Source organism: Scardinius erythrophthalmus, assembly GCF_964197995.2.
Source record: "Scardinius erythrophthalmus genome assembly, chromosome: 13".
In the NCBI taxonomy this organism is placed as follows: Eukaryota; Metazoa; Chordata; class Actinopteri; order Cypriniformes; family Leuciscidae; genus Scardinius; species Scardinius erythrophthalmus.
Window position 1 is genome coordinate 26,901,293 of NC_138233.1, and position 60,948 is coordinate 26,962,240.

The 60,948-nt window shown below is 38.3% G+C and overlaps 7 protein-coding genes across 9 annotated transcripts in view; 5 read left to right on the top strand and 2 right to left on the bottom strand.

Annotated features, from left to right (window-relative positions):
- Nucleotides 1-494, top strand: part of ssrp1a (structure specific recognition protein 1a) — a 25,355-nt gene extending 24,861 nt beyond the window's left edge. The window contains exon 18 of the mRNA XM_081382614.1: nucleotides 1-494. This exon is cut by the window's left edge and continues 105 nt beyond it. The gene's annotated coding sequence lies outside the window, so the exon portion shown is untranslated.
- Nucleotides 495-6,674: 6,180 nt separating this feature from the next.
- Nucleotides 6,675-14,574, top strand: p2rx3a (purinergic receptor P2X, ligand-gated ion channel, 3a). The gene is made up of 12 exons (XM_081382624.1): nucleotides 6,675-6,925; nucleotides 7,723-7,858; nucleotides 7,947-8,018; nucleotides 8,117-8,186; nucleotides 8,324-8,432; nucleotides 8,542-8,619; nucleotides 9,268-9,409; nucleotides 12,423-12,559; nucleotides 12,637-12,730; nucleotides 12,815-12,880; nucleotides 12,973-13,050; nucleotides 13,142-14,574. Exons 1-12 carry the CDS (start codon nucleotides 6,792-6,794, stop codon nucleotides 13,256-13,258), a joined length of 1,233 nt encoding a protein of 410 aa, XP_081238750.1. The 5' UTR covers nucleotides 6,675-6,791; the 3' UTR covers nucleotides 13,259-14,574.
- Nucleotides 14,575-14,672: 98 nt separating this feature from the next.
- LOC308700476 (uncharacterized protein) lies at nucleotides 14,673-22,739 on the bottom strand (the record flags this gene model as incomplete). The annotated part of the gene is made up of 5 exons (XM_081382109.1): nucleotides 14,673-14,873; nucleotides 18,164-18,352; nucleotides 18,466-19,003; nucleotides 19,925-20,061; nucleotides 21,975-22,739. 5 exons carry the CDS (start codon nucleotides 22,737-22,739, stop codon nucleotides 14,673-14,675), a joined length of 1,830 nt encoding a protein of 609 aa, XP_081238235.1.
- Nucleotides 22,740-23,864: 1,125 nt separating this feature from the next.
- rad9a (RAD9 checkpoint clamp component A) lies at nucleotides 23,865-30,058 on the top strand. Of its 2 annotated transcripts, XM_081382626.1 has the most exons (12): nucleotides 23,947-23,981; nucleotides 24,109-24,267; nucleotides 24,448-24,518; nucleotides 24,615-24,737; nucleotides 25,645-25,759; nucleotides 26,235-26,334; nucleotides 26,423-26,529; nucleotides 26,608-26,714; nucleotides 28,615-28,679; nucleotides 29,213-29,320; nucleotides 29,410-29,611; nucleotides 29,707-30,058. In XM_081382626.1, exons 2-12 carry the CDS (start codon nucleotides 24,195-24,197, stop codon nucleotides 29,827-29,829), a joined length of 1,194 nt encoding a protein of 397 aa, XP_081238752.1. In that variant the 5' UTR covers nucleotides 23,947-23,981; nucleotides 24,109-24,194; the 3' UTR covers nucleotides 29,830-30,058. The 2 variants fall into 2 exon arrangements, with proteins under 2 accessions (XP_081238751.1, XP_081238752.1); XM_081382625.1 differs by having other exon boundaries at nucleotides 23,865-24,267.
- On the bottom strand, nucleotides 29,925-44,086 carry tbc1d10c (TBC1 domain family, member 10C). Its single transcript, XM_081382611.1, has 10 exons — nucleotides 43,947-44,086; nucleotides 43,481-43,593; nucleotides 42,874-42,970; nucleotides 39,406-39,513; nucleotides 38,755-38,861; nucleotides 38,534-38,648; nucleotides 38,209-38,274; nucleotides 37,932-38,121; nucleotides 35,178-35,338; nucleotides 29,925-33,481 (listed from the first exon to the last, which is right to left on the bottom strand). The coding sequence occupies exons 2-10, from the start codon at nucleotides 43,591-43,593 to the stop codon at nucleotides 30,086-30,088; spliced, it is 4,353 nt and encodes a 1,450-aa protein (XP_081238737.1). The 5' UTR covers nucleotides 43,947-44,086; the 3' UTR covers nucleotides 29,925-30,085.
- A 2,081-nt stretch (nucleotides 44,087-46,167) lies between these two features.
- Nucleotides 46,168-50,162, top strand: ndufs8b (NADH:ubiquinone oxidoreductase core subunit S8b; the record flags this gene model as incomplete). The annotated part of the gene is made up of 6 exons (XM_081382110.1): nucleotides 46,168-46,210; nucleotides 46,328-46,393; nucleotides 46,483-46,572; nucleotides 49,387-49,559; nucleotides 49,642-49,770; nucleotides 50,022-50,162. The coding sequence occupies 6 exons, from the start codon at nucleotides 46,168-46,170 to the stop codon at nucleotides 50,160-50,162; spliced, it is 642 nt and encodes a 213-aa protein (XP_081238236.1).
- A 4,731-nt stretch (nucleotides 50,163-54,893) lies between these two features.
- ran (RAN, member RAS oncogene family) lies at nucleotides 54,894-59,751 on the top strand. 2 transcript variants are annotated; one of them, XM_081382635.1, is made up of 7 exons: nucleotides 54,894-55,089; nucleotides 55,700-55,770; nucleotides 58,157-58,241; nucleotides 58,374-58,499; nucleotides 58,586-58,773; nucleotides 59,112-59,282; nucleotides 59,366-59,751. In XM_081382635.1, the coding sequence occupies exons 2-7, from the start codon at nucleotides 55,738-55,740 to the stop codon at nucleotides 59,408-59,410; spliced, it is 648 nt and encodes a 215-aa protein (XP_081238761.1). In that variant the 5' UTR covers nucleotides 54,894-55,089; nucleotides 55,700-55,737; the 3' UTR covers nucleotides 59,411-59,751. The 2 variants fall into 2 exon arrangements, with proteins under 2 accessions (XP_081238761.1, XP_081238762.1); XM_081382636.1 differs by having other exon boundaries at nucleotides 55,048-55,197.
- The last annotated feature ends 1,197 nt before the right edge of the window (nucleotides 59,752-60,948 follow it).

The window sequence follows — 60,948 nt, forward strand, 5'->3', positions numbered from 1 at the left end:
CATCTCAGGTTTCACAAATGAATAATGGACCAAGACTTTCTGCTCCCATGCTGTTTGCGCTCCACGCACATTGTTTCACATATTTTTCCATTCAGACTGAGAACTTGGAAATAGTCCGGTAACATTTTTCCCTGCTTTGAGAGTGACGCCAGAAACTCTCCGGTTTTTATTTTATTTTACTTTTCTCCGGTTTTGGTAGACTGTCATCATTCAGGGAAGTGTGGATAGACCTACTTGTAGAGGATTTTCTATTTTTTGCCTTTTTTCAAAATGGAAAGACTGCACTTCAGTAAATGTTTTGTTTATTTCATTAACGTGTTTTGTATTTTTAGCTATCAAATTGTTAATCACTGTTTTGCAATAAAAGTTCAGTGAGTGATAGTGTGTGTGTGTGTGTGTGTGTGTGTGTGTGTGTGTGTGTGTGTGTGTGTGTGTGTGTGTGTGTGTGTGTGTGTGTGTGTGTGTGTGTGTGTGTGTGTGTGTGTGTGTGTGTGTGTGGTTCAAGTATACCCTACATATAAAAAAATGTCATTTTCTATTCTGCAGGCGAAGACCTTCTATGTCTGGCTTGTTCAGGCGGTGTGAAGTCAACGGTCTGAAAAACTATTCAGTGAAATCTTCACAAATGAACAACTTTTATGAATTTTTAAGACTAAGTTACAAATATTACAGGGGATACATATATCACACACTTTTTTACGAAAAACTATAAGTAGAGCAAGGCAAAACACTTTAATTGAGGCAAAATCACTGACTTTACATTTATGCAGAGGTATTATACATTTTATTTACATTTGGCTACAGAGCGTTAGCAGTTTTAACCTATCGTTAAGTTTAGTAACGATATCCCAAAGCTAGTCCCAAATCAAAAACAGTACATTACATTATTAGTTGAAAGCTAAACGTTGGCTATAAACTCGCTAAACTCACGTGACTTTAACGTCACTATCACTGAGTTCGACTACTCTCTCTCGCTCTCGCTCTCGCTCTCGCTCTCGCTCTCTCTCGCTCTCTCTCTCTCTCTCTCTCTCTCTCTCTCTCTCTCTCTCTCTCTCTCTCTCTCTCTCTCTCTCTCTCTCTCTCTCTCTCTCTCTCTCTCTCTCTCTCTCTCTCTCTCTCTCTCTCTCTCTCTCTCTCTCTCTCTCTCTCTCTCTCTCTCTCTCTCTCTCTCTCTCTCTCTCTCTCTCTCTCTCTCTCTCTCTCTCTCTCTCTCTCTCTCTCTCTCTCTCTCTCTCTCTCTCTCTCTCTCTCTCTCTCTCTCTCTCTCTCTCTCTCTCTCTCTCTCTCTCTCTCTCTCTCTCTCTCTCTCTCTCTCTCTCTCTATATATATTATAATAATTCTTAAGTATTAACCTAACAATGTTGTAAAAGTGAACTTTTGGGCAATTTAAACTGAATATTTTTTTAAATCCATTGAGAAATAAAAAATTTGATCGATGGAACCAGAAGAAGTGCTGAAAACTCGTGACTCGATACACAGCCTAAGCTTGCGATTCAATTTCGATTAATTTGGCTAAATATCAGGTAAAGTAGACCTACCTACATGTTCATTTTCTCAAGGAAACAAATCTCTCAACCAAAGCTGTAAACAACACGGAAACCTGTCAGGTGGTAGGCCTACTATTACTACAGATTCAAATTAACCCATTCGTACGTTATAGGCTACATTTAATATAATGCTGTTTTTATAGCCTAACGTTTTAACATATTTTAATAATTTACATTTTTTATTTTTCTAAAAAACTTGCTATGGTCGAATTGCTTTATTCTCGTCTTTCCGCGGTTAAAAAACGATGACACATTTCTGTATCGTTCAACCTTCTGACATTCATTCATGTTTATTTGGTGGTACCTCAGCTGTCTGCATTTTCTAAATTCAGCTGATGATTACATTGCTGCTCACAATACTTAATTTCAGTTTTAAAACCATAAATATATACTGTTATTTATTTAAAATTAAGCATACAATTTTATGAAGAAACTAAAAAAAAATGTCTGCTCAGTAGTTTGTCTCTTTTACTTCCACTAGCAGTTGATTTGTGTATAGGCTATAGCACATGCTACTGCAATATCTGTATTGGTTCAAAAGAAGGGTGAAATCCTGAATACCCAGCTAGGAAAAAATATTAAAAGCACTGATGTACATTTGCTAAAGTGGTGTCCAGGAAAGCTGTAAATAAATTAGCCTACTGAATAAACTACTGCAGTAGATAGACAGATGGGGGGCCTCCAAATGTCCAGAACCGGTCCTGCTTTATGTGTTAAATTTAGCTTATCCTGTAATTACGGAACATTAAACCCGCTTAAGTAGCAAGGCATTGTCCCAACACACATGTCCTGCTGTCAAACATGTGAGATGACTCAACCAATCACCCTTTCTAAAAGGATTTTGTTAGCACTGAAAGGCAAGTAAATGAACCCCACCAGGGGTATAAAGTACCAGTAATGGCTTACAATGAGAGCTTGTGGCTTTTAATACAGCAGAAGTCCTTCAGTGGAGAAATGTGGTCTGGCAAAAGCAAAGGGAAGTTGAAAAAAACATGTGGTTTTTAATATGATAGAAGGGGTAAGAGAGACGGATGAAGTTGTGCTTGATGGTCTGATGTAAAATTAAATTGAAGATTCTCTCCTCCTGTTGGCTTTTTAAAATGATTTAAAATAAAATGTTAAAAAAAACTTACTGTATAGCCTACATGATATAGGTATAGCATAGGCTATATAAAATAGATAAATCAAAACAAAACATACAGCATATCATATCTCGCTGTCAAACTCCTGTTCTTTCTCATGGATGTCGTTGTATGTCGTCTTAGAAGGATAATCCATTATCCATGTGCAATATCAGTAATGCCAGTGCTCAACGCATGTGTAATTTATGGGAAGTTGTGTCCACTCATAAATGCTTCTCTGAAAGCTTTCTTAGAGATGACATGACGTTGTAATTGACCACAAACATTATGGGCTCACTTCAGTAATGAGGAAATGCGATCTTCATTTTAAGTGTACACAATTTGCAAACGATTCCAGAAATGTCTTAGCAGGCCAGAGCAGCATCCGTCAGTAATAGGCAGTATGATGGCGAACAGCTTTATTTTATTTTTTTATCACTTTGATCCTATTTTTACGTTAAGTGGTATGTTTCTTAAATCGTCAAACACTGGGTATAGGCTACCTATAGGTTTTCTTTGTCAAATAGAGCAGGATACTCCGTGGTTGGCAGTTGGCGAATGGCATTACCGTTTACAAAACCTGATCTCATGGGAAAATTTTGCAAGGTGCCGATTTCATACGAAACATAAGATTTTTAGAAAATAAAAAAAGCATTAAGGACCCCCCTAAACATTTTGTACGAATTAATATAAAACTTATGTTAAGAATTGCCATGATTATCCCATGAGGATTTGTGAATGGCAGTGAAGTGACACAACTGACGCTGGTAGGTCACATGATAATGATGTTAGTACGAATGTAGTACGCCCGGATTATATTCATACTACACACATTCATACTATATAGAACATACTTTTTAATGGTCGTGAAGCAATTAGCCTACTTATTCAAAACAAGAACCTACTCAAGAGAGTATGCGATTTCGGACCCAGCCATTGTGTTGGTTTAAATTAGTGCGAGTTGGAGAGATCAGCAATAGTTGTAACAACATCCGTTTATCCACTTAAAAAGCAGGTGCAAGTATAAAATCGTGTTAAATTACGAAATGTGCATAATCTGAGATTGTCTGATAATCAGCAGATTGTCTTGTTTGATATAACATTTATTCAAAAAATTCACCTTAATTGAAAAAACAAACTAGAAATACCATATCTGAGAACATGAGAGTTGTAAAACGAAAAAAAAAAAAATTCTATGGGACCCTCAAACATTAAACAAAATGAGGCTGTTGTGTTTTTAATTGTTAGTCCATATGTATTTGCTCTGTCATTTTTTAAGTAAAATGTTCCCAGTTTTTAACTTTTTGAATGAAAATGCTTTTTGAATGATGAAATGCACTGTAAAAAGATTTTTTTGAATAAATGTTATATCAAACCAGTAATTGTTACTTTAAAGAGTTTTTTTTTACCTGATTTAATATCACGGTTTTGTAGGCAAGAAAGAAGTAGTAGAGGGGAGGATCTAAGGGGATGTTTACACAACAACGATGTACCAAAAACAGACGACAACGTTGCCAAAACGATCCCCTTTCACACGGATCTGCGAAAATGACTAAAAAGGCTGTATTATACATGCCAGGCCAGTAGTTGGCGATGCCACTTTGTCAAGAAACATGCCGCGAACACGTAATACGCATGCGCATGATGTCCCCGGTTTCACAAACTCACGTTTTTGTTGTTTACATGGAAACGGTAAAGGCATCGGTTTCACAACCTTCGAAAGCTTGCGTTTTCAGGCCGTTGTCATGTAAATGAACCGCTAAAACGCATAAAAAGTTTTCCCTTTTCAAGTGTAATGTAAACATACCCTAAATATAGGTGGTTCTTTAAAGGGGTGGTTGATTAAGATTTCACTTTTTTAACTTTAGTTAATAAGCATAAACAACATCAAAGTTCAAAGCAAAGGGAGATATTTTCTTTCAAAGAAATTGCTTTTTAAGGACTACAACAAACGGCTGGTAGGGACTACACGACACTCCTCCCGGGTTAGTGACATCACAAACCCTAAAATTTACATAAACCCTGCCCCCAGAACACGATTTATCAAGACAGAATATGCCAATCAATGACTAGAAGATAACTACACATAAGCAACATAAATTCAACAACTAACTGTTCAGAAATGTTGTCTAGATTTTTTTACATTTTCAGCGCATGTCTGTGTGAGGTAAAAGGACACTTTGAAGCTCCGCCCTCTGTGCTGGGAGCAGCAGCTCATTTGCATTTAAAGGAACAGACACAAAAACTGTGTGTTTTTGCTCACCCTCAAAAAGTGACAATTTTAACATGCTATATAAAAATATCTGTGGGGTATTTTGAGCTAAAACTTCACATACACACTCTGGGGACATCAAATACTTATTGCATTATACCACCCCTTTAACAACAGCAAACCTCTGGAACACAGGCATCCACAGCAAAAACCACAACTCGAAAAATGGCAAGACAATATCGGACAAAAGAGAACTGAAACATAAGGCTACAAATATATGAAGTAATGATAACTAAAACAGATGGCAACTATGGAAACTTCTCAAAGGATGTGAAAACGGAAAAAAAACAAATGTGAGTGTTCAAGAAAACACAAAAAGTCTTTTGGAAAATACAAATAATATGTGACATTTTGTTGGTGATCAGTGATATTGCATAATATTTTTCACATGAATTATACACTTTTTAAGTTTTTTTTTCAGTGTAATTGGGGAAGGGGTTGATGGAGGTTGGTATAAAAATTATTTTGAACTAGTATATTGGATTAATCCATGGCCATGCCCATATTTTAATGGTACAACTGGTGTGGTTTGACAGGAAACATATACAATCCTAAACAATACATTGCAACAGTGCCCGCCCACTTTTCAGCAGTGTCGTACCTGGAAGGTTTTTTTTTTTTTTTTCATTGTTTTCCATTCATTTCTCTCTTTGGGATTTAAAAAAAAAGACTTTGTTAAAGCGTTATAAGCCATGAACAAAGCCAACCAGCTACGAGGTGAATCACATCACAAACTTTGATTCGAAGCAAAAAAGCATTTGAAAATTGGACAAAAATACACCGTGTACTTAACGGCTTTAGTGATAGATAGAACTACAATCCCATGAAGCATTGCGAATGACATCAAATTAAAAACAATGGAGAAATATAAAACTATACTCATTTAAAAATGTTGATTATACAAATATTTAAGTATTTTGAGAGCGTAGGTAGATCGACTTGATTACTTAATTCACAGTGCATCATGGGAGTAGGCGGAGCTAAGGAGATGTTTGGTGTATTTTGCTTGTTTTGACTCTAATTGGTGGAATTTTCTGAACAGCATCGTGGGTAATGTAGTTTTTCACCTCAAATTCAGCTGTTTAACACAATTACTTTAAAAAATAAGTTGAAAAAATGCAGACTGACGGCTTCAACAGAAGCAAATAACATAGATTAACAACATCGTAGCTTGTCTTTAAAGGTTTAAAAGTTATCGTTTCCCAATGGAGATTGACTCTTTCACTCTTTCGCATAATATCATAACAAGTTTTGAATAGTTGACTTGATGTCACAAGGGTGAACAGTTTTGAATTTTTAGAAATTTACTTTTTTACCAATATGATTGTAACTTTTTGGAGGCGAAATGAAAACAACAATAGTTTGTTAAAACAATATGTAAACAAGATATTGTGACTGTATGTGTGGTGAAAATGCCAAAGACAAAATGTAACAAACGCAGAGTCACACTGTGGAATACATTACATTTACAGTATGTGTGTGTAAAGAGCTTTCACAAATCAACTGATATAATTAGACGTAGTGATGTGTTTATATCTATTAAAGGTTTGGTTTGTAAAAAAAAAGTGAAACATTTCCCTAAAATAAAGCTGAGAAGAGAGGAGCAAATGAGCAGGCTATTAAGGAAATGTAGCCAAGGCCCCTTGGGGTCTGATGGAGGAGAGGCATGAACATGAAAAGGGGAGGGAAAATGTGGTCAAAAGTATTTTTTTCCACAATGCATCAAGTAAAATAAGATCCCTCATTCAGCAGACGCACAGAAGTGAGGAACACACTGGTTCGTCCTGCACTGTATCTCGAGACTTTCTTCAGCGTACACTTGTTAGCATTAAACTACACACTCTTCTACTATGGCTCCCAAACTGCCGCGCTTCTTCACTGATTTCTTCGTCTATGAAACAGCCAAATCAGTTGTGGTGAAGAGCTGGTCTGTTGGAGTCATCAACCGTTTCGTCCAGCTGTTGATCATTCTGTATTTTATCTGGTAAGCTTTAATTATGTCCTTGTTGCTAATATTAATTTAAACTCATTTTAAAGATTAGCGTGTTGGTGTAAGGGCTAGTAAATGGAGAAAAAATTAATTAGGCTTGAATGCAGTGATTGGATTGTACTTGATGGGATTAAAGAGCAGAAAATGTAATTAACCTTTGGAAATGTATATGTAAATGTTTTGAAATATGAAGGTTTGGGACTATTTAATTTAACTGCTGAAATGTATTGTTTCTGTTTTGTTGCGTAAGTGCGTAAATGGGAGTAAGTGCACCATTAGTTAGTTAATGATCTATCTATCTATCTATCTATCTATCTATCTATCTATCTATCTATCTATCTATCTATCTATCTATCTATCTATCTATCTATCTATCCATCTATCTATCTATCTATCTATCGATCATCTATCTATCTATCTATCTACCCATCTATCCATCCATCCATCCATCCATCCATCCATCCATCCATCCATCCATCCATCCATCCATCCATCCATCCATCCATCCATCCATCCATCCATCCATCCATCCATCCATCCATCCATCCATCCATTCATCCATCCATCCATCCATCCATCCATCCATACATACATACTGTACATACATCCATACATACATCCATACATTTATCTATCTATATAGCCTGTTTATTACCCATTTAGATGACTAACTAACTTTTTAGCCAGATAATAGTAAAAGTATATTATTTTTTTTAAATCATTGATCTTAATAGTGAACAGGTTCGATCACTTATTTTTTGTTATGTGTACGCGCGTGTTTGTGTTTTCAGTTGGGTGTTTCTGCATGAAAAAGGACATCAGCAACGGGACACTGGGATTGAGTCTGCGGTCATCACCAAAGTGAAGGGCTTGGGCAACCTCAATAACCGTGTGATGGACGTAGCAGACTATGTAGTTCCCTCACAGGTCAGCAAATGTACATTTCACAATTACGTTTTGCATCCCCCTTCTCTTCAAAGTCTTGGTCTGAGGTGAACTTTTCTGCATTTTTCAGGGTTCTTCATCGTTCTCTATCATCACCAACATGGTCATCACAGCCAATCAGATGCAAGGACGGTGCCCTGAGGTGACACCCAAACCTCAGCTGACTTTAAATATACTTCAAATATGCGACCTTATGTACTTACACACACTCTCTCTCTCTACTCTTCCCTTGTCTGTCAGACTGACAAAGAGTTTTCTTGCAAAACTGATGCTGACTGCAATAAGAATAATAGCTCAAATATAGGGAATGGTGAGTTTGTTCTCTTTCTAAGGCTGACATCACTTTCAGGTCTACTAATACTCATAGTTCTTCAGCGAGTAACTATGTAGGAGAGAAGCATCCTAATACTTTCTAGGTTGCTTGATACATCTCTCCTTTTTTTACAGGTATTTTAACAGGCACATGCTTGATCAACAATGTTACAAATAGTACAAATAGTACAAGATTCTGTGAAATCGAAGGCTGGTGCCCTGCAGAGGATGACAGCCTTTCTGGGTAAGAAAAAGTGCAACCTTTTGGACTTGTAATTTAAATATTGTACACAGTGTAAGCCAAAATAGGTAGTTTTAATGCTAGACACATTAATAAATCTGCTCACTCTCAGAACGCCAATGAAAGAGGTGGAGAACTTCACAATCTTCATCAAAAACAGCATTCGCTTCCCTCTGTTCGATGTCACTAGGTGAGTTTATTACCTTTGCACAAGGATTAAAAACTATACTGTTGCGAGAAGCCATTTCATTTAAAAATTTATTTTTAGAATTGAATCTCATTTTAAAAAGTTGCTGCCTTCATTTTTTTAAGTACAATCAACTTAGATGTATAAGTGATTTAAATTTAAATTTCATTAAACGGCTTAAAAATTGAGTTGAATATTGTATAGTTAACCTAAAAAAGTTTAAAACTGCTTAACTTCCCTTGACGAGTAAAAGTAATGTAAAAACATATGTTGTCATGACTTACTGGTCATATAATTTTTACAGTGTATGAATGTACCAAAATTGATTATTTTTCAAATGTGAAAAAAAAAATTACTGTGGGCCAAATGATAGACTTATGTTCAATGGCGTAAAAATAAAACAAACAATATGTTGACTGCACTGTTCATATTCAATGATTTATTCATCTGCCACCATAGTGTAATAAAGTTCAGTCACCTTGTGATTAATTTGATTAATGTCAATTATTCAATCAAAATGTTCATCAACAACCCTAAATTTCTTGACACCACTAATTAATAAAGTGCCCTTATGAAAGAAAGCCCAAATAATAACAATAGCCTAATATTGCTTCAGACTACTGATGTGCTGTTTATCTCTTACTTTCACAGGGGCAATTTCCCTTCAAGCATAAACAAGTCTTACATTCAGAACTGTAATTTTGACCCAGTGCGCGCGCCGTTCTGTCCGATCTTCAAAGTGGGAGATATCCTGAAAAAACTCAATCAAAGTTTGGACTACATTACTGAAAAGGTAGGTCAACTCAGCTTTGCCTTTCATCTCTTCCTATTTTCAATTTATCAGAGAGATCAATTTCATCTTTTTGACTTCTGCCAGTTTGTTACAGCAAAAGTTGATATGCCTCGTCTTGATCAACATGGTGCTACACACACCATGTCTGGTTTGTGAGTTGACTAAAGGCTAATTATTCCGAATGTAAAATTAAAATATACAATTTGGGACGCACAATTATTAAAAAAAACTGATATCGCGATATAACGAAATCGCGATATTGCGTATTTCCATTCGCAGAAGAGTCTTTGTTATAATATATATTGCTAGTACTGTGTTGGAGCCCCTCTTGCCTTCAGAGCTGCCTTAATTCTTCATGGCACAGATTCAACAAGGTGCTAGAAACATTCCTCAGAGACTTTGGTCGGATTTGCAGATTTGTCGGCTGCACATCTATGATGCGAATCTCCCGTTCCACCGCATCCCAAAGCTGCTCTATTGGATTCTGGTGACTGTGGAGGCCATTTGAGTTTAGTGAACTTACTGTCATGTTCAAGAAACCAATTTGAGATGATTTGATCTTTGTGACATGGTGCATTATCCTGCTGGAAGTAGCCATCAGAAGATGATACACTGTCATAAAGGGATGGACATCAGCAACAATACTCAGGTTGGCTGTGGCGTAAATGATGCTCAGTTGGTTCTAACAGACCCAAAGTGTGCCAAGAAAATATCCCTCACACCATTACACCACCAGCAGCCTGAACCATTGATACAAGGCAAGATGGATCCATGCTTTCAGTTTGTTTACGCCAAAATCTGACCCTATCATCTGAATGTCACAGACTCATCAGACTAAGCAACGTTTTTCATATCGGCTATTGCCCAATTTTCATTTCACATTTATTTGTATAGCGCTTTTCACAACACACATAGTTTCAAAGCAGCTTTGTAGAAAATTATTGAAATTATAACTTAAATTGTAGGCGTTCTTTAAGTAAATATTTTAAGTCTAAGGGTTTGGCTGACAAATAAAGTTTGGGAAACCCTGGTCTAGAGAAGAAGAGCCTCAGTTACAAAAGAACAGGGCTTATTTGAAAGCTCTTTAATTTAGTTCTCACTGGTAACAATTTGTGGGAAAGCTAAAGCTTGTTAAGGTGGAGATGAAGCAGACGGGACGGAGAGTGACTGTGTTATTTATTCAGACACTTCAAAATCAAAAATATATCACGAGAGCTTTTCAGCTGGAACTCAAACTTCTGCATACAACACTTTAGCGCGGCTTTCATGTTTTCTCGACTCACTGCGAAGTGCAAACACCTGTTAGTGTCATACATTCAGTTCCCCGCACTCGCTCTCCACCCAGCCGCTGCCGAACCATCCCCCTCTTCCGCACAATTATTATCAGAGAGCTCTCTAATTCAATTCTTACTAGTAACAATTATTTTTAAAGAGCTCTCTAATTTAATTGTTAATAGTTAGAATCGAATTAGAGAGCTCTCTAAATTCATTCTTACAAGTAAAAATGAAATTACGCCAAGTAACGCTTGGGAAAGTTTTAAGCTAAAACGGCTTGCCATAGTGCGGGTAAGCCTTTCCCTTCACCAGAAATCTAGTAGCCTAAACTTCCCCATGACTCAGGTTTGATGGTTGTTCCTTTAATTCATTGCTTCATTTATTTTCTTTCATTTAGCTTTCTCTCTGCCTTCTGCCTGCTTTCAGTGTGGCAAAGAACGGCTCAGCCTCGTCATTCTTCCTTTCTCCTTTCTCCAGCAACACCGTGAAATCTCTAAGCCCTTTATGGCAAACACTATTTTACTGTGTTGCTTTGGCCCCCTGAAGGAGAAAAAAAAGAAAATAAATGAAGCAATGAATTGGATAAAGGATAAAGGAACAACCATCAAACCTGAGCCATGGGGAAGTGTAGGCTATTAGATTTCTGGTGAAGGAAAAGGCTTACAGCTCCTGGTATTCCCAGGCGGTCTCCCATCCAAGTACTAACCAGGCCCGACCCTGCGTTTCCGAGATCGGGCGAGATCAGGGTGGTGTGGCCGTAAGTGAACAACACAGCCAAGAGCAAACTAAAGAAGGCACACTGGCTAAGTGTTTGTCTTTTTAAAAAATCGTTAAAAAAATATTCCCGCTTTAACTATAGTCAACTCAGTTTGCTGAGCGAGTATATCCCCTGATTTCACAGACAAGGCTTAAGCCTATTGTCCCAGACTAAAATTCATGTTTGAGCTGTTTTATCTGAAAGCAACTTGTACTAGCATATCTTAAAATATCTCAGTGCCATTGTTTTTTCTCAAGATGCCTTTTTCTAAGGCAGGTTTATAAAAAAGCTACTTAAATGTCTTAATTGAACTAAGGCCTAATCCTGGCTTAAAGGGATATTTCACCCAAAAATGAAAACTCTGTCATCATTTACTCTTCCTCATGTTGTTCCAAACCTGTATGAGTATCTTTCTTCTGTTGAACACAAAATAAGATATTTTGAAGAATGTTGGTAATCAAAAACAGTCGATGAGCCCCATTGACTTCCATAGTATTTTCTTTTCTTTCCAATGGCTACCGTCAACTGTTTGATTACCAACATTCTTTAAAAGATCTTCTTTTGTGTTCAACAGAAGAACGGAATTCATTCAGGTTTGAAACAACATAAGGATGAGTAAATGATCACAGAGTTTTCATTTTTGGGTGATCTGTATCTCTTTAATCTAAGCCCGGTCTGTTAAACCAGGCCTGTATCTTGCAATTCTGACTTTATTTCTTGCAATTCCGAGTTTTAACTCGTCGTTTCTGACTCTTTTCTCAGAATTGTGAAGTATAAATTCTTAAATTAATTTAATAAATTCCATACGCCTACTTATTTAGCCTTATAGTAGTCGTGTGTAACCTGCAAAAATACAGTCGGTGAAAAGACGGAGCTGGATTCTGTTTAATTCTGGCCTAGAGGGATGAATCTGCTTTAATGTGGAAACAGCTCATCACATGTAATGAAATTACTGCCTGTTTTTTTTTTTTTTTTTGTCAGGGAGGAGAGATTGGAATTAACATCAACTGGAAGTGTAATCTTGACTATGATGTGGAGAAGTGCAACCCCAATTACTTCTTCACACACCTAGATGCTGCTTTCAAGCACAGCAAAGCCTCTAAAGGATATAACTTCAGGTATAGCACGTGAACACACATGGCTATACTCGTGCACCGTTCCGGCTTTTCTGCATCAAGTTTTTTGTCTCTTCCAGGTTTGCTAAATACTATCAGTCCGAAGATGGGACTGAGTATCGAACGCTTCACAAAGCTTTTGCCATCCGCTTTGAAGTAATAGTGTCTGGCAATGTAGGTATTTTGTACAGCCGCCCTATACGCTATATAAAGCAGCGTTTGTGACACATATCGCTAACTTTGCGTATCTATTTGCAGGCGGGAAAGTTTAACGTTGTGCCATTTCTGATTACTTTGGTCGCAGCATTGACTTCAGTGGGATTGGTAAGATTATTGTGACGTGCAAAGATTAATACTGGCAACAACAACTACAACAACAAAAAACATACATATTTGACCGTTGTATATTTGTGCAGGCTACAGTGTTCTGTGACATCATCCTTCTCAACTTCCATAAAGGGGCCGACGAGTACAAAGCAAAGAAATTTGAAGAGGTGCCAGATTGTTTATCTGACTTGAGTTTGCTTATAAGTATGCAGAGGTAAAGTAGAGCGATGTCTTATCTTTCCATCCCCTTTGTGACAGGTATCAGGCATTGTGCAGGAGTCAAAGGGACCCCGCCAGGGCAGCCAGATGTCAATCAAAGTTTTGGGGAAGAACTCAAATGACTCTGGGACCTTTTCTATTGGACGACAGGAGTGAGTCACACGGCCCGAACAAACCCATGAGAATTTTAAATAATTATACTACTTATTTCTTGATTTTTTATTATTTGCAGTTTCTTCAAGTAATAGTATAAATACCTTAGTTTGTTTTAAGTCTGTGAAACTTTACGGCTGTTAATGAAAATTAATTAATGCAAACCATCAGAAAACACACATCTATACACTATAGGTCAAATGTCTGTAAATACCTGCTCATTCTTTATCCTTACAATTTTTTGCATTTTAGAATAATAATCAAGTCTAGACTTTCGAAATTATATGAAATAACACAAATGTAAGTATGTAAAAGTGTTAAACAATCAAAAATGTCTTTTTTCTTATCTTATATTTGAGCTTGAAGGAGTTTGAAGGAGTTTCCATGTGTGCTGGACACTTGTTGGCTGCTTTACAGTTTTTATCAACATATTATTTTCTAAATAAATTCACAATTTATATGTGTATTTTAAGCATTAACCCTTGTGCATCCTTTTAGATATTTTTTCTTTTTCATCTTTTTTTTTTGGATCATTGATACACGTTTATGCTGTTAGTGTGTATTTTTATTGGAATTTTACCATTTCACCCCTTTAATAAATCTATTTTACTCTAGGTACACAAAATAGTAACACTTAGGACCTTAAGAACAAAAATGACCCCATTGAAACCCATTAAAACTAAAAAATTTAATCCTAGGGCCATTTAACTATAAAATGATGCAGTCTTTGTTAATAGGCTTTCATTCTGTTGGCAAGGCTTCAAAATTAAAATGTTTACTATTTTTCAGCAGATGGTGCCATTTTCTCAGGTTTGGCCTATAAAGGAAATGCTCGCTTTATTCCTGTTTTCTGCTTTTGCTTGTTATAGAGTCAATTGCATAAATTATTCATAAAATTAAACCTCTATAACTTTTTGTTTCACTTCTTTAACTTTTGTTTTTACTTGACTGGTAGTCTACATTTACAAAGCAGCAGCAAATGAAATGACAAAAGAAAAGTAATTTTTTCATTAAGTAACAGATAGAAATGATGATATGTGAGTATATACACTATCCTTTCAGAAGCTAAAAGTGCATTCAGGATTCATGGATATTGTGTGTGTTTAGTGTGAAATACTAGTCTTAATCAGCTGGATTTTCATTCTGTTGACTTGGAGATTGTAAGTCATGTTAATCTTATAAAATGAATCACACAACATCTTTATACATTAATATGTGAAATAATTCTTATATTTTTATTACATTAAAAAATTAATTTAATGGCATATCAGTATAGCACTGGCATATCACAATCTCATTAAAATGATTTTTGTTTTCATAATAGATGTATTAATCATAATTGTCAGTTATTTGTGCTGTCTCGCCAGTCTTACAGTTTATGTGAACTGCAGGATTTCAGAGTCAGATGCAAAGGGATTTAAAATTTGTACTTTGCAGTTTTGCCTTTTAAAGACACAATCCACTTAGGGATTGAAGGCCGGGGAGAAGGCTCCTCTGGGCAATCATTATCATCATCTTCCTCATCGTCATCATCATCATTCTCTGGCAAGTAGCTGGGCGGTAAGATGATGACCTCCTCAGAGAATCGAACGTGTCGTTGAGTGTCTTCCATCCTCCTCTGAGAGACGAAAAGAAAGAATGACATGATGTATTTGTGGACAACATGATTACAATTGAAATTATATAATGTGTTTACAATGGATACATAAACTGAATCGCTTTTTGAAAAGACAAGCTGTTGCAGGCCTGTTCATGCTATGTTCTATAACTCAACTTAAAGGGATAGTTGACTTGTAAATGAAGATTCTGTCATCATCAATATACCCTCATCTCACTATAAACCTGTATGTCTTTCTTCTGTGAAACACTAAAGAGGAATTTCTGAAGATATCTTGGCCACTCTCTTCAAAATAATGATAATGAACGATGGCTTTGAGCTCTGAAATGACCATAAATGGATCATAAAAGTGGTCGATATGACTGTTCCGAGTCTTCGGAGGAAGTCTTCTTTCAATGAATTGGTTGATCCAAGTCATTCTGAATAATTTGACTTACTGACAGCAGTTAATAGCGGCAGATTTTCAGTGAATAACTTACATCTTTGCCGTGTTCCTCATGTAAAGCTATCATATTATATTTCAGAATATAGTGCCCAGTACAATTATTCACAATTCTTCCCCCTTTCATGTTCCACAGAAGAAAGAAACTCATACAGGTTTGGAACAACATGAGGGCAAGTAGGACATGACAATATATTCATGTTTATTTAAATGACGAATCTGGTTAACAAGAAAAACTCTTGCTTGTACACTAGTATATCATGCTGAGTTAAAAAGTAAAAAAAAAAACAGCATCAATCATCCTTGCTGAATAAATGTACTCATTTATTTTTTTAAATATTACTGCCCCCAAACCATTGAATGGTAATGTACATGCTTATTGATTGTAAGTCCTCATAGCAGTGTATTGCTGATGTTACACATTAATCAAAGTGTGACTTACAGAATCTGTCAAAATTTTTTTGCAGTGACTCACATCGTAGTAGCCTGTGTCACAAGACAAGCTAACAATTCAGCACCACCCAACAATTAATGGCTCTAAAACTACAACCATCTCGACATAACAACACATGTGCGTCTGTAGTCTGTAATAACAAACTATGTTCACACCCTAAACTTTAACCAGGAGTTAAACAATTCTTCTGTGTTTAATCAAAATTACACAATATTTTTTTTACTTTTTATTAAAAAGTATATTATTTTATTATATTTTAATGTGTTACTCATTTTCATAAAAATCAGGTTATATATCAGTTAAAGTTCCCCTATTACGTTTTTTTTTTTTTTTTGCCAAAGCAAATCCACTTTGCATGCACTTCCAAAGGATGAGGACTCTGGCTCGAATTGATACAGTAAGACCGATACTGTTTGTATCACTGTGTTTCAAGTGCTGAGGAAGATCCGGAGCTGAAATTCTGACGCAGCAACGTTTGGTTTCTAAAGCCGTAATCACAACAGACTGGGCCATCTGACCAATCAGAGCAGAGTAGACCAATCACAACAGACTGGGCCATCTGACCAATCAGGGCAGAGTAGACCAATCACAACAGACTGGGCCATCTGACCAATCAGAGCAGAGTAGACCAATCACAACAGACTGGGCCATCTGACCAATCAGAGCAGAGTAGACCAATCACAACAGACTGGGCCATCTGACCAATCAGAGCAGAGTAGACCAATCACAACAGACTGGGCCATCTGACCAATCAGAGCAGAGTAGACTTATCACAAAAGACTGGGCCATCTGACCAATCAGAGCAGAGTAGACTTATCACAAAAGACTGGGCCATCTGACCAATCAGAGCAGAGTAGACCAATCACAACAGACTTGTCCATCTGACCAATCAGAGCAGAGTAGACCAATCACAAAAGACTGGGCCATCTGACCAATCAGAGCAGAGTAGACCAATCACAAAAGACTGGGCCATCTGACCAATCAGAGCAGAGTAGACCAATCACAACAGACTGGGCCATCTGACCAATCAGAGCAGAGTAGACCAATCACAACAGACTGGACCATCTGACCAATCAGAGCAGAGTAGACCAATCACAACAGACTGGATCATCTGACCAATCAGAGCAGAGTAGACCAATCACAACAGACTGGGCCATCTGACCAATCAGAGCAGAGTAGACCAATCACAACAGACTGGATCATCTGACCAATGAGAGCAGAGTAGACCAAACACAACAGACTGGGTCATCTGACCAATCAGAGCAGAGTAGACCAATCACAACAGACTGGGCCATCTGACCAATCAGGGCAGAGTAGACCAATCACAACAGACTGGGCCATCTGACCAATCAGAGCAGAGTAGACCAATCACAACAGACTGGGCCATCTGACCAATCAGGGCAGAGTAGACCAATCACAACAGACTGGGCCATCTGACCAATCAGAGCAGAGTAGACCAATCACAACAGACTGGACCATCTGACCAATCAGAGCAGAGTAGACCAATCACAACAGACTGGACCATCTGACCAATCAGAGCAGAGTAGACCAATCACAACAGACTGGGCCATCTGACCAATCAAAGCAGAGTAGACCAATCACAACAGACTGGACCATCTGACCAATCAGAGCAAAGTAGACCAAACACAACAGACTGGGCCATCTGACCAATCAGAGCAGAGTAGACCAATCACAGCAGACTGGGCCATCTGACCAATCAGAGCAGAGTAGACCAATCACAACAGACTGGGCCATCTGACCAATCAAAGCAGAGTAGACCAATCAAAACAGACTGGACCATCTGACCAATCAGAGCAAAGTAGACCAAACACAACAGACTGGGCCATCTGACCAATCAGAGCAGAGTAGACCAATCACAGCAGACTGGGCCATCTGACCAATCATCAAAGCAGAGTAGACCAATCAAAACAGACTGGACCATCTGACCAATCAGAGCAAAGTAGACCAAACACAACAGACTGGGCCATCTGACCAATCAGAGCAGAGTAGACCAATCACAACAGACTGGACCATCTGACCAATCAGAGCAGAGTAGACCAATCACAACAGACTGGACCATCTGACCAATCAGAGCAGAGTAGACCAATCACAACAGACTGGATCATCTGACCAATCAGAGCAGAGTAGGCTCTCGGAAAGGAGGGGTTTAGGAGACTGAATCCTTTATTGAATTGTTTCAGACACTGTGAGAAAAGAGCTGATGCAGCAATGTATCTTATGAGAAAATTAAGTGTTTTTGAGCTTGGATGCATGTAAACCTTTTGAAGGAGACCTCCAAAACAAAATTAGGAACCTTTAAAATAGCATAATAGGGGCACTTTAAAACTGGTTTATATTAATGCATATTTTCTTCTGTCATGTAGTAAATCATACCTTTTTGACCATCAGCGAGTTGAGTGAAGACGTGGGTGAGTCTGAAGTCTCTGTGGCCATGAAAGAGCTGCTGTAGTCCTCGTCCTCCATGTCTTCTGTTGTGTGTTCAAATGGATCTGTCCTTTTTGTCCAATGCTCTCTTTTACGGCTCAGAGATCCATAGGATTTTATGGACGATCTGTCCATTGGCTGAGAGAAAAGAAGGAAAAGGAATAAGAAAGAATTAACATAATATTCTAACATGTTGCTAATTACTAGCAACCTAATATATCAATATTGTGTCTTAATGCTTATACTTTCACCTTAATGAATGAAAGGTCCAAGAGAGGTATGAAATCCTCCGTCCCACCTTGGTTGACTTGACTAGACATCAGTTGTGGATCGCTATGGTCAGTTGCCTTTGATTCGTTCGGATCAAGCTGGGAAAACTGTGATTGTTCGTTTGATTGCTCACTGTGGTGAGATTCATTGAGTTTCAGATTGGTGTTTTGTAACACGTTTGTAAACGGGTCAGAAGTTTGTAATGGATTTGTGGTGAGATCAGTAACATGTGATGAAGGAACACTCATCTGGGACGTCTCGGTTTGGTTGTAAACAGGTTTATCGGAGACAAAGCTCTCAGAGAGCGAAGGTTTAGTCATACCTAAATGGGAATCGGTTGTGTAATTTTGAGTCCATTTACTGTTCCGTTGTTCTTCACGTGATTGGTTGATATTAATTTGTGGCTCGTTTGATTGGTTCTGCGTGGTGCAGTTAACTGAGAGAAACTGAGCCCACTCCGTCCCGCTGAAGATCTCCTCCATTAAATTAGAAGTAGTGCCAAATGAGAAAAGACTGTCACTGAGAAGAAGGATGAAAGATATGTTGGTTCATTTGAAAGGCAAATACATCCAATGAAATCCATCTCAACCAGGATTTAATAGGTGCACCCTTACTCTGAATTACGGAAGCTTGTTTACGCCACTGAATAATAAATAAATAATAATAATTGCGACTTTTTATCTCAAAATTCTGACTTTTTTTCTCACAATTGCAAGATATGAAGTCAGAATTGTGACTTTTTTTCTCAGAATTGCGAGATATGAAGTCAGAATTGTGAAAAATAAAGTCGCAATTCTGAGAAATAAAGTCACAATTGCGAGATATAAAGTCGCAATTGCGAGATATAAAGTCACAATTCTGATAAATAAAGTCGCAATTAGGAGATATAAAGTCAGAATTGTGAGATATAAACTATTCTGAGGTAAAAAAAAAAAGTCCGTCTTTTTTTCCCTTAGAATTGGACTTTATATCTCACAATTGTGAGTTTATAAACTCGCAGTTATGTGTTATAAAGTCAGAATTGCGTGATATAAAGTCGCAATTGCGAGAAAAAAAGTCAGAATTCTGACTTTATAAGACGCAATTCTGACTTTATATCTCACAATTCTGACTTTATAACAAGCAATTGCGACTTTATTTCACGCAATTCTGACTTTATATCACGCAATTCTGAGAAATAAAGTCAGAATTGTGAGATGTAAACTCGCAATTGTGAGATAAAAAGTCGCAATTATCTTTTAAAATGTTTTATTTTGTGGTGGAAACAAGCTTCCATACTGAATAGATCACATATTTTCTTGTGTTTTCATAATTTTAGCCCTTACTGGGTCACACATTCTTTCTTGATGAGACAGGAGTTTTATAAGAAAAAGAAAGTGATTCATGGATCAGACCCGTGGAATGATAACTATGTCTGCTGCATATTTCGAATGTGTTTACCTCATGTAGCTTAGCGAAGCAGGGTCATCTTCATCCACTGCCCTGTTGATCGGCTCATGGTGGATACCTATAGTCTCAGTGTGTGCCGTAGGTGTGTTGTTCACATAGATGGGCCCCGATAACGACGAGAGATTACTCTGAAAATAAGCAGAAAGGACAAGTGTTTTAAATTAATTTTAGCTTGTGCTTGCCCACAAAACGTCTCTGCCATGACGTTGAATTGTTTGGGTGACTGATTACTGGAACATAGCAATGTGGTTATTAATTATTGTTTAATAATGCCATTTTAGGCATTTTGAGTGGTTCTTCGCACACTGTTGTGCAGTTGCTAAGACAATGTTGGATGGTAGTTAAGGCATTCCGTGTGGTTTTTAGCACATTGTAATTCAGTTGCTAGGTGGTTGCAAACAAGGGCCTAAAACTGACTTTTTGCCACACTTGCCAATGGCCAGTGACTTAAGAAAATGTACCAAAAGAAAGTTTACTGGCCAGGAAACAGGAAGTTATGATAACAAAATTTTAGATACCAGCGAAAAATTCACAATTCTCTATTGCAGTTCCGATACAACAGCTAAAACTACTAGCCTAATATAAATTTGAAACATTATTAAAGACAAGTAACAGGAATACAGTAAAAGTAGAGACACTGAATAAAGTAACCAAATGTAGAATAACAGTGGATAGTCTTCATTGCATAAATTAAACAGATTAATCATTATTAAAGAGCAGTGAATGATTTTTTCTTTGTCCTTTGTTGTTTGATTAATATAATAAAACAGATAGCAGCAGAAATATTAGGCTGCTGTCACTTTAAGATATAATACACTGATACAGGTACACATCTTCCATCTACTATTCATAGATGCTACTATACATTCACTTAAAGCTACACTGTGTAGGATTTTCTCCCATCTAGCAGTGAAATTGTTTATAACTACCAACCGAATATTACTTTCTAGCCCCTCCTATTCCGAGGGCGTTTTAACTCCTACGGTGGTCGTATTATTTCAAATCTGCCGGCAGTCGCGAGTAATCTCCCCCTCGCATTCGTCACGGTGCCACTGAGTGTAAAAACGCGAAAGGCGAAGCTTGAATTTCCAGGTATGTCCCTCTTTGTCAAATGTATTTTCTAGATGGAGGCGCAACATGGCTGCCGCCATTTGAGCGACTCGCTCGTATGTATTATAAATGGCAGATTCTACGCTTACGAGAATACTTGATTAGTTTGTATAAGTAATCACACATTAATGAGCACATATCATTTTGAAAGAACAAAGTGTTTTTTTGCTGAGAATCAACTTAAAAAATTACAGTGTAGCTTTAAGCTATAACCGACTATGTTTACTAGGATACTCTCCAAGGCCGATATTTTTGAATTTGTGCATTCAAGCGCAAGAAGGCATGAAAGAGAGCTCAATTCAGTATTTCTGCACTCCTCTGAGACGCAGCTTTTTGTGTGCGCTTCAGATGTGTGCACGCACAAAACTTCCCACACAGCGTGCAAGTAGCGAATTGAGTTTCATTTAGCGCCTTCTTACGCTTGAATATTTAAATTGCCAAGGCTTAAACTGTTTTGACGATGCAACACTGGCCCGTCAACTGTCCTGGGCGTCGTTCACGTTTGTTTACTAAGTTCTCACAACTTTGCATTGCCAGCCAACTGGCGATTGACACAGTTTTGTTGCTAAGGCATTCTGAGTGTTTTTAGCACACTGTTATGCAGTTGCTAGGTGGTTGCTATACTTGACTCAGTTTCATCATTTTCAGAACATTTCAGTATCCAAACAGACTGTACCGGTCATACTACCGGTTGGACGCTCACGCTTAGTGTGTTTCTATGTTTTGTTTTTCCAAATCTTTTAACTAAAAATGAAAACGAAAGTATCCCAACAACAGTCGTGAATTCTAAATTAGGCTAGTTTAATAACTTAGCAAGTTTGCAGTGTTTGGTTCAGTGTAGTAGCCTAATATTGCAAGCTCCACTAATAGACAAAGAACTAGTGCAAAACTGGCTTTGACAGTATTAAACCAAGCGGACACAAATACTCACTTGTACTTCATTCTGCGCTAGTCTTTCTCCATCATCTCTTTGTCTGGTCATTGTGTTTCTGTGTCTCTCTCTCCATCTCTCTTTCACATTCTGAGCCCACCTTTTAGCTTCCCCCCACTTCTTCCTACTTGTCTTTGTCGTTTTTCCTGATTGCTCGTGAGGTCTGACGCCTTCAATTTTCTCATTCACAGCAACCCAGCTCCATGTGCCACTTTGACCCTTGACCTCTGGTTTTTCCACCACTGAAGATGACGATGTCAGTGTTGGAGCTAAAAGGTCAGGGGGGTTTTGTAAGGATTCTGTTTTGTAAAACGGTGGCACATTTGAGCTGGTGTTCCCTTCCCTTCCCTTCTCTGGCCTGGGCATTTGATCGTCTCCGACCCAGGAAGTGACATCATCGGTCCTCTCTGACGTAAAACGCTTGTGTTCCCCCCAAATTAATGGTGGCCGTTTTGGTTTAGTAGAGAATCCCGAGTTGTGTTTACAGATCCTTTTGACGGGTTGCTTAGGAGTCAATGGACCCCCAAAATGAGAAGACTGTTGAGTCTTATTCCAAACTGAGGTGCTTCCATCTCGCTCTTTACTTTTGGAAGAAAATCCAAACGGATAAACTGTTGTTTTAGATGAATCCTCCACTGTTTCATACAGACTACATGTTTGCATATCAGCATGTGAGCTACTGTTGGTCTCAGCGTTTAGCTGTAATTTCTGAAGCATAGATTCCAGTAAGGCTTGAGTGTCTGAAACAGGGTTCAGCTCCTCCATTGGGCTCTATGTTACCACATGCACACACATGAGTAGAGTCAACTAGATGTACACAATAAAGCAGACTCACTTTAGATGCTCAACTTTCACCCATGCTGGACAATTCCACAGATCCTTCATTTATATCCTCATGTTAGTCCATACAAGTATTTATTTCCGTCCGTCCGTCATTCAGCTCCTCTTGTTTTTCATCCCTCCTGTTAGCTCTCTGAATCTTTTCTTGATTTCTGAAATCTTACAAAAGGAAGTGTTATGAAGACAGAAAGAGAGGAAAGAGGCGTGTCCAACACCCAGATGGACAGGTAAGACGAGTGTGTCAGGATGAAACATTTAGTATTTTTGTCACTCCCTTTGACCAGCCGCTGAATGACGGAGACACTGTATCTTAAACCCTTGAGAACATTTTTATGTCTTAATATGAAGTCACTGCTACAGCAAGTGGAGCGATTTCATTTAATTGGTCACCTCTTTTCTTTTAAGCAGCCAACATACTGCAGTTCTCTAATGCAAAATCACTGGTTTTATTATAACACTAAATGTAATAATGGTATTTAGCTGGATTGCTGTAGATTTATATTACTATAAAGTGAAATACAATAAATTATATGGTTACAATGCAAGAACTATGGTAAAGTAAATCAAAACTAGGCTATAAGAAATTAATGATGTAGAATAACGCAACATGTTGATTTAAATACTTCAATGATAGATTAACAAGTGGGTCAAACTAAATTTTGCTGAGGGAAAAAAAGAAAATATGCCTCAAACTAAAATACGTTGTTAACTTCCACTAAAACGCACACTATAGATCAGGCTCAAAATGCAATAGTCAATGTTCACTATGCAGTATGTGCCTTAACATATAATAGACCTAACTAAGGTCAGTTTTTCTTGTGCACTATGAACTGTGGTTTTTGGAGAAAGAGAGAGTGATCCTCTTTTTATGCTTTACCATGTGATGCTGCTGTTAACAAGATGACAATTATCAAACAGCTGTTTATTTCTATTCTTATTTAAACTAATTATAAAGTATTATGATTAATATAATTTTATTGTCATTTAACTTTAAGCGGATCCTGCAGAACCTGTTTTTGATGTTTAAGCAGTTTCCTTACGCAATTTTATGCTCAAGTTGGAGGAGCCTTCTTTAGGGCGCTTTGTTATGACGCAAACAACTGTATCAGATGCTACCTCCCTCTGATTGGCTAGTGCAGAAAATACGCGCCACATGTCGGATTCGAAGTAAACAAATTCTTGAATTATCAGCTTCTAACAAGTTTACCGTTGTCAGAATTATGTACTTTATGTTATGCGATAACAGATAACAGCTCTTAAACTTATCTTTACTTTCAATTTCTTGCGTTTTAAGAGCCACTGGCGTCATGTGGCCGGTTCCGTGATCCGACAAATACACCAGCTTGAGCCGGAGGAAAATTAATGTAATGTAAATAATTTATGTTGTTTAAAAATAATATTGTTGACAAGCAAAATATAATGGATTGTGTTGCTACCGGAGGAAACGTGAAAGGTAATAACTGAAGCCGTTCACACAGGACGAGACGTGTTTTTCTAAATTATATTATAATTAACGTTAAACCTAAAACATAGAAGCTTACTGTGTGAACTTCCCCTGCTCTAAAATAAAAAATAAATCTATAAAATGGCTTCATGAACAGAAGTTTAGTCATGCACACTTTTTTTTTTGTAGTTTTAGCAAAAGCCATACACTCGCTGTCAAGAATCGGAGAGGAGCTGTATTTGGAGCCTGTGGAGGATGGGGTATGTGTTTGTTTCCAGTGTTTATGATTGTGTGTTTATGTACACTAATGTGAGCTGTTGAAATAAATGTGACTTGTGTGTGTTCTGTGTTTTTAGTTGGCCCTTCGGTCGGTCAACTCTTCCCGGTCAGCGTTTGCCAGCTTCCTGCTGTCTCCTCTCTTCTTCCAGAAATATCAGGCTCCTTCAGACCAGAGCTTTCGCTGCAAAATAGCCATCAAGGTAACATTTCCTGTTCTGTTCATAACATCTCTGCAGTTCCTCTACATTTTGGGAACTAAATACTTATCACTATAATGTGTCTATCTATTAAAGTCAACATGAAACAGATTGCTATAGTGTTTTGTTATGTATATCCGAGTGAAACAAATAAAATGTAGGGCGGAGCTTGATTTTGTCCGTGGGGAATTGATTGGATGGTTGTGGTTTGCTATTGGTCGATCTGATGTGAGTGACAGTTTGTCCCGCCCTCGCACCAGTAAATGCATCATCAGAGATGTTTCTTCAAGACTTATTTTAAAGGGTCACCCTCATGTCGTTGCAAACCCATAAGACTTTCGTTCATCTTCGAAATACAAATCTTTTTAATGAAATCTGAGAGCTTTCTATCCCTCCATTGACAGTTGCGCAACTACCAATTTGACACTTCAAAGAGTTCATAAAGAGAATGTAAAACTAATCCATATGAATTGAGCGGTTTAATCCAAAGTTTCTGCTGAGTCTCGATCGCTTTATATGATGAACGGATTGAATTTAGGCTTTTATTCACATATAAACATTCATCAACTCACACATCAGTTGTGGTAAACGGAAGCTCAAGCATGTTCGCTTGATGTGCAAGAACCAATGAGGTTCATTCTCGTGTTACGCAGCGCGTTTGAGCTTCAGCAAGAGCCAATGAGGTTCATTCTCGTGTTACGCAGCGCGTTTGAGCTTCAGCAAGAGCCAATGAGGTTCATTCTCGTGTTACGCAGCGCGTTTGATCTTCAGCAAGAGCCAATGAGGTTCATTCTCGTGTTACGCAGCGCGTTTGAGCTTCAGCAAGAGCCAATGAGGTTCATTCTCGTGTTACGCAGCGCGTTTGAGCTTCAGAATGTAAAATCTTCTTGTTTTTTCTTGTGTTCTTCAGAGTGTTCAGGCTGTGTTCAAGTCCCTGTCGTCTCTGGATCGCTCCGTAGAAAAGTGCCGTATTCAGTTGAACAGTGAAAAGAGTCGGTTGACCATAACTCTGCACTGTAAACACGGTAAAAACGCTTCCCTAAAAACATCATTGTTACATGCTTTTAGTTAGTTGGATTAAATGTAAACCATATCATCACAAATCTCTCTATATAAAGTTGAATGTATAAATTATGTATATCCAACTTATCCACATACATACAGTAGACTCACGTAAAGCAATATATTCTATATAGCAAATCTTGCTATATAATTGCAAAATGTAAACTATTATCACCAATCTCTAATCTGCTAAATGTGAGTATAAGGCATAAAGATATTAAAATACTACACACATTAACATCATGATTTTCTGTAAAGCCACATTGAGCAAATGTGTATTGTGCAAAGTGCTACACAAATACATTTTACTTGACTTGATTAACATTTATTATGGTATTGTACACAAATACATTTTTTTTCATAATAAACTTGTTACAAATCTTGCATAGAAACGGCATGTTCTACAGTACGATCAACTAAACTGTGTGTTTGTTACAGGGCTCTTGAAAACACATAATTTGTCCTTTCAGGACTGTGAGAGTTTGCAGGCCGTGTTTGATAAAGAAAGCTGTGCAAACGTGCTACAAGCTCAACCCAGGTTTACATTAATCTTAATACCTCGATATTAATATCAACCCATTTGCAGTTCCAGAGTGTGTTTAATGATGTTCTGTTGTTTACTGTAGGCTGATGGTGGACACGGTTCTGCATTTCCCTCCATCTCAGGAGGAGGTGACTCTGTCAGTGAGCAGCGATCGAGTGTGGCTGAGGAACCACGTCGAGGACGATGCAGGTATCAGTGGTTTCAGACTTCATTCTGCTGCTATGCAGAAAACAAATCATGTCAAGTCAACGTGTTTTCCTCTCTCAGACCCGTCACGGGCGATGATGACCGAACTGTGTTTGAGCTCGGAGGAGTTTGATCATTTTGTCGTCAGCACTCAGACCAGCATCACCTTCTGCCTCAAAGAGCTCAGGGTGAGTGTGAACTCACACAAACATCAACATATACTAACACAAAGAAAGAAAACACATCTAGCACAGTGTGACATACATATTTCTGTAAACATAATAATCACTGCAATAATGATCCAATCATTGACTCTTAAAGGAGAACTCCGGTCAATTTTAACATTGAGCTCATTTTTTTGTACATTTGGAGTGCTGTCAATACAGAGAACAACGACAAAAATCGGTGTTGCCTACACCGAGTTATTCTATTTTTAAAATTTGCACCCTGTTGACTTCAATAGGGCAAGTACTAAACCTGCTTTTAGCCTCTTAACATCCTTGATGTGTCATTACAAGTGCACAGGTCATGTGAGTGATTCCTTCTGAGTGAACGCGGTGAATCTGACTGCAGTAGATGTGAAAGATATGAATAAAAATTATGTTATTTAAGCCAGCGCAAATACCTGTTTACATCCTGTTTTCAGTTGAAGTCCAAAGTAGTCGATTGCCGAGTTCACGCGCATAGTTTTAGTTACCTATGATCACACGCATGAACTCGGCAATCGACTACTTTGGACTTCAACCGAAAAACAGGATGTAAACAGCCGTGCAGTGAATATTATAGTATGCTTTGTCTGTTGTTGTTATACTGATGTTATTAAAGGGGTCATATAATGCCATTTTTGTACAAGCTAATATGATTCTTTAGGGTCTAAATTAAAAGTTTGTAATATACTTTAAAAATTCTCATTAGTATTGTAAGAAAACACAAATTTTACTTGGTCAAAAACAGCTCTGTTTTCAGCACGCCGTTTCAGTGCATGTGTCTTTAAATGATAATGAGCTTTGCTCGCCCCGCCCCTCTGTTCTGTGCGTACACCGTTTGTAACATAATAACACAATAACCATAACGCGTTGTTCATTATAAACGTGGGATTATGAATTATATTGAGAATGTCATACATAGAAAACATGCCGTAATGTACCCTGAGTGTAAACCTTAGCCGCGTTCATCGTGAAGCGTGCTAGCGATTTGCAAAGATTAATATAAAGGTCAATAAAACGTTACACTCACTTCTTCTGGAGGTGCAGCAGGAACATGAATAGTTGGTACCGATCCTTTTTTCAGGAGCAGCTTCTTAGCAAATCCAGCTTTACTGACCCTTTGTAAAGCAGTCTGGTGTGTGAAATGATTCACGCAAACATGAAAGCATTGACGTTGATCGTGGGGAATATTCCCTTCGAAAACAAAACTCAGCCACTGCGTCTTCAGCTGTACGGATTTAGAAACATCAACATGATGCTGTGTTCGTTATTATGCCCAAGAACAGAACACCACAATCACTTAAACGCCATTCTGCTCATAGACAGTGCTCCTCCAGCTATCAACAATGACTGCGCAGACTATGATTGACCAATCGTGGGAGGGGTGTCCGACCGGTTTGATTTGAGAGAGGGGAAAACATATAAGAAGATTTAAAAAAAAAACACTGGATGGATTTTTATAATTTTATGATGGTTGTGTACAGGCACTGCCAACACACATTTCAGTACAATCAACTTGTAAAAGTGCATGTACCATTATATGAAAGTTTGTACGGTAACCTTGAGTGTTGTAAAAGGCGCTTATAAATAAAATGTATTATTATTTCTTATTATAATCATTTTTTTTTTGAAGGTTGAAATGTGAGATTCATAATTTTTTTAAACTTTTGTTAAATTGTCATCATCATTTTTATGGTTTCGCGTTTTACCTTAAAACTGCCCTACATCCACCTACATTTGACTTACATTTTTTGAATTAGTTTTTAATTGCCCTGATTAATCACAAGAAGAAAAGGTACATTTGTAATAGTAAAAAAATTGATTGGTGTCAAATTTAATGTTTGATTTTGTCTTTTTTTTCCCCCTTCTGGTTTTCCATCAGGGTTTGCTTGTATTTGCTGAGTCATCTGGTCTTCCAATCTCTATGTATTTTGATGAGCCAGGCAGGTTAGTTTATTGCTTACTCATGAACTAGCCCAAATTTACGTTTTATCCACTTTAATTTTTTTTAATGTACACTACCATTTAAAAGTTTCAAATATTATTACAATGTAAAATAACTGTTTTATTTTTTAATATAATATTTTAATATTTGTAATTATATTTAGTGTATTCCTGTGATCAAAGCTGAATTTTCAGCATCATTACTCTGGTCTTCAGTGTCACATGATCCATCAGAAATCATTCTAATATGATGATTTGATGCTCAAAGAAACATTAATATCAATGTTGTGCTGTTATCAACATTGTTGTGGAATCAGTGATATTTAATGAAAAGAAAGTTCAAAAGAACAGCATTTATTTGAAATAGAAATCTTTTGTAACATTTTAAATGTTTAATTTCATGTGTCCTTGCTGAATAAAAGAATGAATTTCTTTTAAAAATATTACTGAGCTCAAACTTTTGAACAGTAGTGTGTATGTTTAAAAATGGTATCACAGTGTATTCTCACCTGTGTGTGTATGTGATTGTGTTTAAGTCCAGTAATCCTGAGTGTAACAGACAGTGTTCTGGAGGCTAATTTTGTCCTCGCTACACTGTCAGAGGACTCGCATCCAAAGAACCACGGCAAATCCACCACAAAACAGTACGTCAAATCATGAAATATGGAACATAATCAATCCTATAAACGTTAGATTCACTTCTATTTGGTACTTTTATCGTTTTCCCCCTCAGCCCTGATACCGAGCAACCAACAGACGACTTCATGAATGACGACATGGACTCATTTCTCATCGCCATGGAGACCAGCGAACTTCCTGGACCGTCACATGCACCCACATCCCCCCCGTACCCCGTCCCCACCAATAACAGAAAGCACCCAGCCAGCGAAGAGGAGCAGGAGGAAGCACTTGCAGAAGGACCTCCCAACAAAAAGGTACTATAATCTTTTAAATGAAACATTTGTTCAAAAACATAAAACCTAATGCCCATATCTCACTGATTATTTATCCCTCCCTTCTTCTCTTTCAGTTTTGTTCACTTTTCTTCGGTTCAGTTCTGCCCACGCTGTCTCAGCTGACCAATCAGACGATACAGAGCCAGGAAGTGCTAGCAAGTGACAGCGAAGACGAAAATCAGGCAGAAACATCATAACCGCCCCGTCGATTGAACTCAGAAGTGAACGGTGTGGAAAGAGACTCCCACATGCAGCCTCACAAAGACTGCTAAAGACATTTACACACACACTTCTCCTCCTGATTTTATTTTTCTATCAAAATAATAATGGGTTTAAACCAAGAGATGAAGCAGTGAATATAACAAGCCACGTCAAATCATTGCACAGCTCAAATTAAAACATCTCACTCCCACTGTGAAATGCCAATATTTGATTGATCAAGTCTCTGATTATTTAGAAATAATTGTCAGAAAAAGGGTCAGAGCTTCTCCTGGAGCAAGATTGAGTCTGAGAGTCGCTGTTCCCCGTGGACACGACGTCATCGACGCACTTCCTGCTGAGCACCTGGAAACTCTTCCCTCGTGTCTGAGGCTTTTTCCTCTCTTTTCCTTTGTCCTTTTCCATCTCTTTCTCTCGTTTCTTTCTGTCTTTCTCTTCCCTTTCTTTTCGCTCTTTCTCCCTCTTCCGCCGCCTCCTCTCTTTCGCTGTCAGTTTCTCCTCTTTCTCGCTAAAGTCCTGGATGAGGATTTTGGGGATGGGGGTTTTACTGGTCTCCCCACGGAGGCGGCGGAACAGACCCAGACGTTTTGGATTGTCTGACTTTGTCGGTGAGCTAGGCTGAGCTTGTGTAAGTGTGTGTGTCATATTTTCTGAAGGCATGTGTTCCTGCTGCTGTGGCTCTCTGAAGGTGTCCTCAGAGAGGATTGTGGGATAGGAAACCCGCGAGCTGGAAGTCCTTCGCACACGGAGCTGAGCTGGCGGGACGTTTGGGTTTGTGGATTTTGAAGATTGAATTAAAGAGGGAGACTCTGAACCCTGGCTGTTTCCTGGTATTGCACATTCACTGTCATGAGGATTGCCAGATCCAACAGCACAAACCTCTGTATTACACTCAGGGTTGCAAGATCCAGCAGTCACATGATCTCGGTTGGTCTCTGGATTGTCAGATTCAGTTGCGACATGCACCTCTTTGTAATCTGGGTTGCCAGATACAACAGCTGAATCTTCTTTATTACTCTCTGGGTTGCCAGATCCAGTTGTAACATGCACATCACTGCATTCTGGGTTGCCAGATCCAACATCCGAGTCTGTTATATTACTCTCTGGGTTGCCAGATGTAGTTTTATCATGTACATCACTGCATTCTGGGTTGCCAGGTCCAACATCCGAGTCTGTTATATTACTCTCTGGGTTGCCAGACGTAGGTTTATCATGTACATCACTGCATTCTGGGTTGCCAGGTCCAACATCCGAGTCTGTTATATTACTCTCTGGGTTGCCAGACGTAGGTTTATCATGCACATCACTGCATTCTGGGTTGCCAGATCCAACATCCGAGTCTGTTATATTACTCTCTGGGTTGCCAGATGTAGTTTTATCATGTACATCACTGCATTCTGGGTTGCCAGATCCAACATCCGAGTCTGTGATATTACTCTCTGGGTTGCTAGATGTAGTTTTATCATGTACATCACTGCATTCTGGGTTGCCAGGTCCAACATCCGAGTCTGTTATATTACTCTCTGGGTTGCCAGACGTAGGTTTATCATGCACATCACTGCATTCTGGGTTGCCAGGTCCAACAGCCGAATCCACTGTGTTGCTCTCTGGGTTGCCAGATTCAACAGCAATTTCTGCCTCATTGCTTTCTGTTTTTTCAGATTCAGTGATAATATCTGTCACGTTGCTTTCAGGGTTGCCAATAGCAGAATCCACTATATTGATCTCAGGGTTGCCAGATTCACTTGCAACAGGCACTTTTCTGCTCTCTGGATTGCCAGATTCAACAGCAATTTCCACAGCATTGCTTTCTTTGCCACGTTCAGTGGTAAAATCTATGGTGTTGCTTTCAGGGTTGTCAGATTCTGGAGAAACATGCATTTCATTGCTTCTTTCTGAGAGGATAGTATCATGCTCTGCATTGTGTGTGAGGTTGCTCGATTCTTCAGTTGTATTGACTTCACAACATATTGTATTTTCAGATCCTGGTGATTTAATTTCTACACTATTTTCGAAATTGATTTCACTGATTTCTTTGTTACTAGATGTGGGAGCAGAGGCAGCATCCTTGTCACTGTTTTCAGAGTGTCTTGATGCTACTGTTGCATCTGGTTCAAGGGTGTTGGTGCCATCAGCAGGATCTGTTTCAATCTGCTCTGGGTTGCCAGATCTTATCGTATCCTTCACAGTGGAATCCATTGGACAGTGCACTAACTCTTCGGATGTAACGGTAGCATCCATGTCATTGTGCTCCGGCTCGCTTGATTGGGATTGCTGTACGGGATCTGCTGATCTCTCCGGATACTCAGTTTCACTCTCTTCTTCAGTTTGTAAGAAGGATGCTTCAGATGTTTGCAATGGGTTATTGTCTCTCTCTTCTAAGCTTATATCTTGTCTTTCTTCCTCCAATCTCTTGTCATCTTTCTCCTCACACATCTTTGAAGGCTCTGTTGTCTCTTTGGTTTCCTTTGTCTCCTCAGGGAGAACATTAAACTCTTCTTTCTGAAAACCTTCCTCCTCGTCTACATCATCTTCATCTTCCTCTGTCACTGTGTGCATGTACAAATCCTCTTCTTTCTGCCTTTCTGAATGTTCATGTTCTTCATGTTGATCGCTAGATGTTTCGTCCTGGACAACATGTATCTGTACCTCTTTCTCTGGGATACTTTCCTCATTTTGCAAGTTGTCTTCCGGTTTTATGACAATTGGCAACCTATCTTCTGTTTCTTCTTGTTGTTCACAGTGTTCTGGTTGTATTTCTACTTCCTGGATGTTGCTATCTGGCTGTGTTTCCTCTTCCTGTTTACTGAAAACAGTCTGTATACCTTCTTCCTGTGGTGTTTCAACAGGTGAACTTTCTTCTGGCTCTAAAGTCTTCTCTTCCACAGTCTGTTCTTCTTGACATGTCTGATTGTTTGTATTTTGTTCGGTTTGATTTGTTGGTGCTTCTCTGCTCTTTTCATCTTCACCTCTGTCTTTTTCTATATTCTGTTCATCCTGCTGTCCTTGCGTTTCTGTACTCGGTTCATCTTGGTTTGTGTTCTGTTCATGATGGTGTGTCTCCTCAACCTCAGCTTGTGTTGTTGCTGAATTATCTTTCTGTTGGTTTAAAGATGCCTCTGTGTGCTCTTTCTCAAAAACATCAGAGTCGATACTAGAGGACACCACCACTGAGATGTTTGGATGTGTATTGTGGTGTTTGTGTGTACAGAGCTCATCTGCTAGCCTGTCCCGTTTGTCCCTTTGCTCCCCAACGATACCACACACACTCTTCCTCCTCCTCATCTCCTCTTCGTCGCTCTCCTCCATCAGACTACTTGAGAACTTTCTTCCTCCTCCATCCCACTCCTCTGTGTCAGTTTTACTGCTCCTCTTCCTCCATTTCTTGCGCAGAACCGAAGGAGAAAGAGAAGAATGTGAGCGCATTAGAGGAATAATCAGGCTCGCCTTCTGTCGCTCCTTCTTTTCGTGTTCTTTTTGTTTATCCTGCACTCTTTCCCATGCCATCCGGTATCCGTAACAGCGCCCTCGTGGGTCAAAGGTCGAGTTCGGTCTGTCTTTCTTCCATTTCTCCAGCTCTTTCTCGGTTTGTTTTTGCAGGTCCGACAGGGACAGGGACACTGAACATACCTAAGGGGTGTAACAGTATTTTTGAGTAAAGAAATCTATCAGGACTTAAGGCCTGTTCACATTAACAGGAATGTTTGGAATGAAAATTTTTGCATGCGATTTTTCTTTTCAGTCTAAATGTGCAATCACGTTAGCAAAATTTCACAGACAAAAAAAGATCCATTGTTTAGTCAATAGTGTAACCTTGTATGAAGCTCACACGGACGTCAATGTCAAACCAATCAGCTTTCTGTTTTTCATTGCGACAAACTGTGAAATCTGCTTGGGGAAAACACAAATTTCCCATACGCGTGGATTCCTATTGAAATGACTGGATTTTGCCCGTGAAAAATTGTTAAATAACGCTAAATGTGGCCGCAACTTAATGATTAAAAAACAGCAGATGTCCGGAATGAAAATTCTGTTCCACTCTCTGACAGTAGGTGGCAGTTATAGAAAAACATAAATACTCCGGTTACCCTGGTTCGCCTCGTTGGTTGTAGAACAAGTGGTGTATAAGCTAAGCTAAGCTATCAGGCTAATCGGATGTCTATATGCTGTCCTAATGTATAAGCTAACAAAAACAAACATGGTCATTATAACATTCACTGCCCGGCCAAAAAAAGAAAAGTCACTGTTTGGATTTAAATAGGAAAATGCTTAAGAGTCTATGATTGGATCATTATTGCAGTGATTATTATGTTTTTAGCATGTTATATGTTTGGCGACAGTTCTTCTAACTCTAATGGATGGAGTGTGTAGCTTTTCACTTCTTAAACAACCATGTAGGAAGACACATCATGGACATATTCCAGGATGGCAATGCCAAGATTCATCAGGCTCAAATTGTGTAATAATGGTTGGTAGGATCATGAAGAATCATTTTCACGCATGAATCGTCTCCGAGTCCTTAAATTCAATGAAAGTCTTTGGGATGTGCTGGAGGAGACTTTACAGAGCTCTGCTGGACTCTTGCATTGTCAATACAAGATCTGGACCAAAAATTTATGCACCTCTTGATGGAAATAACATCACAACATTTATTTCCATCACAAGGTGCATCCATTTTTTTGGGTCCAGATCTTGTATTGACAAGGCAAGAGTCAAGAATAACTTTGGGTTAGAAGAACTGTTGCCAAACATATAACATGCTAGGAACATGATAATCACAGCAATAATGATCCAATATTTACTCTTAAGCATTTGCCAATTTAACTCCAAACAGTGACTTTTTTTTGGCTGGGCAGTGTAGCCCTAATGACATATAATGTGATTATGTAGGTATTGAAACCAGGCGACTGTATCCATTAAACATTCTCAATGGGATCAGTCGGGGTCCTAATGGAGACCTGGTTTTGAGAAAGGACCAAATTTCTGACGATACAGTTTCTGTATTCTTCCTCTGCTATTTACTGTAACATACCAAGATAGTCCTTTCATGGGCGCCAACAAGTCATGGTTTTATGAAACGGAAGCGGCTCTGGGCATACGGTCAAAAGCACAAATCTTATTGCTTGTTCAGGTTTCTGAGAGATGAGAACACCTCTCCGTAAAACATTGATAGTTGCATGCGAATGTTCATTTTAGTCTAAATATAACCATCATTCATCAAATTAAAATGTTTATCGCACCGTTTTTTCGCACAGAACATTCATTTTGGTGTGAACAGGCCTTTATTTAGATTACGGTAGTTGAAATACAATATCAGTGATATTACCTCATGGATAAAGGCATCAGTCTGCTCATTTTGGACACGCTCTTTAACACCTCGCAGTCGCTCCAGGGTTTCCATCTGTCCATCACACTCTTTTCGCTGTCGCCCCTCTCCCAGACATCGCCGCACCAGCACTACAGCAACCTGAAACAAAACACGCACACCTGCCACACACACAAACACACCAGCTGTGGTCACCACAGGGACTCATGCCAACAGGTTAACAAAAAAGAGGTGCACTAAGTATTTTACAGCAAAATATAGGGTGAGTGAATTAAATTTTGACAAATTATGAACTCCAGAAGTGTTAGTATAAAACCTTGTAACAGAGCTGAAGGAGAGAAACAGGATGGTGACCTCAAGGCTAAACATTATAAATACACTCAGCACTGAAACTAAAACGCTCTAATCTACGGAAGCTTGTTTCCGCCACTGAATAAAAATAAACGAGGTAATTGCGACCTTTTATCTCATAATCCAGACTTTTTTTCTCAGAATTGTGAGATATAAACTCACAATTGCAAGGGAGAAAAGTCATTTGTGAGATAAAAAGTCGCTATTATCTTTTAAATAGTTTTTTTCTGTGGCAGAAACAAGCTTCCATACTAATCTGCTAATATGAGAGCCAAAAATAAAAGCTTCTGACCTCTGTCTTAAACTGCTTAAAATGGTGGCGTTAGGAATGAAGTCCGTTAGATGAGACAAGTTTTTTTAATATTGGATATTTAACATATGTTAATCAAGCAAGTCTGAGTTGTACTTGCATAATTAGAAAGGAGAGTGCAACCGTTGGTTTCTGGAAGTAAAAACATTTGTTTTCTAAATAGGGAAATAGTTTTTAAACGATAACTTATAAACCTTTAAAAACAGACCTGTAAGGTTCTGAGGTTGTTAGTTGATGGTAAATGCTCTGCATTATTTTAACTTTTTTTTTTTTTTAAATGCTCGTATTTAACCGCAGAATTCTTGGTTAAAAACTACATTACCCATGATTCTACAGAAAAACTCAAGAGAATTGCAACAAGCAAGTTGCGCCAAAAGTCTCGGACAGTCCCACGAAGCACTGCGAATGACGAAATTGAGTCAGTGTCAATACGCTACTCCCTAACTACAGTAGTCAACATTTGAAATGGATCAAAAAAGTTCATCAAAGTTGTCCTAAGACAAGAACAGGCATTGTTCAAAATTCATGTATAACTTCGATGAAAGGTTTTGATCCACTTCAAATGTTGACTACTGTTCTTAATGTGTTTATATGTGCACATTTTGCAATAAAAAAAAGAAAATTATAGCGTTTCTATATATGTGACCCTGGATCACAAAACCAGTCACATGTTGCACGGGTATATTTGTGGCAATAGCCAACAATTCATCATATGGGTCAAAATGATCGATTTTTCTTTTATGCCAAAAATCATTCGAATATTAAGTAAAGATCATGTTCCATGAAGATATTTTGTAAATTTCCCACCTTAAATATATCAAAAATGTAATTTTGTGAGTGAACGCAGCAAAATCGCCAACAGAAATGGACAACTTTAAAGGTGATTTTCTCAATGTTTAGATTTTTTGCACCCTCAGATTCCAGATTTTCAAATAGTTGTACCTCTGACAAATATTGTCCTATCCTAACAAACCATACATCAATGGAAAACGTATTTATTCAGCTTTCAGATGATGTATAAATCTGGTTTTGTGGTCCTGGGTCACTTATAATAAATATCCTTAAATTAAGTTGTATATTTCTCCATGGTTTTTAATTCGATTGTGATTTGCAATGCTTCATGGGATTGTAGTTATTTCCCTCACTAAAGCCATTAGTAAACAGTTTGGAACTTTTTTTCAGTTTCAAACACTTCACAACAGAAGTTTGTAATGTTGTGATGTACCTCCTTGCTGGTTGGTTTGGCCCATAGATTAAAACTCTTTAACAAAGACTTGTTCCCTAAAGGAAAAATGAATGAATGAAAAAAAAAAAAACTTTCTGAACCATTGAAAATGTGGGCACTGTCTCCATTCATAGCTGACCAAGGCTTTGCCAAGATGGCCGACAAGCCAACTGACTTGCCTTAAAAGGATTTTGATACTATGTACATAATCACAGTAAAGCTCCAATTGTGTGACACTTTTTGTTGCAGAATAATAAGGGTGGGTGACAAATACTTTTGTAAAAAGGGAATTATTTGTAAGCAAAATTGGAATCTAAGCATCGAGTAATTCATCATCTAAGTGTCAGTATAATGTCTAAAGCCAGGTTCACACTGTACGACTGTGGCCCCTATTTGGCCAATTTTGAGAATATTAAATGGTTCCTCTGATCCTGGGCCAAAATCTGAAGTCTCTGATCGGTAGTTTGACATGTTCGCCGACAGCTGATTAATGACCATTGCGATCCAATTTTTACCTCCGACGAAATTCTGGCAGTGTCAGAAGTTTTGAGGCTCAGTCCTGCACTTTGACTTCTCCTACAACAACCATCAAATCAAAAACCAATAGGACCGCGCAGAACCTGATGACGTTCTTGTGTGCGTCAGTTTTTAACGCATCTTGACTCAAGTACAGTTTGACATTGAAAACAACTGAGATCCTACAGCCTGACATGGCTTACAGCGGGGATCATGTTCGTACAGTCTGACAATCAACAGTCGCGAAGGACTATTATAAATCGCACAGTGTGCACCCGAATTAAGACCACAGTCAAACTAACAATTACTTAGTGCACCTTGAAATCTTGCAAATATCTAGTTGAAAACAAACCATAACAGAAAAAGAGATCCCAGACTCTGAGCAAAGTGTTGAAAGGCAGGTGACGGCTGTACAGACACATCAGCCAATCAGTGGCAAACATGAGAGGCTCCACCCCCTGATTCTGCAGGTGTTTGTGTGCAGCTGGACACAGCTTTTTTAACACACTCGAGAGAACAGCAGCGTCGAATAAAACACCTTCCTAAAGAGAAAGGATAATGAAAGTGTATCTATCAATTTTCATGCACATTTAACCGTTGTTTTCATGGTTACTGTAAAGATGCCCTACCAGCAGCGGGCTGTAGTATCCAGGGAGGTAGAGCTCACTAATCTGCACCAGACACCAGAACGCCTCCTTAAACAGAAAGACAATCAGTTACCCAATGTCATGCAAGCATTCAATGCTAACTATTTCTGCAGTAGCATATTATGCATATCATTTCTGGAATAATCGCTGGACCCCTATCACAGAAAGACATTATAAAAATCTTACTGACCCCAAACTTTTGTACGGTAGTGTACATTATGAACGTGCCGCCTTTTGCGTATTATTTGGTTGTTTATTCTGTAATAGCTCTGTGTCATGTACTGTATAGTCATGACAGGAGTGGTACCTCAGCAGGCATGTTCATCAGAAGGACCGCGGCCACCGGACCCTGTGCCTGACAGTAGCCCTCCTCGGGACGGTACTGAGTGTACGCTTTCAGGACCTCCAGCAAGTCCTTCTGACTACTCACACAGAGACCAGACGGAAGCAGACACAGAATGAGAAACGTTGTGATTTATAATGCTACAGCGCACACTGCATTCAGCACGGGAAGGGAAAGGACAGTACCCATGGCCGTCTTTGGACTGGAACATCTCATGGAAGGGAAATTGTCTGTCTGTGTCTCTTTTGATGACATCGGTCCATCCATGATGATCTGGAGCTTCGACTAGATTCTAACACAGAACAAACAGGGCTTATACACTGTCTGGCCAAAAAAAGTCGCTGTTTGGATTTAAATTGGCAAATGCTTAAAAGTCAATGATTGAATCATTATTATGTTTCTAACAGTTGGCAACAGTTCTTCTAACCCTTAGTTCTTCTTGACTCTTGCCTTGTCCATACAAGATCTTGACCAAAAATGGATGCACCTCATGATGGAAATAAATGTTGTGATGTTTTTCCATCAAGAGGTGCATCAATTTTTGGTCCAGATCTTGTATTGACAATGCAAGAGTCCAGCGCTCTGTAAAGTCTCCTCCAGCACATCCCAAAGACTTCCACTGAATTTAAGGACTCAGAGGAGACGATTCATGCGTGAAAATGATTCTTCATGATCCTACCAACCATGTTTGAAACATAATAATCACTGCAATAATGATCCAATCCCAGACTCTTAAGCATTTGCCTATTTAAAATCAAACCGCATTTTTTTTTTTTTGTTGGCCAGGCGGTGTATAAGAATATAAAAACATGATACAAATACAACCAATCACTTACTTTGTAGAGTTCATGGTTTTTGTCTTTTCTATCCTTAGCACCACAGAGCAGAGGCCAGCCCTTTGCCCTGACGGATGCTGGGATGCCCTTCTGACATTGACCTTTGACCTGAGACAAAGGAAGAGAGCTGAGCGATGTGGCTGGCCATTGTAAAACTTATGCTCACAATTAAATGATCTTTTGACTGCAAATGAATCCAAATTTTTAGCATATTCAGAAAAGGGGGGGGGGGGAATCTGATAAAGCATTTCTTTAATAATTAACCTAAATGCGTTAAAGGGATAGTTCGCTCAAAAATGAAACTTGTGTCATTACCTGTTCACCCTCAAGTTTTTCCAAACCTATATGAGTTTCTTTTTATGTTGAACATGAAAGAAGATATTTTAAAGAATGTTGGTGGCACCCACTGACTTCCATAGTAGGGGAAAAAAGTAGCAGTCAATGGGTGCCGTAAACTGTTTGATTACCAACATTCTTTAAAATATCATCTTTTGTGTTCATCAGAAGAAAGAAACTCATACTGGTTAAGAACAACATGAGGGTGAGTAATGACAATTTTGGGTGAACTATCCATTTAAATAAGATGATCCCAAATCTTACATATAGAGGAATTTGGCACTCATTTGCAGCCTGCAGTATTTGACATTCAACATCCTGTATCATATGTGGGCCCACTGACAGTGACATATGAGGTTTCACACATTAATCAACTGAAAAATCAATGCTCAAAGAATCAATACGATCAGAAATAGCTATATAACTTTATTTTCAAAACTAGTTCGATGCATTGTTTTTTCACCATGTCTAATTCAAACAGTAAAATCTTTTTCCAATGGACCAGTGAAGGCTTGTGAAACAGCTGGGCTATTTACACATTAACTCATTACTGATTTATCAGTTTATAAGTTCCACAAATAGCCTTCTACAATCTACAGCTGTTCGACTTACAAATAACTTGAAAATGTTATGCTGTCCCTTGTGAAAAAGAAGTGCTCTTAATTGTATTGAATGTGCACTTGTAGTGTTTCAAATCTTAAATTTAAATTAAAGGCAATCTAATATTAATTAAATAAAATGCACTTAAGTGTATTTAGAGAGTACGTGACAGTTTCTTAACACACTTAAGTACACTGTAATAATGTCAAAGTATTACTTTAAAGTACATTTTAAATCATTGTTTTAATAATCTTTTGGCATGCTTTAAAGTACACTTATTTTGATGTGTTGACTAATATACTAAAGCACACGTAAAGTACTTGATTATAATCACAACTTATTCAATATTACACTTACAGTTAAAATACAGTTAAAATTATTCAAATGCAACGTCATTATTACAAATGTGGAATGATAAATTGTCATACAACATGTCATACAAATTCATGACATGCAGAGAAACAGAAAGATTAAAGTATATATTATTTTACCATAAATTATATATAAAGATGTACTAAATACATAAGTGAGTCAAAAAAACATTCAGCGATGCATTTATACATTTCCACAATACTACATTTGAATTTAATATTCAAATAACATGCAATTAAGTGTCCTAAAACATTACATTCAGTTTGCGCTTATGTATAGGATAAGTATACTGTACTAAACATAAGTATGATACATATACTACACATCAGGCACGGCGCCAGGATTTCAGTTTTGGATGGGCCAGACCAATTGTGGGTGGGCCTTAAATTAAAAACGTTATCCAATCACTATTTAACCTAATAATATACTGTTATATTAGGCTATCTGTGCAAATAAAATAGATTTTAATAGCTTGATGCATTTTGTTGCATTATAAAAAGTTTCGGTGCATGACGGACCTACACGCGATCGCTCTCCATGGTACTTCTGACCAAAGAAGAGCGCTTTGTGATTACGCATCGCATCATACCTGGCGTTGTCTCTTAGTGCGCTACGAAGACTCTTGACTTGACTTGAGGTATAACTTAACTAAAGGGCTATCATCCACTCGCGAGGCAGAGGCGCAGGCGCCCTCCTAGCAACGGCGCTGGTCGCCGAGAAAGTTATGATTATGATACATCATGAGTTGCGCAAATATGTCTGGAGACATGACATGTAAGACATGATTTTGACCACTTCGTTGAGTTTTGTTTTGTAGAAAGACTCTTTTTGAAGATTTTCGTTTTGTATAAATTGTATCTTAATTTTCTTTATTTTGAAAAATATTCAAAACCAAAAGAAATAGGCTCTCTGATTATGAAATGTGCATTTCTCTCTGGCGTGCATGGCGAGTCCACATCGTCAACTTCATATTTGCAGCGACAAAGAAAACACCAGTTTATTAATAAATAATTAAATGTCTCCTTGCTAATTTAGACACATTCATAATCATTACTTTTACCGGTTCTTTGTGGCAAGCTTTATGCGCGCGGTCGTGCGCTTGAGTGCGTCTATATTACGTAAACGCCCATTATCTAGGGTAGGTTATATAGCCTAAGTAATTAAATTAATATAAAGGGGCGATTTGTCCACGAATGGAGTAAATGAACAACTACTAGTCGACTAGAATTTTTTTTTTAAGTCGGAGGCAGCCCTTATTCCACATATTTTCGAGCCAGGCTCAGGCCATTCTGGGTTGAGCGAGCGACCCTGCGGAATGAGCAAGCGGAGCGGAATATTCAGAAATGCGCTCTCCGCTCACGAGCTCTGATCGGAAAAAACCCGAACCTCACTGTCTGCTGAACTTGCGCAGAAACATCAAAAGCAGCTTTTGAAATTGTTTTTAAAATTAAACATTTAGACTATTTTAGCACAAATTATGAGCTTATTGACGATTTTTTATAGTTCTTGACAAAATTAGAATATACTTTTTTTTTTTTTTTGAAGAAAAGTTTTGGGTGGGCCTGTTGAAAAGTGGGTGGGCCTAGGCCCGTCAGGCCCACCCATAACGCCGTGCCTGCTACACATAATAGTACACTGTAAAAAAAAACTAAAAAAGTGTGTTCATGCTGCCATAAAATTAACTTTGTCAAAGTTTAGTCAACTCAAATATTCAAGTTGTCACTTAGTACAACTTAACTTTTTTAAGTTGAAACAACAATTTTTACAGAGTATAAGTATATTATTGATACGTATTAAAAATATGCTAAAGTGTACTTCTTTTTTACAAGGGATTGGCACATGATTACTCATTATATCATTGCACGATTATAAAGTTGATTGATTTAACATTTTTTGAAGAAAAGTGTCACCACAACGTTTGATTTCGCTTGACAATTTTCCATGCTTTTCCATGTGAATTGTAAAAGTCTCCTATATGCTAAATATGAATTCCTCACGTTTCTATGAGGTTTTCTATAGTGTAGATATAGTAAGAATATTCAATAAATATCAGAATGATGGGTGGGCACCTAACGTAATATTTTAAATGTGCCAGATGTATATATGATCATTCTTGTTAACATATGCAAACACAAGTCAACAACAGCGAGATAGACACACCTTGTTGCTCTTTTTCTCCATGACTTGCTCCCATTGAGTCATGAGGCTTAGCCATTTGGACTCTCGATGTCTCACTAACTCTGGACATGGACCGTCACTGTCAACGACACACACACACACAATCAGCAATACTACACCACTATACTGCTGCATACTTCAGTCTTAACTACAGTGCAATGAGACTTTGCAGTCAATGTGAATAACATTTTCCAATGAAGCAAAGAATCACACACCTCTACCCTGCTTCCTAACTCACTCTCACTAAAGGCGTCTCCATACCAGTGCAAAGCATAAGTGTCATAAGAGGCAAACACACAGAAAACAGGAAACCACATTCTGACAGGCCAGATATCTCTATAGCAACATGACAGGATGTTGAGAAGGAGAAAACTAGAGTAAGAGGTGCAAAACGGCTGCTTATAAGATTGTGAGTTAAGACTGAATTATCAATACAACACAGGAAAAAAAATGCCTTGACCACAGATCAGACATTGTATAACACACACCGTGCTCAACTAGGGCTTTTTGGGAGTGATAAACACTTAAATCAACCTCCACCCAAGCTCTAAGCTGCGATAGACGCGAGTGAACGGACATCAACACGGACCTGTCAGTTTCTCCATTTCCTAGAATGAAGCCGAAACGGTTAGTCTCCAAGACCGTGACCTCCGGCCCATGAGTCCCCTCCTCATCCTCGCTGTGGTCCGTTTTAACAGACATCTACGTGTGTGTGAGACAGAGAGAGAGAGAGAGAGAGAGAGAGAGAGAGAGACACAGAGAGAGAGAGAGAGAGAGAGAGAGAGAGAGAGAGAGAGAGAGAGATACATCCATAAACATAATGTCACATTTGATAACGAATGGATTTCTATGTCAATCTCATTTCAGGTTAGCAAACAAGCGCCATTTCAGCTACACAACACAACATACATGGCAAAGTTCTGGTAGAAGAAAGAACTTGTAGTATGAATTGATCTGAAATTAAAACCTGTTTGCTATTGCACATTAGGCAGGGAGTTTTCACAAATACAATAGAACAATAGAAAAACAAAAAAGGTCAATAAAGCAAACGTTACCTTCACGCTTCTGCCACACTGAAAGGTGCAGTTGTCCTCTGATGGGAGGGAAGACAACTGAGACTAAGACTTCCGCTGTAAAGTCAGCTAGTGTGCGGTTGTGCATGCGTGCATGTGTGTCTGTGTGTGTGGTTTTGTGTGTGTGTGTGTGTGTGTTTGAATCACTTATGGCTGGAGGAAACGGATTGTACGTTGCAGGTTGGATCTTTCTTTATTATGAAAATCCAATAGGCCAGTGATTTCTTGTGTTAACCATCATGAGGAAGTGAGAGTGGAGTTTCACTAGTGCACTGCGACGTGATGATGCCATACTTCATGTACAACTATTCTAACCTCGTATTTATTGAGAGACTACATTGAATACTTTTAAATATGTATTTGACACTCTACAGCACTAGAAGGCAGATAAAGGGGGACACTTTCTGATAATCTGTCACTGTTTTAAAAAAGAGATATATTCCAAATTACTAAAAATAAATAGATCAAAAAAAGAAGAAATGTTTCATACAAAACTTAAAATTCTTCCTCAAACCCCTTATAGATGATAATTTCACAACTCAGCAGGTGTTATGGCGAACTGGGCCAAGGTGCAGTCACATCACATTAGTGACATTTTGGAGAAATTTCACGGGAAAAAGGTTCATTGTTTATTGTCAATAGTGTAGGGAATGTATGAAGCGCAGCTCACACAGAAGTCACTTTCAAATCATGTGACCAACTTGTTGCGAAATCTGCACCCACACGCAAAATTCCAAATTGTGGGATTCCTATTGAAATAAATGGATTTCACCAGTGAAAATTTGTTGAAAAACAGTAAAGGTGACCGTACCTTTATTGTCAAAGTTAGGCAGCTAGTTATTTTAAAAAATAACATTAAATTGTAAATGAAATGTACAAAAATAATGATCTGCACAGTAATATGGTGAACAGGTATTTTGTGATTTAGTGCAGCTAGAAAACTCTATTAACCAACCTATTAACCAAATGTAGGGCAGGACTTGATTTTGTCCGTGGGGAATCGATTGGATGGTTTGTGGTTTGCTATTGGCCGATCTGATATGAGTGACAGGTTGTCCCGCCCTCACGCCAGTAAACACATCATCACAGAAGAAAAGAGATGTCACTGCAAGAGGGAGGGATTACGAGGGCACATAGGCCTAAATAAAAAGGATAAATAATTTATAATAAACACTGTAATATTCCATAAAAAAAAAACAAGTAGCCCATCATCCATTTTGATTTCATGGTGACTTTAAGTATAATTTAATTGTTATCATTTGTTTTTATATATTTCTGTAGGTTATTTCTTGTTAATATTTTTCTTTTCAATGTATGCTGCTTGGATTAATTGCAGCTGTGTTTAACAATGATAATGCCTGTTTGTTACTTGAAGAGGTTTTTTAAAAAAGGAAGAAGCTGTATTGACCTATCAGAAGCCTATGACTGTAAAGTATTAACATTAACAAAAAAAGTCAAATAAACACAATACAATAACAGTTAAATATAGGCCTATATCATTCTCACCTGTTCCATTCATATGCGGTGTATGAGCCTCTCAAAAGTAAATCTCTCTTGTCTGTCACGCTGCCCGGTAAAGGAACACCACGTGACCAACCGGCTCTCCTTGACTGAAAGCTCAAGATCCTCTGATCACCGACCGACCGACTGAAGGAAGCATCTCGGTGAGTTAAACACTCAACAACTATAATTATAGGCCTATATTTCCGAATAATTTAGGTAATCAATGGAGTTACATTGTTTCATGCAGTTTAACGCTCGACGACCACGGACAGTCTGCGGGACACTAGGGTTTAAATGTGTAAACTAAAGGTAAATGGTAAAAATAAATAGACATAAATAAAAGCAATAGCTAAAAAAACTATAACAGATATAAAACTGCTTTCTTTTTATTTAGACTGCTTGCTGTCTAAATATCATCATGATAATTTAAATGGAATAAACCACACAGATGACACAATGATTAGCCTACCTAAACACAAGTGGATGTGTTTACGAAAGGCATTTGTTAAACAATAATTTACTTGTATGAAAGAAGTTATTTTCTAAGGTCTGACAGATTGGGAAAGGAGATTACCAGCTGGCTTATAACACAAATCTGTTCATTTGGCATACAGCCTGTATGTTTCAATCTCAATATAAGGGGTAGAAGCCTATACTTGCACCACTGTCATAATTGTTTATGTCTCTTTGGCTGATTAGGATGAAGATGACATTGCGCATAATATATTCCTCGTGCCGCACAAGTGAGTTTATTTGATATGATGTAAAATGATAATTTGACCTTGAACTGAGAGATTTTACCATATAGTAGAATAGTTTGATTCTCATACTGAAGCAAAATTATGTTTAATTTCATTAAGGCACTTTCGCAGTCAGGATTGGACCTATCCGTCCCTTCAGCCTTACCGTCTACAGGGGAGGCTATAGTAAGATCATACACATGTTCACACCCTAAACACATTTTCACACCCTAAACACACAGTGTCCTCCAATGCATCTCTCTGTCTCTCTGTAGAATATGTGAATGCTGAAGAGTTACCTACCGACATGAAGTCGATCACAGACCGTGCAGCACAAACACTTCTGTGGACCGAACTTTTCAGGGGTCTGTGTGGATAATGCTTGTTTAAAAAGTGCCCCTATTATGTAATTCCAGTCTCGCTAACTTGAGTGTTGTCGACATTTTGAGAAGACACTGTTTCCTGCGCGGCGAAAGCAAATCAACTTTGCATGGACTTCGAAAATGATGAGGACTTATCGGCTCGGACTGATACAGTAAAACCGACGCCATTGTTACTGTTTATATCACTTTGTATCAAGTGCTGAGGAAGATCCAGAGCTGAAATTCAGATATGGTAATAGGCATTTTGATTCCAACATGCGCTGTAAGCAATAGACCAATCACAACAGACTAAACCGTCTAACCAAACAGAGCAGAGTAGACCAATCGCAACAAACTAAACCATCTGACCAATCAGACCAGAGTAGACCAATAACAATAGACTGGGCCATCTGACCAATCAAAACAGAGTAGACCAATAACAATAGACTGGGCACTCTGACCAATCAGAGCAGAGTAGACCAATCACAACAGACTGGGCCACCTGACCAATGAGAGCAGAGTACACCAATAACAATAGACTGGGCCATCTGACCAATCAGAGCAGAGTAGACCAATCACAACAGACTGGGCCACCTGACCAATCAGAGCAGAGTAGACCAATAACAATAGACTGGACACTCTGACCAATCAGAGCAGAGTAGACCAATCACAACAGACTGGGCCATCTGACCAATCAGAGTAGAGTAGACCAATAACAATAGACTGGGCCATCTGACCAATCAGAGCAGAGTAGACCAATAACAATAGACTGGGCCATCTGACCAATCAGAGTAGAGTAGACCAATCACAACAGACTGGGCCATCTGACCAATCAGAGCAGAGTAGACCAATCACAACAGACTGGGCCACCTGACCAATCAGAGCAGAGTAGACCAATAACAATAGACTGGACACTCTGACCAATCAGAGCAGAGTAGACCAATCACAACAGACTGGGCCATCTGACCAATCAGAGCAGAGTAGACAAATCACAACAGACTGGGCCATCTGACCAATCAGAGCAGAGTAGACCAATAACAATAGACTGGGCCATCTGACCAATCAGAGCAGAGTAGACCAATAACAATAGACTGGGCCATCTGACCAATCAGAGCAGAGTAGACAAATCACAACAGACTGGGCCATCTGACCAATCAGAGTAGAGTAGACCAATAACAATAGACTGGGCCATCTGACCAATCAGAGCAGAGTAGACCAATAACAATAGACTGGGCCATCTGACCAATCAGAGTAGAGTAGACGAATAACAATAGACTGGGCCATCTGAGCAATCAGAGCAGAGTAGACCAATAACAATAGACTGGGTCATCTGACCAATCAGAGCAGAGTAGACCAATAACAATAGACTGGGCCATCTGACCAATCAGAGTAGAGTAGACCAATAACAATAGACTGGGCCATCTGAGCAATCAGAGCAGAGTAGACCAATAACAATAGACTGGGCCATCTGACCAATCAGAGCAGAGTAGACCAATAACAATAGACTGGGCCATCTGACCAATCAGAGCAGAGTAGACCAATAACAATAGACTGGGCCATCTGACCAATCAGAGTAGAGTAGACCAATAACAATAGACTGGGCCATCTGACCAATCAGAGTAGAGTAGACCAATAACAATAGACTGGGCCATCTGACCAATCAGAGCAGAGTAGACCAACAACAATAGACTGGGCCATCTGACCAATCAGAGTAGAGTAGACCAATAACAATAGACTGGGCCATCTGACCAATCAGAGCAGAGTAGACCAATAACAATAGACTGGGCCATCTGACCAATCAGAGTAGAGTAGACCAATCACAACAGACTGGGCCATCTGACCAATCAGAGCAGAGTAGACCAATAACAATAGACTGGGCCATCTGACCAATCAGAGCAGAGTAGACCAATAACAATAGACTGGGCCATCTGACCAATCAGAGTAGAGTAGACCAATAACAATAGACTGGGCCATCTGACCAATCAGAGTAGAGTAGACCAATAACAATAGACTGGGCCATCTGACCAATCAGAGCAGAGTAGACCAACAACAATAGACTGGGCCATCTGACCAATCAGAGTAGAGTAGACCAATCACAAAAGACTGGGCCATCTGACCAATCAGAGCAGAGTAGACCAATCACAACAGACTGGGCCATCTGACCAATCAGAGCAGAGTAGAACGATCACAACAGACTGGGCCATCTGACCAATCAGAGTAGAGTAGACCAATCACAACAGACTGGGCCATCTGACCAATCAGAGAAAAGTAGACCGATCACAACAGACTGGGCCACCTGACCAATCAGAGTAGAGTAGACCAATAACAATAGACTGGGCCATCTGACCAATCAGAGCAGAGTAGACCGATCACAACAGACTGGGCCATCTGACCAATCAGAGTAGAGTAGACCGATCACAACAGACTGGGCCATCTGACCAATCAGAGCAGAGTAGACCAATAAAAATAGACTGGACACTCTGACCAATCAGAGCAGAGCAGACTCTCGGAAAGGATGAGTTTGGAGAGACTGAATCCTTTATCAAACCGTTTTAGACACTGTGAAAAAAGAACTGATGCTACAATATTATGAGAAAATGAAAGTGTTTATTATAAAACTATAGTAGGAGACCTCCAAAACAAAATTAGGAACCTTTAAAATTGCGTAATAGGGGCACTTTAACTTTTTTTTTTCTTCTTGTAAATGCTACTTTTTTTGCATGTGGACTTGCATGCTGAGATTTTGCAGTATATAAAGTTGTGTTGTTCAAACACATAATAATAAAATGATTATTATATTCTGTGTCTTTATTGCAGGATTGGGCATGACTATGAGTTATTTGTTTAGAGAACCAGCTACTATCAATTACCCATTTGAGAAAGGCCCTCTCTCTCCCCGCTTCCGTGGCGAGCATGCGCTGCGCAGGTATCCAAACGGAGAGGAGCGCTGCATTGCGTGCAAACTGTGTGAGGCTGTCTGTCCTGCTCAGGTATACACACACACACATGCATGTTCCTCATCTGTGATTACCTGTACCGGCTGTGTGTTAGCAGTGCTTTTGTCTCTTGTAGGCCATCACAATAGAGGCAGAGACCCGTGCAGATGGCAGCCGAAGAACAACTCGCTATGACATTGACATGACCAAATGCATCTATTGTGGATTCTGCCAGGAAGCCTGTCCTGTGGACGCAATCGTAGAGGTACACACATATATTACATCAAGGACAAATTGACTTGCAACGGTTTGTCTCGTCCGGTGTAGACACAATGTTACCCAGACAGCAACATAGTGTCGGCCCACATCTGGTACATGATGTGGGCCGGATCTGGGCCGAAACTATGTTGCTGTCTGGGTACACTGATATACTTAACTGATCACTGAGGGTTATTTAGTCCAAAACAGTTCATATTATACACTGATAAAAACATTTTGCCTTTCTTTTTGTGCCAGGGCCCTAATTTTGAGTATGCGACTGAGACTCATGAAGAACTGCTGTATAATAAAGAGAAACTGCTGAATAACGGAGACCGATGGGAAGCTGAGATTGCTGCTAACATTCAGGCAGATTACCTGTACACAGAGCCGGATTAACCCAAAGGCAAACTAGGCACGTGCCTAGGGCCCGATTGGCGGGATGGGGCCCAGACAGAGGGACAAAAAAAAATTGTACATATGTCCTATCTACAATTTATTTCAATATTTATTAATTAACTAAAAATAGTGACGATGTTTATCTTAACCATAGACTGTTACATTACTGCAGTTAAACCAATTAATGTGTCCGTTACAAAGCGGGTGCCGGCTTCTGAAAGTATAACGAACGCATCCATCAGGTGCTGCGAGGCAAAAGCCTAATAAGCACACAAAGAAGCACAGCTCATAATGCAGGTGTGTGAGTTGTCGTCATCTATTTTGGAGTGATTATGTATTCTAAATATAAACTTGTAGCCTACTGTAGATCAGCGTCATTTCTGGAAAAATCATTCACCGCTTTATTACGAGTTTAAAAGAGCGCGAGCGTCATTAACGTGCCCAGACGCGACGCTTTGAATTTGCGCGTACAATGAATAACATCGTGTCGGGAGCTGACTAGTAAAAAAGCTACAAAATTAAAAGACAAGACGTGTGTATTCTAAGTTAAAAAGCCAACACAGTACAACATTTTTAAATGTTTCTAATAGGCTAAAGGATCTCATATCTATGGGCTTCTAAATTCTGCTGATGATTAGACATCTCCTGACATTACGCCAATAATATCAGTTTATATATTTTTTTTCTGCTCAGTAGCGATCGTGTCTTTCTCTTCCACTTGATTTGTGTAAAGCATATTTAAGGTAGCAATGCAATATAAAAGCACTTAGTGGGATTCTGGAACTGTGAATAAATTGAATAAAACAGCAAAATAACAACAACAACAACAACAATAACAATAACATCTTCATTAAACAAAAAAGACATTACCTTAGATAAAGTTTGATTAATATGTACATACAGTACCGGTAAAAGTCTGGACCCATTACTATTTTTAATGTTTTTGAAAGAAGTTTATTATTATGCTCTACAAGCCTGCATTTATTTGATCAAAAATACAGGAAAAAACAGGAATATACTGTACTTTTTTAAAAACAACTTTTTAATAATCAAAAATCCTGAAAAAAAGTATCAGGTTATAAAATAAATATTAAGCACCATTTCTAACATTTGATAATAAATCAGAATATTATAAAGTTTTCTGAAGGATCACGTGACACTAAATTCAGCTTTGCATCACATAAATATAAAGTATAGTAAAATAGAAAACCATTATTTAAAATTTTAATAATATTTCACTATATTATTTTTCTTTATTTTTGATCAAATAAATCCAGGCTTGATGAGCATAAGAGACTTCTTTCAAAAACATTACAAATAGTAATGTGTCCAAACTTATGTACTGTGTAAGTAAAAATATACTGCTTTTAAAATTAAATGTTGTATAAATAAAAAGGTTAGGAATCATATTTGTTTTCAAGTGTTTTTTTATGGGGGGTGGCGGGTGGGGGGCCTCCAACATGAATTTTGCCTAGGGCCTCCTAATGTCTAGAACCGGCCCTGCCTGTACAGATGAAGAAATAACATCCTGCTAACAGAAACACAAACAGCAGACGACATCAGTTCATTTGCATCATCTACTGAAACTAAAAATGACACTTTGTATAGAACCACAAAAAGTATTAATATATTTGCTGTCTAAACGCACAAAACATAATGCACAATGAATGTTCATCTATCTGTTCATTTTAAAGCAGTGCATCAAACATAATAGGTTGTTCTCAGGGGCAGATATTACGCATGTGAATGTTTACAGGAAATTCACATATTTGTTTATTCTCCGATAAAGTGATTTAATGATATAAATAAAAAAGAAAAAAAATGGTGTATTTCTTTTAATAATGTAACCATTTACCACATTTGCATTATAAATATTATTGCTGTTAGCTTATATAAAGTGTATTTTTTTTATTATTATGTATTATTGTTACTTATATATTATTATTCTATATTATCTATAGTATAATATAAAAGCCCAAATCGATCAGTGCATTCAAACTTACTAGGTAAGACTTGCCGGGCAGTCTGGTTGAGGAACGAGCACTCCCAGAGAAGACAAAGAACGTTTCAGGATATGAACATCTGAACTCTGTCTTGTGAAATTAGCATCACCATTCAAGAAGAAAGTCTCACCTCAGTATCATCCTAATCTACATCTCTTTCCCTTGACCCCCCTCTCATGCTGAGATCACCCGAATTCACCCAAAAATCTATATGGTTTAATGTGAACGATTATCAGACAGTATTATGTTTGGTATCATTTGAAATGTCTCAGTGCGACTGGTACAAAGGTCTCATTCCCACAGAAGTAAACCAAAAAGCTAATAAGGTGTGGAGAGTTTAGAGATATCTTGTTAACTGCTGTGGGTGTGCCCCCATGTAAATCAACTTCTGTCCACAGTAAATCTGGGACGGTGATTAATGTAAATTCCCACTGTGAACTCATGTTTACATTTGAAAAGAGGTTTCTGCCTTGGTCTGAGTATTTAGGGAGATGCTGAAGAGGGTTCAGGTCATGATTCGTAGCTCAAATCAGATTTTTTAACTACACAAATAAAAACATGATGATGAGTGTCTTGAGCACTGCGTCAGATTACTAACAGATCAAATCGATCAGTGTATTCAAACTTACTAGGTTATTATCAGATTCACATATTAAGCATGTTTGTATCTAAATGTTTGTAGGACATTCACATATTTGTTTACTCTCTGTTAAAGTGATTGAAATTATATAAATAAAATAAAATATGGTGTGTTTCTTAACATAATGCTACTAATTTAACTATTTACCACGTTCCGATTACAAATATTACTATTGTCAGCTATTTTTACCTTAATAGTAATAGTAACAGTAAAAGTATAATATTAAAGGTCCCGTTCTATGCCCCTTTTCACAAGATGTAAAATAAGTCTCTGATGTCCCCAGAGTGTGTATGTGAAGTTTGAGCTCAAAATACCCAACAGATCATTTTTTACAGCATGTTTAAATTGACATTTTTTGGGGCTCAGAAAAACGAGCCGTTTCAGTGTGTCCCCTTTAAATGCAAATGAGGTGCTGCTGGACGACACAGGGGGCGGAGCTTCATGAGCTCGTGCTCAGTCTGTCAGGACAAATTCATTTCACGGAATGATGATAATATCAGAAACTCTCAGTAACGGTGTTCATTTCGAGTCGGACAATAATGCCTACAGAGTCAGAGTGCTGTATAGAGATGAAACAGGTATGGTTTAGTAGTTTAATTACGGTTATTATAACGTATTTGTCATCTGCTTGTATTATTTATTAATAGCCTACAAGTCTGCTGTCTGAATGATGATCAAACATGTACTGATGAGTATAATAAAGTTTATTGTACATCACACAAAAGATGAAGCGTCAGTTTTACTTCAGAAAATCACCGTAAGAGCTGAGTAAACACAGTAGCCTAAGTTATAAGAAGTGCGCAAATAGCCAGTAGAGTTGAGGGAGCATTCCTGTGGGCGGAGGTTAGTCAAGAAACGGTTCTGGTGATGTCACCAATGCAGGATGTAGAGGGATGTAGTCCAATCGAGCCGTTTTTTGTAGTCAACTTCTGTTGAATAAAATATCTCGCTTGGCATTGAACTTTGAGCTTTATAATTTTACAGATATTATTTATGCTCTAACAGCAACATTACACACTAACTAAAGTTTGAAACATGGAATCGCATGCAACGGGACCTTTAATATTATAATATACTTACATTGTTGTATAAACTGTGTATATATATATATACCTATACATATACAGTATATATATATATATATATATATATATATATATATATATATATATACACATATATATACACACACACACATATATATACACACCCATAATATTCTAACATATATATTATATTAACATACTGTTTATATATTTCACACACAGTATATACACTTATCGTTCATGTCACACATTGAATATTGTTTGTTTATTCAGTAGCTGAAGTATTTCATTAAATCAGCCACCATATGTGTATCATATTATCTGTTTTAAAGTCTTATGAAATGTATGGAATATTGCAATATTTATTATAAATGATTTATCATGCACATTTTTTTTTTTTATCTGTCCTCGTAATCTTTAATCATAATGACCTCCCCACCTCCTTGCAGCATATCTTGGCTGCCCCCGAAGTCGCATACTTCCCTACTATATAGTAGTCGAAAAACAGTATGTAACAAATTCAAACTTATGTCCGAATTCACAGTAGCCTACTCATAAAAGAGAAGGATAAAAGTACCCGGATGACCTACTTCTTCCAGTGAGACTCTGAAGTGTGCATATGATGGACACTTTACTATCCCACGAGGACACGGGAGAAGATTTGTCAATGGCAGTGAAGCGATGTAAACTTTTGCTGGTATTAAAGGTAACATGATAATGACAACATGCCGAATGTAGTACGTCCCTATTATATTCATAGGCATACACGCATTCATACTATATAGAACATAGTGCTTGTGAAGTAATTACTTATTCATAATAAGTGCCTACTCGAGATTATACGAGCATCTTCTCTTCTCTTCTCTTCTCTTCTCTTCTCTTCTCTTCTCTTCTCTTCTCTTCTCTTCTCTTCTCTGATGACGTGTTTACTGGCGCGAGGGCGGGACAATCTGTCACTCACACGAGATCGACCAATAGCAGCCCACAAACGTCCAATCAATTCCCCAGGGACAAAATCAAGTCCCGCCCTACGGTTTTTCTCATTCCAAAAGCCGTATCACTCGGGTAAACGCCTCAACAGGGGAGACAATACTATCTCACCTGCCGTTTCACTAGGTGGCGCAGTTGTCCCGCGGCAGCAGAGAGTCACGTGGTAGGGGCGGAAGCGTTTATGTGAGCCACGCTGAATCCCGCGCGGGCGCAGCCATTTGCTCTCTTCCTCGATCACTTCAACACCGGTGAGTGCGGAACGACGCTGCTCGTCTCATCACAAACTCATTTCAACGAGACGGTTTTGTTTTCGCCGAAAACAAAACCCACCTGAAAGTCTTTATACGTCTGCTAAGGTGATCAAAAGTCGCTCAGATCGCGTTTATTCGCCGCGTATGTGGAGTTGTGAGTGTTTCATCATGGCTCATCTGTGTCGTAGCGCCATCGTGAGTTGTTGGCAGCGCGCGATGCTGGCGGGCTCCTGTAGTCGCGTGAACAACACTTGCTTCGGTCCAATCTCTTGCGAATTTAACCGATTGTCGTTCGTTTTCACAGTCTTTAATGCGCTATATATTGATTTCCAAATTGACGGGCCTGTTTGAGGCCTTCAGGCTGCGACTGAAGTTCAGGCTCCAGTAGCAGCGGCCTCGTGTGTTCGCGCGCATCCCTTTATTTAGACGCGGTAGTTGTTCGTTTATGAACGCAGTTGTTTGTTTTTTTTGAGTTTTATACGCTCTTTCGGGTTTAATATGCGTGATAAGTGTTGTTTCCAGTAGTTTTGTGTAACTATGTTGTTTATTTGTGATTGTTGCGGCCTTTTGTGTGATGTGACTAACCGTCCCGCCATCTCTCCCGCAGAGTGACTGCAGCACAAAGACCAACACACACAAACAGCCATGGCAGAGAACGAGCCGCAAGTTCAGTTTAAGGTAATGCTAACTCTAAAACTAAATTAAGTTACAATAATCAAGGGTTTTAATTGTTCGCTTGTTAGCACAATGAGTTGCTTAACCGTTTGGATGTAAATTAGCAGACTTGTTCCTGATAGCGAGTGCAGAGATACGCGTGAGAACCGCCTCGAGACACCGAGTGATGGAGCATTCATCGGGAAAACGGTTAATTATAGTAAATGTTTAAAAACAAATAGGTTAAAATTAACAGGAAACCACAAGGAGAATATTTGTATATCTCGGTTTACCCATTTTAATTCCAGTTTCTTCATCTTGTTTCATGTTATAGTACAATGTAACAAACTTTTTTGGGTAACACTTTATTTTGCAGTGTCATTGTTACATGCATTTTCTATAGTTATAATTCTAAAGTATGCATAGTTACACACAACTAACTACATGAATAATATAGTACTTAATGTCAATACTTATTAATATTAGTACTACTTACATATAAATTTAGTGTAACAAAGACCCCTTAAGTCTATTTTATTTTTTTAGACCATCATACTCATGGTTTAATTAAAATATTTTACTACCAGGCAACTGTTGTGCAAATTAGGTTTATAAACCAATAATAAATAGCACAAAATATGCATTCAATACTTTTGAATCTTATCTATCTAATGCAAATTAATCAGTTACTTTATTCAATATGGGGCTGTGTTTTTTCACAAATGTTACCACTGATATCTTAACTTATATTTAGAAAAATATATATGCAACAGTTTATGGACAATATCACTGCATCAAGCCACTCCCATAAAATAGCTGTCGCTGTTCAAAGTAATGCATGGCTCAGACTAACTACTTAGTGTAAGACTTAAATAAAATTATAATGTAGTAATTCTCTTAGGAATAAATCAAAAAAAAAAAGTAAAATTGGCTGTCTCTATACACAACATTATCATTTTAAATTACTGTCACTGGTTCAATCAAGTACTATTATAAGAACACCTCCACTTAAAAATGCAATCAAATCCTGTTTGAGTTGACAACATTGTTGCTATGACGGCAACTCCAGGATAATCTTCGAAGAACCCAACAATCCTGGATCATGTCAAATCAACCATACAATCCAGATAACGGAGTAATCCACATTTAAAGAACAGGCCCCTGATCCACTTGTAATCTTTGTGGTCATGTGACTGTTTTCACCAGCCATTTAAAATGCTACCATGTAAGTAAGACAGTGAATATTCATTTGTAGTTGACATCATTAAATAAAATGCATCAAGGCCTTAGGGCCCTTCAAATTCTCCACCAAATCATGGCCACAGATGACTGAAGGGGTAAATCACTGTATGGCCTTTTCCAGTAACCTAAATAAATGTCATGCTGTAGGATTAAGTACCAGTATTTTGAGTTTTTCAATCAAGCTCACAAAAGCACTTAAAACCTTGAATTGTCTGAAATGGTTTCATATAGTAGTAGCCTATGTCTCCCTGCTGCCACTGTTTTGTTGGGCTGGGACGATACACCTATATCCCGATTCGATATTGTGATTCGATATTGCGATGTATTGCAGTAGACCATGGGGAAAAGTTAAGTCTCACACTTAACACACTTAAGACTGTACATGTACACATCTTTCTGAGTTTTATTTCAGAAGCGTCATACTGTACTAGATACTCTTGAATAAATTATTCAAGAACAAATAAATTTAAGTCACTTGTTTCCACCTAGTGGCGAAACAATGTAATCGATAAATGCGTTATTTTAAGTGCCAAGTTTCTATCAAAAGCTGATTTACTTTATTTTTATCACTACCATAGACATCACTGTTTACATTTTAACTTAACTTTTATCCAGTACTTCTATGATAATTAACAATTGTATCACAGAAAATTGTATGATACTGTGAGGTTAAAGTTTGTGAAGCCGTTTCATGGGTCAGCGGCGACAGATTTGAATGTTGCAATATGATTTTCTCAACGGTTTAATAGACAGACGAATTGGAAGATCGCTTGATTTGAATTGAGATTAGTCTTTTAAGGATTATTTGTGCAGCTCTGTCTTCTCTTTCTCTCAGCATGTGAGTAGCGCGAGGGCTTTTCAGTGCATTCATTCTCACGTCGCTCTCACACGCGTCCACTTGAAAGGGATGTTAAGTCGCTTTACACTCATAGATAACGTTTCATGCTCTGCTGGAGCAAGTGGCTAACTTCTACCAACCTTTTCTATAAGCAAGGACAAAAATAAACTAATTTAATTTGTATTAATATTGATTCTGAAATATATAAAAGCTATTTTATAATCATAAACTAAAATCACATTAGTTAGGTGTATAATGTCATGTCAACTACCATAATTCCGGTTGTTTGGAAAGTGTTGGTCACTCATGCAAACTCATTCCCATCCACAGCTGGTTCTGGTAGGAGATGGAGGCACGGGGAAAACCACCTTTGTGAAGAGACATTTGACTGGGGAGTTTGAAAAGAAATATGTTGGTAAGTCTTTTGGAGTCTTGGCTCATTTCATTATTGTGGCATCTCAACGCAACTATTCTGGAGGAATGTGTGGCTTTGGTGCGACAGTCACAGCGATGGGCAGCTCTTAAATGTTTCTTTGTGTCGTCTCAGCCACACTTGGAGTTGAGGTACATCCCCTGGTCTTCCACACCAACAGAGGAGCCATCAAATATAACGTATGGGACACAGCCGGACAAGAGAAGTTCGGAGGCCTGAGAGATGGATATTACATCCAGGGTGTGTTGCTGTTTACCATATATACACTTTCCAGCCACTTTACTGTACAGCTCTGGTTTAACATGTGCATCTGTCTCTCTCTATAGCTCAGTGTGCAATCATCATGTTTGATGTAACTTCTCGAGTGACCTATAAGAACGTGCCCAACTGGCATCGTGACTTGGTGCGTGTGTGCGAGAACATTCCCATAGTGCTGTGCGGTAACAAAGTGGACATCAAGGACAGGAAGGTCAAAGCAAAGAGTATTGTTTTCCATCGTAAGAAGAATCTACAGGTACAGTGAAGCTTTTGAAATAATTCACCCTATCTGTGCTCGAAATGCATGTTTTTGTAAACGATTCATCCACGCCCATTTCATTAAAACAATTCAGAGTTTGTAATGTTTAGTTACAATGTCTCTCTGGTGACATGCAGGACTTCTCCAATCATTCAGCCGCTTAAACCCTCCCCTTTCCCCAAAACCCAAATCCCTAGCCTAATGAGTTCAACTCAGATGCGTCACAATGTGGAAGAAAAGATCCGTTTTAAAATGGTCACCCTCACGTTTCCTCTGTAGTAAAGACTGCATGTCAGGCTGTTCTAGACCATTAATGAGATTCTTCCTCTTCTCAGTACTATGACATCTCTGCCAAGAGTAATTATAACTTTGAGAAGCCCTTCCTGTGGCTTGCACGGAAACTGATTGGAGATCCTAATCTGGAGTTTGTTGAGATGCCAGCCCTTGCACCACCTGAAATTGCTATGGACCCATCACTTGCTGCACAGTATGAGCATGACTTGAAAGTAAGTGTACACTCAGGTGACCCGTCAGTTACTTCTGCTCCCCCAAAAAAGTGTTTAATCTGTAATGTTTGTGTCTCTTCCAGGTGGCATCAGAAACAGCTCTCCCAGATGAAGATGACGACCTTTAACCTGTTAACCCCTCTGACCTCCTTATGGCAATGTCACTGGGATTTTACCAGTGACGGTTCCTCTCCCTGCCCCTTTTACTGTAACCCCCAGCGCAGAATATTTTTATTTTTCAATTTTTGGTTTGTTTTGTGTTTTGAATTTGAGTAAATTGTGTGGTTCATTTCATTGTAGACATGCTAACTGTTACCACCAGACAGACACACACACATGCAGACATGCCTACACTGACACACTCGCTCACTCAACGGTGTGAGCAGGTCGAGTGTCCCAGTGCTTACTTCTCTATGTAAAGCTCTAAGCACTTAGAGGAATTCTTGGAATAAAAACATTCTCGATATAATCCTTGCTTGGTCTTTTCTTACGAACAAAATAACTGTTAAAGCAAATGATTAAGCTGTAGTGGGCTAGTTGTAAACACTTGTTGACTGAGGAAATGGTAAATCCTTTGTTTTACATGTAAAGCTTGTTTCAGGATACATGGCTCTGGGTGTTTCTCTGGGTTTGTGCAGACAGTATTGCATCATAATGCTGGAGAGGTCTAAACTGGCATGTTTCTGGTCACTGGTTGTGATGTTTAAATGCTGTGAGTTATGCAGTGGATTGTGAATTGCTGCCGAGTCCAAGATAAATCCATTGTCAAATAAAACCGCATGCATCTAGTTTAAGGTCTGATGTTTTACACAAAGCCTTTTATTCCATGTTACTTTCATATCTTATGTAAAGTAATTATGGGATTTCCTTGTAAGGAGTTTGTCATTTCTGTGCTATTGGAAGAGTTACTCATATTTAAATGAATGCTATGCCACTAAACATGAAATGGACTTGTCTAGCAGAAAAGTCACTATGTGGCACTTTTCAAAAACAGTATAAAGGATATAACGGAAGTTTTCTCACCAAATGTTAAAAGAGAAGTGTTTAACCTTAAAATGCAATAAATGTTAAATGAAAATTCTAAATTAATCAGACATTTGATATTAAATGTAAGATTTGAGTTGCCTTTAATGTTAAAATTATGATAGTTAAAATGGTTGCATAGTCAGGAAGGTATTAAATAAAAAATAAAATGCTTTTAATTATATGAACATTTGATGTAGATTGGTTCATGACATTTGTGTTTATTCCATGATGAATATTCATCACACTGAAGAGTCTAGAGCCTTTTCGGTTATAAAACCAAGCGTTGCTGTTATATAAGCAACTTTGTTTATGTAATACATTTATTCTAATGATTTTTATTTAAAATGCATCTAGTAGTATAATAAATTGTTGCCTGGCGGAAGGTACTGGACTGAACAGGCAAAACGTAAACACTGGTAACCAGTTTCAATCACAATAGCCGTCAGTTAAAAAGTAACAAGTATTATGAGCTTCTCCTTAAAACAGTATAAGACGTTTGTAGTTTTGTTTTTGCTGACAGGACAGTAGTGTGTAGTGAGATAATCAGTAACTGGGGTACGTTTCCGGTAGAGTGATGACGTAACGCAATTCATTCGTACTACGTAATACTACCATTTAGCCACCAGAGAGCAGAAAATAC

What these genes read in the sequence shown, in the direction of transcription:
- tbc1d10c (XM_081382611.1), bottom strand. Translation starts at nt 43,593, where the DNA reads ATGTCTGTTAAAACGGACCACAGCGAGGATGAGGAGGGGACTCATGGG. An exon ending in GGAAATGGAGAAACTGACAG is followed by an intron (nt 42,971 to 43,480) that starts GTCCGTGTTGAT and finishes TGTCGTTGACAG; the next exon opens with TGACGGTCCATGTCCAGAGT. An exon ending in AAAACCATGAACTCTACAAA is followed by an intron (nt 38,862 to 39,405) that starts GTAAGTGATTGG and finishes GTTCTGTGTTAG; the next exon opens with AATCTAGTCGAAGCTCCAGA.
- ran (XM_081382635.1), top strand. Translation starts at nt 55,738, where the DNA reads ATGGCAGAGAACGAGCCGCAAGTTCAGTTTAAG. An exon ending in AGCCGCAAGTTCAGTTTAAG is followed by an intron (nt 55,771 to 58,156) that starts GTAATGCTAACT and finishes TCCCATCCACAG; the next exon opens with CTGGTTCTGGTAGGAGATGG. An exon ending in AGTATGAGCATGACTTGAAA is followed by an intron (nt 59,283 to 59,365) that starts GTAAGTGTACAC and finishes TGTCTCTTCCAG; the next exon opens with GTGGCATCAGAAACAGCTCT.
- p2rx3a (XM_081382624.1), top strand. Translation starts at nt 6,792, where the DNA reads ATGGCTCCCAAACTGCCGCGCTTCTTCACTGATTTCTTCGTCTATGAA. An exon ending in CCTCTGTTCGATGTCACTAG is followed by an intron (nt 8,620 to 9,267) that starts GTGAGTTTATTA and finishes TTACTTTCACAG; the next exon opens with GGGCAATTTCCCTTCAAGCA. An exon ending in AAGTAATAGTGTCTGGCAAT is followed by an intron (nt 12,731 to 12,814) that starts GTAGGTATTTTG and finishes ATCTATTTGCAG; the next exon opens with GCGGGAAAGTTTAACGTTGT.
- rad9a (XM_081382625.1), top strand. Translation starts at nt 24,195, where the DNA reads ATGTTGTTTAAAAATAATATTGTTGACAAGCAAAATATAATGGATTGT. An exon ending in AACTCTGCACTGTAAACACG is followed by an intron (nt 25,760 to 26,234) that starts GTAAAAACGCTT and finishes TGTTTGTTACAG; the next exon opens with GGCTCTTGAAAACACATAAT. An exon ending in TATTTTGATGAGCCAGGCAG is followed by an intron (nt 28,680 to 29,212) that starts GTTAGTTTATTG and finishes ATTGTGTTTAAG; the next exon opens with TCCAGTAATCCTGAGTGTAA.